A 72,089-nucleotide genomic window follows, 5' to 3' on the forward strand; every position below is an offset into this window, starting at 1 on the left:
CTCCCACTTTGGTTTTGATGGAGTCCAGCTCAGGTGACACTGGTTTCCTCCCCTATTGCAATAATTATTGCTGAATAAAATCTGTCTTTGTGGTGCTTAACTAATGCCTGACTTTATCTTTGACACCACATTAATTCAAAATATTCTAATAAGGATCCTATATAGCATTTTAGTTTTTAGGAGTCTTAGAAGAGTGATAGCCAGAAGGGACTTGGAGCCCATTTCTTTCAATTCTATTTTACAATAAAGACATGGGAGCTTAGAAAGAACAAGTGAAGCATGAGCCAGTAACTACAGAGCTGAGATTAGATGACAGTGCTTCCGACCCTCCCCTGGTACTCTTTCCATTGCCAGGCTCAAGGTTTTGGTGCATTCATTGTCTATGAAATCATTTTCATTATAGAAGGAGGCGTGGGTCTTGATAAAATCTAGAGCAGTTTTTCTGCTAAAATAACTTCATTTTTCAGATTTAAGTGCAAAGACTGACAGAGGTTATGTGAAACAAGACTAGTTGTGCTAAGCAACAACAACAAAAAATCGAGATTTCTTAGATCAGTTGACAGAATTGACAATTTGATCAATTATCATGTCCACTGAATTAGAAATTGGTCTCTCCACCCAACCCCCAGGCTAGGACTGATGTGAAGATTTAGTTTAAGGTTAGAGCAAATGCTAGGATATTAGAGCTGTTTTAATGCATAGCCCTAATTCCTAAATCAAACACAATTGCCTTCTGTTTATTTCTGAATGTGATTTCTTTTCTGTGTGGGTGTCCTATCCCTTAACAACAAGACTTAGTTTTGATGTATTTAGCATTAGCAGTGGGACAGAGCTGAACTTTTTCGATTCTCTTATCTTCACTAAAATTGTAAGTAAGCAAACTAAGTTACTGTAAAAGATCTTTTGGGTAAAAAGGAAATAGGAAATTGTGCCTTAAACATAGAGATGCCTGCACTTTTTTCCTTACTGTCAATAAGTGAAAATAGCAAATAATAATCTACTGGGTAATGTATGCTGTTCACTGCATGTAGCTGGGCTTTCAACAGCTCTTCCCTGGTTACACAGTGCATATCTGCAGGCACTGGAGTGATTAGGAAGAAAATGGTACAATTTCAGTGAAAGGCGAAAACCAGCTCTCCTAATGGTTTAGAATTGAGATCAATGATGACACAGTTCAATTACAGCACTAGTGCCTGATGTCAGAGAGGGGTTAAAAATGGATCATAATGACTCTTTAGCTGATAAATTTGGAGCAATTAGAGGTCTGAAAATGTCTCTTTATGTAACTAAAAAAAATAATTGCTCTTAAATTATCTGGGCTTCAGACCTATTTCTTTTGCATGATAGAAGCTGTTTTAAAATTCTATTGCTTCTCAATGTGGACTTAATCGAATGAGTCTCTAAACCCCAGATCTCAAGTGAGAACAGATTAGATTTTCAGTTGGTCCAAATTACAACTATTTTAAAAGGTGAGTTAGTAAGAAAATAATGGAAAACAAAAGGAAAAAATTTATTAAATAGCCTAGTATAGTGTCTTGCACACACTAGGCATTATATAAATGCTTGTTAAATTAAGTTTTATATTCCTTCCTTAGATGTGATGAAGAGCACAGAGTAGTTAAATGTCAGTTGTGCCAAACCATTTAGATCAAATCTAGGTTGACCAATACTATGCCCCAAATACCGCCATTTATCTTGTTTGATGCAAATATAAATTGAATGAATTTAACTGAACTGAGCCAATACAATTGTTTTATTATAGATTTGGTAGGCTTTCCTTTTCTAAACCACAATCTGCATTTTGTTGTTGAGTTCCTAGCCTGATAGCACTGCTGAAACCAAAACATTTGCCATAACTTTTTGCTGTTCCCATTGTTAGGATTACTGAGTTGTGCTATTTATTGCTCATCTCAGTACATAGGAGATCTTTAGGGAGAGAATTTAAACTAAATTGCTTAAAAAATTTAAAGTAGATTATTTTGTGTGTGTTTTGCACAAATGGACAAAAAGAAACTTTGTCTCATGGACATTCTGCATAAATCACCAAAGGTTTCTCTTAGCTACAATAAAACACACCTAAACATTATATATTCAAAAAAATGTTAGATCTCCTCCTCCTTCTCTTTTGCACTAATGTGTCACTTAGTTGTTTCTATTTCTTACCTTCTTTCTCCTTTTAGATCTCTTTTTTCTGCAGTCTTTATTCTGCCATTTGGTGAGAGCTTTTAAATTACTATTAATATAAAAAGAGCATAAAGAAAGAACAATTTCTTGTAGATTTGTTGCTTATTGATGCCATGTGCTATGAAAGAGATATGCATTCTTTTTTAAGACAGGTGTGGGAATTTTTTCTTAAATGTTTTGAAATTAGGGCTGGGGATGTAGCTCAGTGGTAGAGTGATTGCCTAGCATGTCATGAGAGACTCTAGGTTTAATAACCAGAACTGCAAAAAAAAATTTGAAATTGCATATATATTTTTTATATGTAATGGGAGAAGGTGAGTGAGCAACACTTATATCTAGTGATGCTTTTGGTATTTCTGGCATGTTGATTATCTTATTTAAGACACATAGAAATACTTACAGGTAGTATCATTATTCTGGGAATTACTAGTACACCAACCCAACTAACAATAGATATGATTCCCTTTTATTTACAGAAGAGGAAACTGAGGCTGAGAAAATTTCAGTGATTTGCTCATTTTTTTGCACAGTTGGTATTTTTACACAGTTAGGTGGCCAAATTAAAGAGGGGAAGTAGGGATATATCTCATAAATTTTAACATAAACAATATACTAACAATATGGTAGAAGTTCTTAATTCATTGATGTTTAAAAATATTTTCAAGGGCAATAGCTTATGTATTACTCAACATTCTCTAGAGGTACAGAACCAGCAGGAGATATTTTATATATATATATATATATATATATATATATATATATATATATATATATATATATATATATAGTTATAGTTATAGTTATAAAAAGGGGATTTATTTGATTTGCTTACAGAAGCTAGATAGTCCCATAGTGGTCATCCGGGGTCCAGAGAGCTGAAGGAACCAGTAGCTGCCCAGTCCAAGAAGCTGAAGCACCAGAATAAAAGGGATCAATGATGGTACCCTAGTCTGGGACCAAAGGCTTCTGAAAACTCCCTGGAGACTCACAGGCAGAGTCCACTTTGGAAGACTGAGGAGTGAGAGATTGATGTCCTCAGTCAGTTGCAGCAACCACCAACCCATTCAAGAATCGACCTTGTATGCTGCTTCCTTGTTCTTCCAACATTTTATTCCACTCAAGCTTCCAACCTATTGGATGGCGCTGTCCACCCTTAGGGAGGGTCTCCAATTTAGTTTGTTATCCCATATGCCAATCATTCCTAGACCCACCCTCCTTGACACACCCAGAAATCTCTTAATCTTATGCATCTCATAATCCAATCAAGTTGATACTCCAGATCAACCATTACAGTTTATTTAATTTGAAGAAATTTATTTTCTGTGAATGTCATTGTTGAAGGGTAATATGTTGTCTGGCTGTCTGTGTACCTAACCAACACCTAACCAGCATCTTACCTATTTTTAAAGACCTTCTATTTTTACTACTTAAGACATTCTGAGGTTGAATTTATATACAGTGAGAGGATCTCAGTTCTTCCTGAAGGCTTGATTCACCCTTGGTATGTAATGTAATGAATGATGTGAATTTCAGAGCTAAGATATGTTGCAGCTGCACATTGTAAAATACAACAGACTAACTTAAATTTTTCTTTTTTCCTCTGAAAGATACTTCTCCAAAGTTTCGATCTTCCTTTTTCTTTAAGGAAAAAAAAATCAAATATCTTCTCTAGGACTTTTCTGGTATATTTAAAATTGTTAGTTTAAGGTTGAAAATGTCAGACAGCATTAAAATGAAGATCTCATCATGAGGGGCTTAATTTTTTACTTGGGGGTTAAAAGTCACTTTTGAACAGAAGTAAAACCAATCATTTTAGTTAATGTATCTGTGTTCATATGTGTACACTTCCCTTGTTTGACCAAGATACTTTAAATATGTTACTGTTGTTGAGCTGTTCGGATCTAACAAATGTCTTAGATATATGCTGATTATTATAATCCTATGATTCAGGGCAGACACCTAATATAGGAAATCCAGGGTCAATTCAATTAGCTGACTCTTGGGGGGTAGCTACTATGTGCCAGGTATTATGCTTTGGCTTGGATCTCTAAAAACAGAGGAAATATATTTACTATTCTCAAAGATCTCACAGGATAGTAGAGAGTTAGCTATATTGAGAACTTGAAAGTCAGACGAGTGGGGAGGCAATTTAAGGAAGACCCTTGGACCTGAGTTGATGGCATATTGCTGATCAGCCTTTCCTGATGTGCTTTCTAAGTATTCACCTGGAGCTGTGGGCACCTCCTTAAGAACTATTGACACTTAAAGAAACATGGAGATTTGTAGGACTCACAATGGTTCAATGATATTTTGGTTGTTCAGCCAGAAGGACTAGCCTTTACCTGGAATATCTTTCCTCTTCAACCAAGTATGTAGCTTCATATTAAGAAATAAGAGGAAGAGGATCAGGAGGAGGGAGTAGGGTTGGGTGAGGGGATAGTGGGAAGGTGGAAATGAACAGATGTGTTATATGCATGTACAGATGTGTTACAGTGAAACCCATTATTCTTTGTAATTAATACACACTAATAAAAACGATGATTAAGAGATAAAGAGAGAGAAAAGTTGAGTTAGTTGGTAGACTAATTAAATGGAAAAGGTAGTATTCTGCTGCCAGGTGACATTTATACCTTTGTGCTACAGGGCATTTCCTGGACTGAACTACAAGAGTCAATGAGCAGAGATGAAGTTGGATCTCTCTGAGGATTTTATTCTCAGATCTGGCTTCGCTATTTCAGTCAGTGTATGAGAGAAGGAGGGATTGATTGATGAGGTAGGTGGTTTACATGCACTGAGGCCCATGGATCTGTTCACTAATCTGGCAGCATTTCTACTAAAATCATCTTGCTATGATAGGTTGTGACCTCTGCAGACATACGTATAAAACCTGCATAGAGCTCTGAGCAACATTCCAAGAGGAAGGGTTGAAATAAATGAGACAATGGATAAGAAACACTAAGAGAGGATTTCAACACTACATTCCACGATTAATGGGGGAAATAAATGAAGCAAGAGAAGAAAGTACTTTCTCTATAGTATAGCCTTTTCTGCTCATCTTTTTCCAGGTCTTTCTCTCCATTCTGCCCTTGAGAGATATAACATTCATCTAAGTACAGAACAGCTGCCTGTGAGGATATAACACCCTCACCTCCCACATTATGCCACCAGAGATGCATCTCACATTCCCAAGGGAAGCTGAATTTGAAAAAAAAAAAAAAAAGACAGAGAGAGAGAGCATGTGCCACCCCCGTGGTTTTCTATGAGACTCAGGGACATGCAGAAACCTAGAAATATGTCACCTACATTATCTGACTGAGCACACTGCCTGGGAGGCTGAGTAGCACTGATGTTTAGCTCAGTAACAGAGCACAGCTGAGAGTAAGTATGTGAGCTGATGAAGCAAATGATATTAACTTCAATTATAGCAGCTGTCTCAGCATCCACCTATTTTAGTAGTTCCAGGTAATAAAGCCTTTTGAATATACCAGAAATGTGCCTTGGCTTTTCTTCTCATTTTCCCTTATCTTAGGTTCCAGTTCAGTTAGAAGCTCCTCCTTTGACAGCTCAGGCTCTGGAGGTTAAACAGAACAATTGAACTCAATCTCATCCTTCTCAGAATTTCTCGCTATTCTGAGAAATTATAGATGGCTCTTCCAAGTTGATCACATATAGTCTCAGTGTAAAGTTACTGCAGTTGTGAGTTCAGCCTTTATCATTAATGGTTTCTCTCTCGTTTAAAATATATAAAATATATATTATATTTCCCATACTTATGATTCAATAGGAATTGAGTAGACTCTGTTGGGGAGAGATGTCCAGAAATCTTCTGAATTAGAGATGATCCAAAAATCAATGTAGGAACATGGATTTATTCTGCTGGAACATTTCTGTGTGCTACAAGTTCTTCGAGGGCAGAGACCCTGCTTTATAAATCTTTGAACCCCCCACAGAGTATGGTACAATACTTTAAAACAGGAAAGATTCTCAATAAATAATTTCCAGAAAAAATATGTGCTTTGGAAGCAATATTTTTTGTACTTTGAAGAATGAGTTATCTCAGGAAAGTTTAGAGGAGCAAAATACAATACTTATTATTATTTTTTAAATCTCTTGCCCCAATCTCTTCAAATTAGTTTCATCAGCATCTTTAAAAAGATGCTTGTAAGGAGCTATTTGCTTATAAACTCAGACCTGAACTTCCCTTCATAATTAATGTAATCTGTTTTGGGGAGATAAGAATGAAGATATTTTGTAATTTGTAGACTGAAAACTCACTCCATCTGAATTTGGCAATTGTCAACCATACATACTCTGGTTGTCCTTACATCCTTGAATAAAATTATTAAATACAAAACTACTGGGTCATGTGAGGTGAAGACGTTTGCCACATGGATTCTCCCCCATTCTCCTTTGAAACCATTATTTCTGAAATGATGGAGTTAGAGTACTTTTTTTCTCTCCTGCTGCTAATGCAGTTTTACATTCTCTTTCTCTTCCAGTGTTCCTGAGCATTCTTTTCATGAGTGTGAGTTGACAGCACACTTCCGTGATGCTGTAATAGCAATGCAACCGCATTCTGACATTTCGCTTTCCCCCTTTTCAATTTTCTTTTTCCTTTTCTCTCATCCAGTTTTCCCAGCTAGAAGAAAAGTTAAAGAGCTTCAGGTTAAAGCCAGTGCTTTGACTTAGACCTGGCACATGGAGAAGATGAAGGAGCAATTCAGGGAGTTTTCTACTCTCCCTTTCTTCTGTAGGAGACTGCTGATGAACAAGCAGAATGCATGTGTGTGCACGTGCACACACACACACACACGTGCACACACACACTCACACACATACACATACACACAAAGAGAAAATGGCCGCCCCATCTTCCATTTAACAGTAATTTGGGATTCCCCATCTGATGGGCACATGCACAATGATCTCTTTCATATACAGGGTGGTAATTTCACACTAAACACTTCAATTATTTATAAATGGATCTCAGAGACAGCAACTAGCAGCTGGGCTATAGAAGCGACTCTGACTGAGGCGTGGCCAGTAGAACCACATGCCACTTTAAACAGTGTTATTAATATTTATGTGACTTGATCAGCTAGTTTAGATGCAGGTCTTCCCTGGGCTGTGTGGAAGGAGGCTTCCTATTTTCACTTGCCTGTAATTATAAGCTGATTCTTTCCTTTGTCAAACGTCAGGGGTACTCGAAGGTCAGGTCCCTATGCTTGAAAAGTGTTCCGAATGCCTGTGAGTCATCATGCATTCTCTACTTTTCCACCGGCTCTTTGGAGTCAATTAAAACTTAACTCTGAAAGTAGAAAATCTGGGAGCTCAACCTGTCAGTCTTGGATTAATATTTTGATTTTAACTTTTGACAGCAACTTTGACTATGTAAATGGCAGTAAGTAATCTAGTGTAAGGGAAAACTACGCAAATAGATTAAAATTCTCAGGTTACTGAAGCTACAGCTTTAAAAGAGAAATCTATCCATCCATGCACACACACATACACACACACACACAGGTGCCAACGGAGTGGACCATCAGGACCTTAAAGGGTGCCCTTGCCCACTTCAGGTCTTGCTTTCACACTAAAAATGTCTCCTATGTTCCCAATGAGGATATAATATTCTATTACCATCTATGGCAGGCTCCTTCTTGCTCTATGATCTATTAATAAGAGTGATCCCGAATTTCTCAAATTAAGTACAAATATAGAAAAGTAACAATTCTAATGCTGATTCAACAGCGATGACTATTTTGGAAGAGGGGATTCAAATTTGGTTTAGCCTCTGTCTTCCACACTTCATATCTGATGATACTCCTGACAAGGGTGTTGCTACAGATCCCAGCAGGCAACCTTACACCTGTGAGGTGACAACCATTAGAGGGCAGCACAGTTATACTTTCTTAGCAATAAAGCAGAGGAAACATGACTCACACATTGCTGTCAGGGCTCTTTGTGATTGAGGAAGTTTTTTTTTTTCTTTTACCCCCCCTCCCCCAAATAAAGATTGACTAGGAGTAGAAGCTCTGACCAACAAATGAAATATCACTGATGAAATATCAATGTAGAATAGATTTTTAATTTTTTATGAAGTTGTAATTCCTTATATTAAGAATGATTCTTTTTTTTTGTGTGTGGTAACCAAACAACAGTTGACCTTTCAAATGATAGTATTCTCACTAGCTTGTGTTCCTTTGAGTTCTGTTGCTTGCAAGCTAGAAAATGAAAGTAGATTAATTTCCTCCTAATAAAAATCAAATTCTGAAGCCTTCTATGACCCCATACTCTTGCAAAGATGGTTATTGTAGAAAGGACGGGTTTAAACACTTAAGAACTAACGGCTGGCAATAATGACAGATCACCTTGGATGTTATCCCATTAGTTAGCCACAGACATCTTAGCTGCAAGCTGCCAGGGAGAGGAAATCTGGGTAAATAATCCATAATTACAGTAGAGTAGATGAAGATTGATTGGTAAGGAAGTTTTATCCTTTGGGAACAAAGAACTTTTTCCTTTGACTTTACTGATGAATTAGTTGTTACTGGATAAATACAGGTAGACAGTGTAGCATGCTCTACAATTAAAAACACTCTCTGCCTGAGAATTTATCTTCATAGATGAAAGAGTGTCTCAGGCGTAGGAGTGAGCTCAACAGCTGAAGGGGCGGAGCATGGAGCCCAGCCGGTGCCCCAGAACCCAGAATGACCCAGGAGTGCTCATTCCACAGCCCAGTGGGCTGGAAACCAAGGTAATGAGATCATCCACTCAGTTTTTAAACACCCGAACCCTACATCTTTCCCAATTCATTGCTCTTTTCCCTGATCTCCAAAAGCTCTGCTTTCTGCTTAGGCAGGGCTTGATGCAAACTATACAGAATGCTGAGTGTGAAAACAGAAACAGATTTTACATACAGAAGAAGAAAAGTTAAACTTGAAGGTGGTTGCAGCTAATTAGCATGGAGTCAGCTTCTTCACACTGCACAGAGTGAGATATTTGCTTTCTTTTTATGGAATAGGAATAAGAGGTAAAAGGTGGGGAGATTTGATTGGGTGCCTGAGGCTTGAATATATACCACCAAGGGAAATATAAAAGGTCAAGAAAATATTCGGTGCACATTCTAGAGATTGAATGAAAGCTTGTATCACTGAATTAACTTTTCAATCAGCCAATCTAACTGTTAGTCAGGGCCAATGTTCTCATATTTTCCTACTTACTTTGACATCATTTTTGACTCTTTCAAGCACTAACAGCTCTGACTGAACTGTGCTTTGGGGAGCTTGACAAACCACAGAAAACAGCCACATACAACTTGGCTTGCAATTCTTACTGCCTTTCTCAATCAGCACCTTATTTTTAACCATTAAGTTGCATAGACGATGAACTTAAAGCTGATCATACTTTTGCATTATTCCACATTGACACTGCCACCATCTATCTTCTACTAGAACTGATTAACTAGACTGAAGAGACTGTCTGAACACAAAGTCAGGTGCATTCAAGGGATGCCAGACTTCCAAGCACAATTCTTAGAGTTGGGAAGTATGGCTATGCTGTTAGAAAAGGGAGAGCGGGATGGACAGGTGAGCAGCTAGGCCATCAAATCCCTGTCCTGAGTTTCTTTTTACCAAATAAGCTGTTGATTGGCACCCCCACTAAGCATCTCATTCATAACATGGGATGCTCTTGACTATTTGCTCCTCTTGCCTCTTAGACTAAATTCTCTTTGTAACCAGAGGCAATATATGAGTTTCTAGGGCCTCTGTAAATAGATAAGAGAAAATAAACTGGGTGGAGCTCAAGAAGTAAAATGAAAACAAAATTTAGAGACAGTGGGGGTAATTACTTGTATTTGGGATTTCTTTGCCTGGTTTCTTATTCAACATTTTGCCCACATAGAAAAGAAATGTTGATTATAAATTTCCCTTGTGGGGTAGACTCACCAGAGCTGTTCATTACTTCCATTGGCCTCTATTATATACTCCATTCTCATCTGCCTCCTGTCTGGCCCAATTTTTCTCACTTTTCATGGTCTCCTTACTTTTACATTTAATCTCTAGCATAATTGGATAATTTAAAACAACAACAACAAAAAGTGCCTTTTATTATCTCCTTTCCCATACTGGACCCCTTGGAATGAAAAAGGTCAAGATTTCAAGGTCATTTGGGTAGGATCATGGATGAGAGATTCCAGGGAGATCTGGGATATTTTGGTACTGGGTGGAAGGAAGAGGCATATTGCTTCTGAGAGCGGCTGAGACCAGTTGCCAGTTACCAGTTTTCAGGTGAACTTCCCTGAGGAGCAGAGCAGGGAGTTGTAATAGGAATGTTGGGGGGCGGAGTGGTGGAACACCATGTTTGTATCCTGGGAAGGTGAGGGAGGTTTACTTGGAAGTAATGGGCCACTGTGATTCTTCAATGATCATGAACTTACAAAGTGGGAGTAAGTCTTTTCTGCAGAGAATCCTAGAGTCCATTTTTGCCACAGGAAATGTGACCAGTTCTGTCATGGGGAGGGAGGCAGGCCTCAATAATGACTAAGATAGAACTCACTGATACTCTAGTGGGATTGTTTTCAAGGATATGATACTTGATTTAAGAGAACTAAAGAAAGTCTCCTCCTCCCACTCCTTCCTTTTCCTTTCCTTATTCCTTTTCCTGCTTTCTAATTCTTCTTCTTGTTCTTCTTGTTCTTTTCGTGTGTATGTGTGTTTTGTTTTATTTTATTTGTACTGAGTATTGAACATAGGGACCTCTGCCACTAAACTACATCCTCAGACCTTTTTAGTTTTTATTTTGAGACAGGGTCTCACCAGCTGAGGCTGGCCTCAAACCTGCAATCCTCCTGCTTCAGCCTCCCAAGTCATTGGAATTATAGGCGTGAGCCACCATGCTTGGCTATTCTTGTTATTCTACTTTTCCTCCACTTGTTTCTTCTCCTTCTTCTTCTTCTTTGCCTCTTCTCCTTCTTCTTCTCCTTCTCCTTCATCATCATCATCCAGCATTATAGGTTAAAATTCATACCTATTTTACAGTATTGGCCTTTCCATTACCACAGTCATCAATACTATTGGAGATCATAATGATAATAGATTTATTGATTTATTGTTAATGTAACAAACACTAAGTTAAATTTTTTACTTAGATCAATTTTATTTTCAGAGCAAATTTAAGAGGTGGTTAATCCCTCTTACAGGTAGAAAAAGTGAGACTGGAGAGTATACGTCACTTCTACAAGTTCATGGAGTGATTAAGCAGAAGAGTTGCATGGGCCTGGACTCCCCAGTTGCCTCTCCCTGTTCTGTGGAAACCTTATGCCATGTTGCCTTCCTCTTGATAGATGTTAACAAATAAGGAAATATTCAAGGAAGTCTGGACAATTACTTTTGACTCTTAATTAATTAGGATATTTATGAACTGAAGAGAGTTGGAAACTTTTTTACAAAGAAAGAAAAAAAGAGCATTAAAATATACATTTTAATGTATATTAAATATTTATTTATTAATTCACATCTTCACTTTTCATGTTCCAGCCATCCATAGTTAACTAGGGTACAAATGTATTAAATGAGAAATTCCGGAAATCAGCAATTAGTAAGTTTTAGATCGTAAACCCATGTGAGTAGCATGGTGAAATCTTGTTCTATCCTGCTGTGTCCTGCCTTGGACTTGAATCATCCTTGTGTCTAGAGTATCCACATTGTATATGCTACCTTCCCTTTAATCACGTAGTAGCTTTTCAGATAAAATGACATAGTTTTGCAATGGCTGTGTTCAAATGACCCTTACTTAGTAGCCTAATGACATTTCATAATTCCTATGTCACCTTCCTTCATTGCATCTAGTAGACATTATATTATTTCACATTATCATAGAAGAGGAAGATGAGCACAGGACCACATTCGCATACGTTTTATTTTAGTGCATTATTATCATTGTTCTATTTTATCATTGTTGTTAATTTATTACTGTGCTTACCTTATAAACTTTGTTATAAGTATATATACATAGGAAAAAATTGTGTATATATAGTTTAATAATATCCATGGGGTCTTGGAACATATCCTATTTGGATAACAAGGAACGGTTATACAAAGAGAAGGGCAAATGAGGAGATTTTATTCGCTAATAAAATATCTGTATGTAGATGCTAATTAATTATAAATTATATCATATGTACATGTTAATATAGCACATCCTATGTATATTACACCATAGGAATATGTATATTAATTTAATCATACATATGTATATGTATATCGGTATGTGTGTTACTAAATTTTAAATCACATCATATATATATGTATGTTAACATATTGCATCATATGTATCATGTATCATATGTGTGTAATTGGTTAATAAATTATACATTACATCAAATTTGTGTATATCATACAAAGAACATCCAACACAGTGGTGGAGAGACTTAATGAGGCCTGCCCTCACCAAAAACGTAAAACTCAAAATATCTATTACTTTCTCTCTATTTTTTTTTCTTTCTGTGAGTCTCTCTCTCTGTTTCTACTTCTCAAATTTGAACCAAGAAGAAAAATTACCTAGTGCCAGAAATACCATTCTGATCTAGTATGGCGGGGGGGGATTGGCACACATTTTCCTCAAAGGGAGGGACAGTAATTCTTTAGGCTTTTGGGGTCATAAGGTGACTTATATGACATATCATTTGATGATGAGGTCCTGCCAATGCCACTGCCCCACTGCCTCTGCCATTGTGTTTGCCAGAACATTTATTCCCCTTTTACAGTGACAACTTTCTACCTCTGATTTCCAAATTCAAGACATAGGTATCTCATTGCTGGAGTTCTCCCTGCTTGGGTGCTAAAGATATGAATTTTCTCTTCTGCCTTGGGGAGGAGAGATGTTTTGATGAATTAATAAGATTCAAAGAGGATATTCAAAGATGTTGAATTCAAAGATGTTGAATAGCTACAAATGATTGAAATCTATGGGAATGAAGACTTTAAAATTTTCCCATGAGAGTTAATAATAATTTAAAAATCCCATGGAGGGAAGTCTTTGATACTTCCTAAGTAGGGATTAAAAAAAGACATAAAAACTAAAATTCTTGGCTCACATGTTAGAGGTAGAGAAACTCCCCAACTGCCTAACCTGTGTTTTTAGTTTAACATATTTGCCTTGAGATGCAGGAAAGATCCTCCTTTTGCATTTGGTTTTTGTTACAGTCAGTCTTTTTCTGGCTACGACCAAAGGATCTAATGGGAACAACACAGAGGAGGAAAAGTTTGTCTAGTGGTTTCAAAGCTCTCAGTCCCTGATCAACTGACTCCATAGCTCTGGGCTGGAGGTGAGGCACAAGATCACGGCAGAAGCTTGTGTGAGGCAGAGGAAAGTAGCTCAGGACATGACAACCAAGAAGCAGAGAGAGCTCTGCTCACAATGACAAAATGTGATCCTCAAAGGCACAACCCCAGTGACCTACTTCTGCCAGACATACCCCACCTGCTTCTAGTTACCACCCAGTTAATCTATATCAGTGGATTAATCCACTGATACTCACACCTTTCATAATCTAATTTATTTGCCTCTGAATATTCTTGCATTATCTCACACATGAGCTGATGGGGGACACCTCGTATCTAAACTGTAACAATCATTTTTTTTTCTTTTATTCTATTCCTTAGTGCAATCTATTCATTCTCTTGATATGTTCAGATAGAAAAACTCTGTTCTGGATTCTATTATTTTCTTCTAATAGATGAACATTAGCTTGTTCACCTATCTTCTATATCTCCCATAAATTCATCATAGTAAAATCTAGACACTTGCTCGATTCGAATTTGTTTTTTTGGGTTTTGATTAGATAAGAACAACTTATCAGTGGCACTGTATCTTCCCTATGTTACAACATAGCTCATAAGATCTGGATGTTTCCTTTTCAGTGATGCTAAGATGAATGAGCAGGGTTCAGTCCACCCTTCCACTGTCAAATTACCAAATATTTCACTTGATCGTTTCAATATTTATGTCAACTATTGTCTGTATCCATTATTAGTTTCATTGTGGGTTTCAAACTTGTGATTTCTCTAAGTCCAAAATTCTTTGTGAATTTTAAAGAAGAACATTCACCAATTATTTATAATATAGTTTTGTATGGAAAGACAGATTTGTCATTTCCTTCATCAGTTTTACAGTGAGTTGGTGATCTATTTTTAGAATCGAATATCACAGATTTTTAATATGACTCTAAATTTATGGATTTTGAAACTGTATTTTAATTACTTCAGTACATTCGTTTTTAACTTTGTTCAAATTTCCCCAGTTTCTTTTAGCAAGTAAAAGCTTGTTTACGTTGGCTGTGAGGTTCCATTAGTTTTTGATAGCTTCCTTAATGTCTGGACCAATAAGATATCCCAGCTTCATTTTGTATATTTCCTCTGCAAGGAAATAGAAAGTTTTTTCTTTTTTCTTTTCTTTTCTTTCTTTCTTTTCCTTTTCTTTCTTTCTTTCTTTTTTTTTTTTTTTGAGGACCCTTTTTCTGTATAGAGGAAGATTTACATGTGATCTGAATGCTGAACCCATTGCTGCTGGGATGCCATTGGTTCTTCATCTTTTCAATGAACAGAGTAAGGAAAGAAAAATTTTTGAAGGAAAAATTTAATCCATCAATATTGATAATTCTAATTAAAATTAAAAATATCTTTTTAAAGTAGAGAATTTGTCACATGTGATTGTACAAAATAAAATGCTGAGTTTACCAAGAGATCAAAACTGTAGACTCCCAAACTAAAAGGGAAGTGAGAAGAGCATCCCCAAGAATGGGGAGCTCAGACCTCTGAGGAGAGACTTCTCCTACTCCAAAATGGAAGTGAAAAAAACATCCCTCCAAATATGTTGCATTCTCTGAAAGCTGCTGGAAGTTTCTTTTTCTCTTTCCATTTATAACACTGCCTAGGGGTAAAGGCAAGAACGGGTGGTTGAATGTAGTTGTGTGCTTGAAGACATGCTGTTTTCCAATACTAGAGGCTACATTATAATGTGAGTGGGGTGGTGCCAAGTAATGTCTTCCTAGTGTTTTTTCTTTAGCTGGAATAATGAGGTCCCAGGATAAGTTTTACTCAGTAGCCCCGATTATACATGTTCAGATTTACCACAGTTTGCCATCTTCTTTCTCACTATTACTTCTCGAATCCATGCTACTCCATTTTCCTTACTTCATTTCTTAAACTATATAAGTGATAAACCATAAATATTTGTTCAGAGGGTATCTCTATTTTGCTGTCATCGTTGAACCTTACTTAGCTGGGTATAAAACTATATATTTTCAAGTATTTTTTCCTCACCCAGTTTGAAGATTTTTTTCTGGTCTCTGTTGTTGCTGATGATAAATCTAATGCTTGTTTAATTGTTATTCTGTAAGTAATGACTTTTTCCTCTGTTTGGGCATAACTCTTATTTTTCCTGGTCTAATGTACTACATGATACATCCATTGGGCCATTTTTAATATTTTCTGTTTACCTTTGATATTCTGCAGTTTTATGATTACCTATCTAGTCTCTATCTTTGTGTTCTTGGGACTATTTATGGTTCTCCTTTATTAAGTCTCTCTGAGATTTTTAAAAATTAAGTGATTCTCACTGGAAGTTCTATTTGGGGCTTTCTATTTCCAGAAACTTGAAAACTTGCTAATAAGTTTTTATTATCCTGCTACCAACCCTTAGATGTAATGAGTAAAAAATAATTCCCCATGTATTGATACACTGTTGAGTTTTAAAGAAAAGAAAACCTTAAGATAACTAAAGCAATGGGGAATACTAAAAATCAGAGACATAAGTTTGTGTACTTATCCTTCAGTGCTCTGAGGGTGAGGGTTGGCAGGTGATAGGTTCCAATAGGAGGGCAGGGGACGCTGTCCTTGGCCAACACAGAGAACAGAGAAAGGGAACAAATGTAAGATGAGCAAAACACTTGGATGACAAAATGAGACAGTCCAAAAATATCTCAAAATGAGCAAAAATCATATTTAAAAAGAATAGCTAAGAAATTTCTCAGCCTAAAGATAAACCTGAGAACTCACAGAGATTTCAGAGCAGAAAAATTAAAATTAAAATATTCATAGCATAGCAACTACTGACCACAATATATTTTTATGAAATGTTAGGAAAAGATAAGTTTACTATCAGTTATGTTTCATGAACTATTTCCCATCCCTTGAAAACAGAAACAGAAACCGGGCATGGCAGTGTATACCTGTAATCCCAGCAATTTGGGAAGTTGAAACAGGAGGATCACAACTTTGAGGCCAGTATCAACAGCTTAGTGTCATTCAATCCCTGGTCCAAAAAAAAAAAAAAAAAAAAAAAAAACCTAAGCAGAAACAGATTATTTGAGAAAACATATATTAATAGGGTTTTTTAAAGAGAATGGTGCTATAATAGCATATAGTTTTCTACCATAATTGCATGCTCATAATCTTCAGGATATCATAAATTTATTGATTACAGTAAATACAGTACAACTGATTGCAATACCAATTTGAATGCCTTTGCTATGAACATTGAGTAACTGGAGAAGACATCTGCTGACAGGATTTTTGTCATGATCCTTATTTATTTAGACATTATGATGTCTGCCAGCAATTATGCTATGGTTTTTGGAACAAGATGCAAATTTTTATATATATATACACACACATATATATAATACAACATTATATGTATTATGTAATATATATTATTTTTATATAATTATATATATACTTATGTGTGATTTATATGTAAATATAATAAATATATTATATATAATAAGTATTTTATATACATATATATATTTCAGGGGGCATAGGAAAAATTACCCAGTAGGGTAGCAGTGGGAGAATATTATCCTTGTAGCTCACAATCCAACATTCAAATGGAAAGTATTTCATGAATACAAAGTATTCTATACAACTTCAATAAGTCATGGAAACAAACAAACCAAGCAACAACAGAACAATAATATAATAACAAATAAATGGTCCCTGGGACCATTTCCCAAAAAGAGAGAGCATGGGGATCATTTAAGGAGTAACTCTCCCGTATTCACTTCCCTCCCTTAATACATGAGGAAATTGAGGTCCAGGGAAATGAGGAGACCATACAGGACCCAGGAACAGGGCAATAACAATGCACCATGTGAACAACAGTCTTGTGATGTCTAGATATTTTGTTCTACAAATGCCATTATATATAATCCAGATTATCTAGCTCAGGACCAGGGTGATAATGGACTGAGTGACAGCTGCCCCTTCATCTGTGTCCTTTGTGTTTCCTACCCCTACTCCTCATCAGAAGGAGTTGAGTAAATGAGTGAGAAGCATCAAGTTTAATGGATACTACCAGCAGCTAGAATGAAAAAACAGACTTTCCTGCAATCAGGACTTTTCTGAGTGGGCATTTAGTGTTACTCTTCTCAAGGGACCATAGGCGATTGCACACTCCACTCTTCTCCGTTTCTCTCACCCCACCATCTCTCCACATCTGTTTTTCCTTTGTGCTCCACTCAGGCTTTGGCAAAGTCAAGGCATGGAGCTACCATGATAAAGATAAGCTGCCCAGGAAATCAAAGAAAATGAAAATGAAAACTCTGTGAGAACTTTACAGAACTCCACAAGCACTTTAACCTTTCCTGGACCTCCCCTGTCCTCCCTGAAGAGCTCTTCTGATCTAGGAGGAAGCCTTTTTATCATCACTCAAAGAAACACACCCAGCCTCCTGCCCACACCCTTGGGATGCTTCCCTGGCTCCTCTGTCCACAGCATCTGGCAGCTGGTAACTGTGTCAGTCCACATGATGGTCTGTGTCAGATTTTCATCAAAATAATAAATTATCTGGGATAATTAACTTATAAAGAGATAAGATTTATTTTGGCTGACAATTTTGGAGGTTCCAGTTTGTGACAGGACAGACCCATTGCTTTTAGGTCTCTGGTGGGGATGCTGGGTGGCAATGGCAAGGAGCAAAACCACTCACCTTCTGATCAAAAAGCAAAAGAGGAGGAGGAAGATGACCTCAATGACCTTAATACCCAATGACTTAATTCTCTCCCAGTAGACCCTACCTCTCACAGCTTCCATCTCCTCCACCTCCTCTGGGGACCTAACATTTAGCACATGGGTATTTGGGATACTCTTAAGATCCAAACAATATCATGGACTATGCCTTTGTCCCAAAGCTTTGGTCTCAATCACCACCTTCATCTGCTTATTTCCATTTGTCACCTGATTTTCTTCCTTCTTTTTCTTTCTTTCTTTTTTTCTTTTTTGTGGTGCTGAGCATCGAACCCAGGGCCTCATGCATGTTAGGCCAACACTGTACCACCAAGCTACATCCCTAACCCTGAACTTATTTCTTTTCATAAAAGAGAGATTTATCATGGTTACTGCCAAAAGCCATATTGTGATAATCTATTTTATCTTTATAAATTAGATACTGAAAAGATGTGAAAAAATCATATTGGAAAGTTGTATCTAATTTTAATTCTGTTTCAGGTCAGATTTCTCTAGAGCCATAGAATAAAGGAAAGATAATTTCAAAATTTTATCCTCTGGTGTCACCAAGAGCCTTAGCATTTTTGACTACTTGATATTCTGCACCCACTTTTTTAAATTAAAGCTAACCTAAGCTAGTCTTTTAACCCATATTCTTCATGCTTTTTAAAAATGTTTATGGAAGAGGGGCTGGGGTTATGGCTCAGCAGTAGAGCGCTCACCTCCCACATGCAAGGTCCTGAATTAGATCCTCAGCACCACATATAAATACATAAAATAAAGTTATAAAATATAAAAGAGAAATAAAAGCTAATAAATTCTTTTAAAAAATGGTTATGGAAGAGTACTATAAGACTGTCTTGAAAAGAAAAGTCAAAGTTTTATGACATTGATAATATTTATATAAATTACATGATGAATTGGTAAAGCAACATTAGAACCTGAAGTTGACCCCATCTATGCCTCCCTCCTTCACATGCCTCTTTGTAAAGAGAGAACAGGAGGTGACCGGGACATTCAAGCTTCACATGCTGTATGCAGGTTCCTTTCTCCTCTTTATTCAGAGCACAGTATCAACATTTATTTTTGCACTGTGACAGGTTTTAACTGACTGCTGAGAACAAGGAAATAGTTCTATAACCCAGAATTTTTACTCACCACAGATCTCAGTTCATAAGTCTGCAGGAAACTCCATATACCTAGGTGAATAAATGCCTCTGGAAAATTCTTAGGAAGGAGTTTGGGGAGTTAGGGCCGAAACATTAGGGAAGAGTTGGGTAATGATGCCTAGATGACTTCTGATTAAAAAAGGCTTACCTGTGATTATGGCTGTATCTATTAGCAACCAAGATTTCCTTGGAAATATTCACCCAAGTCCTCTCCTTTGGGGAAAGCCCTGCTCCTTTTCAAATAACAGAGCCCTTCATTACTCTCTGGGTCTGAGAAAAGAAGTGGAATCTTCTCTAGGCTGGATGCCCCCTACCATGAGTAGTTTGAAGTTTGAACTAAATGAGAACAAGGAGCTAGTGGCTTTCTACACTATCACAATTGCAGAATATTTATAGCCTAAATAAATTATTTTGTAAGACATGAATTATATCTGTGGATACTGCTAGTAGTTGCTGCCTCATGGCATGGTGGGGGCGGGGAGATGAATTTTCAGAACCACTTCATAGCTATCCTCAGCTGAGATGGGACAGCAAGACAGCTGACTGTCAGAGACCGTATGTCCTCTCTGCTCTCCTAGTCTGTCTCCATAGCATAGAAAGCACAGACTCAGTGCTTGGAGTGACTGAACTGAGAAAAGATGGGTAAACCCGCATGATTTCCACATGTAGGTGTCAACATATTTCGATATCTCAGTTGGAATCCTGAGAGGGTGGTTTTCCTACTGTTGGAGATTGTTGTTGTTTTTGTACAACTTAAGCTTTTTCTGACCCCATGACAGTCAGACAGAATGCACTTCAGGAGGGATTTATTTTCATCATTAGTTTGCAGGGAGTTGTTCATTACAGAGCCCATTCTGAGGTTCAAGGCAAGTATTTACAAATTGCTACCCATAATGCACACCTAACCCTCGAGAAGCCAATTTATTTTACTATTTCTATTTTATAACAGAGGCTTATATTAATGTCTTGAACATTTAAAAGAAAAATTCTTTTCTGCCGAGTAACAATGTTCAATGAGAAACCCAGGCTTCCTAATTACACATTCAGATGAAGGAACTAAACCCAGTAGAAGAAAGCTAAAAAAAAAAATTAAATAAATAAAGGAAAATAAGTCTGTGAACAGCATTTGATTAAAGGGGAATTTTTTGTTTTGAGTAAAAAACTTGCTACTAAAATTGCTTCTCTTATTTTTCTTTTCTGTTGGAACACATTGAAATAGTTGGGCTTGTGGTAAATGGAAGGGTATTTTTTTGCATAGGCCAAAGAAGAAAAGTGCTCATGAGCTAAGAAGTTTGTCTTTCAAGTCATAAAGAGCTCAAATCATGGCTGCATATTGTTATCAGAGATGTTGTAGAGAAGTTGGGAATGAACAGCTTTTAAGGTTTCTGAAAACTAAAAAATTCTGTAGAATTACAAATACTATTAGAGTTTTGTTACCATAAAGAGAGAAAAGGGAACTAAATTTTGTGCCATCTAAAAATTCAATTGTCTTCTGAACAATATGAATTGCATAGTTATTTAGAATTAGTATTGATTATTTTAATATAGTTTTTTTTTAAAAAATCACAGGAAATGCCTTAAATTTACACATTGAAAAAATGACAGTTGGGTTGCTCGTGGGACTGCAAATTGGTGCAGCCAATTTGGAAAGTAATATGGAGATTTATTGGAAAACTGGGAATGGAACCACCATTTGAACCAGCTATTCCTTTCCTTGGTCTATACTCAAAGGACTTAAAAACAGCATACTATAGGGACACAGCCATCAATGTTTATAGGAGCCCGATTCACAGTAGCTAAACTGTGGAATTAACTTAGATGACTTTCAGTTGATGAATGGATAAAGAAGATGCGGCATATATACACAATGGAATATTACTCGGCAATAAAATAAAATAAAATCATAGCATTTGCAGGTAAATGGACGGAGTTGGAGAAGACAATGCTAAGTGAAGTTAGTCAATCCCCCCAAAACATATGCCGAATTATATTATTTACAAATGAATGTTTTCTCTGATATAAGGAGTCTGACTCATAGTTGGGTAGCGAGGGAGCATGGGAGGAATAGAGGAACTCTAGATAGGGAAGAGGGGTGGGAGGGGGAGGGAGGGAGCAGGGGTTAGCAATGATGGTGGAATATGATGGACATCATTATTCAAAGTACATGTATAAAGACATGAATTGGTGCGAACATACTTTATATACAGAGAGATGAAAAATCGTGTTCTATATTGGTAATAAGAATTGTAATGCATTCTGCTTTCATGTATTTAAAAAATAAAAACAATTAAATAAAAAAAGAAGAAAAAAATTCAGCTATGTTATTGGATTTTCCAATAACATATGAATTAGGGAGAGCAGACATCTTCATTCTTATTTTGTAGCTGTAGATAACACCAGAGAGGCTGTGTGATTTGCCCTGGGCAAATAGCTAGTTGACTCAGGGCTTTCGAGGGGGTGAACAAGGTGATAAATAATTATAATACATTAGGTTGCTGACAGCTATTACAGCTTCAAAAGTAAGAATGCTGAGTGTTTGTGTCCCAGTCTTTTTCTCCCTTGTATAATGAAAACAAGCCATAACCACCCAATGTACTTCAAAGATTTATTGAAAGTAAGTAACAATATCTTAAAGAGACACAAGGATATAGACACAGTTTTAAAAATGTTAATATGACATGCATGCTGGCAAAGGCACAAGTATTATGTTCCATTAGCAATAATAATTGGTAGTTCATTATAGAGTTCAATACTTCAATGTAATTTCATTCCCAATTTGAAAATTTCTATTTGTTACATTTGTAAATTTGTTCTCTACTGGTTAAATAAAAATAACCCCCAAATATTCAAAAGTAGGGTAATTTTTTAAAGGTCTTAGTTCTATAATAATATATTAATGATGTATTAAGAGATTTTTGTTTTTTCACTGTATAAGTTTTTAATAGTTTAATTATATTATTTACAAATGAATGATTTTCTAGTTTAAATAAACATTGCATAGTTTTAAAAACATTTCTGTGCCATGTATAATTATATCAAAAGGATTAGCCATTTACTGATTGATAATTATTTAGGTTAGAAAAATCATGGTTAACAATTACTGGATGACTTCTGTGTGTCAGACACATTTACATTAAGTGGGTATTATTTTTCTTTTCTTTTTCTCTCTTTTTTTTTTTAGAGGAAAAAATACAAAAAGATGCTAAGGGAGAGTAAAGCCAGCATTTGGCCATTTGTTATAAAATTCCCTTTTTCTAGCTGTCAAGGCTCAGAACATGATATTCCAAAATATGCCCCTTGGCAGACTTAGTAAGCTGAAGGAAATTGAGAAAACTGCCAAAGCAAAAAGGTCTCTCTGACCCACTCCAGCCCTCTTTCCTACAGATCCTCATATGACAGGTGTCTTGCCCTATACCTGGGAAAAGAGAGAAGATACAGAGGCAGAGGGAGCCATCTGATCAACAGAACTGTGTGTGTTCCCCTGTTTATTACCTTAGGTCTTGCCTTTTTTGGACCAATCCCTCACTGTACAACAAGCCTTAGCCTAAAAATCTACAGTTTTCCCTAGGTCTCTTGTCTTCATTTCTGAAGGCCGCAAGTCAGATCAAACAAAATTAAGAATTTTGCTATGCTTTTCTCTTGTTAACTTCTCTTTTGTTTTAGAGATACAGTCAAGAACCTTATGATGGGTGAGTAATATTTATTACTTTTTCCTCCCTTATACAGTCTGCGTCTACTATAATAGTTCAACCCTTAAAGAGGAGCATTTGTTTAAAAGTTCACATATTCTACAGTGTTTTGAGTTTAAAGGAAATTGAACACAGATTTTTTTTCTCTTATAACTTTCTGTAAATTTTTACTCCAGATTAGAACAAAATATTAAGGTTCCCAGAAAAAAAGGAATTGGTTGGTAACTCAAGTAAAACATGTCTAATGTCTAAGAATTCCTAAGTGCTGAATCTGGCTCAAGCAGTTGATTGACATTTAAGAGTTCAGTAGAGGTGGGTTCTCACTGGAGTATGGAATCCCATGGAAATCTCAGAACTTCACTAACTTTATGCCCTCCTTGAATGAAAGGGTAGTTTGGGGGTGAATCCATAGTGTTTTTATTGAAGATGTACTGCTTTTTCTAAAAGAGAAACAAGGGACAAAAGTTCTAATATTGAAAATAAACTGTATTCCCTGAAGGCTAATAAATGTATCTTTTTAAAAACATAAAATATTTAGTTAATATAAATGATCACATCTGTGATTCAAAATACATCTGGCCTTCTCAAAAACAGCTGGGTCCAAAAGCCAAGCTGGTGAAGGCAGAATACATTGTAGCAGGGAGATAATTGGTCTCAGAAGTAAAGGTTTCAAATGCGCAGCTATTCAACATTATTTCAAGGAGAGTCTCTGGAGGAAGATTGATCTTGACATGCCATTCTTTTTTTGTGTGTGGTGTCCTCTGACTGTGCATGAAGACAATGACAGTTAGCAGGGGAGCTAGACAGAAAGCTCCCAGAGCATTTGCAGGAGATTCATTCCTGTGGCACACAGACTCCAAGTCGATCAAGATGTGGGCTCTTTGTTTCGGTCCAGTGTCTTCAAAGCAAGCCCTGACTCTCTGAGCAGAGGAGTAAGACCATTTGAAGAGGCATCAAATGATTTAGGGAAAGGGTGAACGTTTATGACAATAGTTCCCAATCCAGGGGCTTAGAAGCCCTGGGAAATGGAGTGACTACAGTCACTGTTAGCTTTTTTTTTTTTTTTTTTTTTTTTTTTTTTGATGTTCTCAAGTGCGAGTTTTGTGCACAGAAAAGATTATTCGGAGGTGACTTTGGTTTTAAAGATTAACCGTCAGTTTAATAAAGTTATTTTCTTAAGACCTGAATTTTCCCTTAAACTTGTAAATCTTAATATTCTGTGTAGAACATTGGCAAATTAATGTTTGGTCCTATTTACAAACTTAGATTATGAACCTCCTTTAAATATTTCAGCTGTATGTATGAATTTAATGAATGACTTTCTAAGTTGTGTGTCTGATTCAAGTAATTCTTTTAAATGAATTCTTATGATAAACTTGCCTTAGGAATAAAGTAAACCTTAAATTACTTTTAAATTAGTGGTTCTCACAGTACGGGACCTACACCAGCAATATCACAGTTACCTGGGAACTTGTTAGAAATGTAAATTATCAGATTCTATTCCAGATCTATTGAATAAGAAACTGGGAATTGGGCCTGACAAGTTGTGTTTTAGCAAGCAAGCTTTCTAGGTGATTCTGATGCATTCTGAGGTTTGGGAATCAATGCTTTATATGTTCTGATCTTATAAATATAAACTTGGGTTTCAAGCTGATATCACAAATCTAAATCAATTCCTTAATTATACAGTTTCCGTTAAATCATTAAGACTTATGCAGTAGAGCATCCTACTATGTCAAATTCTCTTACACTTCTCAATACTTAACATATCTCATATGCAATTTTCAAAGCTAACATGATATACAAATACTAAAATGTATGATTTCATAATTTTTCTTAAAGAATTTGCCTTCTAGGAAACAACTGTGATGTTGCCTATCAAGGGGATTTTTAAAAATTTTTTTTTAGTTGTTGATGGACCTTTATTTTATTTATTTATATGTGGTGCTGAGAATCAAACCCAGGGCCTCACACACGCTAGGCAAGAACTCTTCCACTGAGTTACAACTCCAGCCCCTATCAAGGGGATTTAAATTTAAACTATTTCTTCATCTCCAGGAGGTTGCTAATTGACCCGAGATTTTGTTAAAAGTTAGGTCTGTAACTGGTGATATGAAGGTGGGCTTCCTTTTACCGTTGCTCAATCATAGTACCCAAAGTTTAATAAGAGGCATGATCACCTTAGCCAACCATCATGGGTGTTCAATGCCTCATTTCTTGACTTTGTAGGGAAATGAAGAGTCCACAGCCTTCAATAATATAAACAACTTGCCTCACTTTAATTAATCAATTTATTACTTCCTTTTTTCTTTTGTGTGGTGGTGGGGATTGAACCCAGGGTCTTGTGTATGCAAGACAAGCACTCTACTAACTGAGCTATATTCTCAGCCTATTATTTTCTTCTGTTCAGAATTTATTTCTTGCTTTTGCTGTTAGAATGATACCTGATTTCTACATTTAAATCACTGCTAGCTGGATTCAGAAAAGTCTGTCTGACTCAACAAAAGGTGATTTCCATGACAATGACATGGGGTTTGGGAAACCTTCTGCATCCTTCCTATGGTCAGTGAATTATAAATATTTGGTTTTGTGCTTATACCTACAATAACTTTGCCAATGAATGAAAGTGCAGTTGTACTTATGAGATATGGCATTTTCTAGCATTACTGATTTTATAATAGGTTTTTTTTGTCATCATGTATAATTTTCATCCCTGCATGTTAAAATACAGTTGTATGTAAGTACTTACTAAATGATTTTTTGTATAAACAGTTTTTCTGTAGAAATCATACTATAAGCCAATGAAAGAACAGGTTCTCTATGTGAAATCCCTTTGATCATTTGTCTTATTAATTATGACCCAAGAGCAACATGTTTTCAGTCAAAATGAAGCATGGAGCACACAGAGACTATAAATGTAATGTGGACTTCGATAGAAACACAGGTCTCTAGACAATACTGCTAATGTAGCATCATCAAGAGGATATATTGAAAATGGATTTCCCAGTAGAGTGTTACAGACTTAATTCTGGCTAGCTTGGAGTAACTTTCTTTATCTATTAGTGTGAACAAACTACTTATCAACACGTCCATCTCAACACTATGGGACACTACTCTCCTGGATTATTGTACCAATCCCCTAATTGCCTCTCAGCATCTACCTGTACCATCTGCATGTGTCTGCACATAGCCCCTCTACCCATTTACATGGCCTCCACAGTGATCCCATAAACCTCTAAATCAGATCTTGTCACCCTAGGCTTTAAATTCTCAAATGTCTTCCCATTTCATTCTGAGGAATAGCTATCTTTACCATGGTCTTTGGGGCCCTTTATGATGTTATCTTTCTTTGTCTTTCAAAACTCATTGCTACTTCTTTCCTACAACCACAATGAAGAGACTGTTAAACACACTAGGCATATTTTGCCTCAGAGTCTTTGAATTTGCAATTTCCACTGGCAGGTGTGCCCTTGGTTTTCACTAGACTTCCTAACTCACCTTTAAATCTTTATGCAAACATTACCTCTTCATTAAGGCCCTTCCCATCTGTGTATTGAAATAGCACATCGACCTCTGCACTGCCTATTATACCCCCCTCCATTCCCTACTCTGTTTTTCTTTATAGTATTTACCACCTTTCAATTGCATTATTATCTCCCTCTTCCTTGTAGAATATATACTCTATGAGGTCAGGGAATTTTGACTGCATGCTGATTCACTATCTAATTTCTAAACATATGATTTTGCCTCTAATTTCCCAAGTGAATAAATCTTAACAATATAGTTATTGTTCTTTACAGCAGGAAATCACAAAGAGAAACTTGAGACATCTTATATAAGAAGCAATGGGGTGTGGAAGTAAATGAAGATCAATCAAATGAGAACAAGCAAAGGCTACTTATTTGGAGCTTGTTATAGCAAGGTAATTAACCATTATAACTTGTATTTTGGCAGAGACTCAAAGGCAGGCCCAGGAGTGGGAAAGCATTAGAGTGGGAAAATGGGAAGAATTTAGGTGTGCTCTTATTGGAAGCTGTAGCACGGGAAGCTGTAGGTGGGCTAATTAATGAGAAGTGGGGTTTCCTATGTGATTGATTAGTGGTACATATTTGGCTTTCTCTGGTCATCAGTTAAAAGTGGAATCAAAATTAAAGAAGCTATGAGTTATTAATCAAGTTCTGGCAATTTTAGCTCAATTGTTATAAATGGTATTATTATAAATGTATCTTGTGTTGTTCCTAAAGATAGCTGTCTGACTTTCTTTATGTCTGATTTGTAGTAGACTAACTTTCTGAGCTAATCATTTTAGATTAGAGTAAGTTTCCAGGGCAAGTTACTGCTGGTTACTGATTAGAATTCTATTTTATATGGCTTGTCCATTGTCCATTTGTATATCAATCTCTGAAGGTTAATGACCTTGAGGCATCCTTCCATAGCAGCTGACCTTGAGGAAATGCGTTGGGTCTAGGTGAAAGTTAAGAGCTTGCCTGAAAGGCAAGAACTGCGCATCTTTGATCTTTTATGTACTTGAAGTCAGATCATGAGCCACAGAGCATAGTGAGGGTGACATCAAAATACAGATTTGGTATTTCACCCTAATGCCGGAAACTCAGAATTGCCAGATCAGTCAACCTTTAGGCACTAACATCGTGGAGGGAGGAAGAGGTTGGGTTACAATGCTCAATCACTGTTCTAGACATATTCAGAATTAGCTTGATAGGAAAATAGACTTTATTGAAAGCCAGCTTTGAGAAAGATAGAAGAAACTTAATTGTTTCAGCTTCTCTTTCTGAGAAGCTCTGGGAAGAGGAAAGCTTTTAGAAGGGGAAGGGGGGACTATTGAGACAAAAGACAGAAACTTCACAGGTGTTGCTTTCTTCTGAGTCCTTGGAATCTCCTTATTAGGCCCAAAGGAGCCAGGACTTCCTGGGGCCAGCATCTGCATCTTCCTAATGTCAGAGGGGAAGGGACCCAAATTCAATCTGTTTCGATCCAAACTTCTAAATAAAATCCAGAAAAATGTGGGAAGTGAATTTTAAGTGCTAAATAAATTGACAATTTGCTTATATTTTAGATAAATAACTGCCCCTCCCACAATCATATTTTGAGGTGTTTGCATAGATTTTTCCAGTATGCCCCAAGCAATGCTGCACACATTTTATCTATTTGTTGGTTTTGGTAAAGGAAAAAAAAAATCCTTCCAACAATGTTCCAAGGGATAGTTAACAATTGCTTTAGCAGACAATTACATTGTATGGCTCTGTGGGTGTTCTTGTCCGTCTTTGCATGACATAATTGTAAATGAATAGGGCCCCAGCAATGCTCTTTGCATGACATATTTATAAATGAAAATACATCTGTGGTGAGCGTAAGCACTTCCCCCCATGCAATTGATCCTGCATTATGTCTCCTTTAGCTGCGTGGTCATGGTCTGTTAAAAATATGATATATTTCCCATTAAAAAATTCATTGCTTTTACAACTGATTTTCTATTTTGTCCAACTAGCTCTTGGTTTTCTCATGAATTCACTTAGTACCATGGACACAGAATAGGAGAAGGAGAACATGACAGAGTTATTGCATAAACCCACTGGCTGTGACCAAAGACCGGAAGGAAAAATATAAACAGAGAGCCTGTTGTTTCTAGATTAATATCAAGTGCTACTTGATAGCTCTCTCCTCTCTCTCTCTCTCTCTCTCTCTCTCTCTCTCTCTCTGTTTGTATGCTTAAATCATCTAGACCATCATGCTCACTTTATGGAAAATAACTGCTTCTGAATCTAGGAGCCTTCTTCTTTATTGACAAGTTTTATTGATTCTTCAACATTTCTTTTGCTGGGCTGACTGCTGTTCTCAGCTACTGTCTTTTGTGAAGATGACAGAGTACTCGCTCAAGTATTTAAGCAGCCCTCACATTTTCCCCCTTTCTGAAGACAAAGCAAGGTTCCTGTCATTCGATATCCTTGAAGCAGAAGCAAGAACTTCAAAGGAGACCCGAGAGATGTGGGGAACATGATTCCCCAGCTGTTTTCAGAGGGATGCAGTTTGCGGAAAGTCCTTCTAAAACCACTGGCATCCCCAGCAAAAACCCCGTGAAATCTGTATATGGAGGCAGCATCCCTCAAAGGAATTTTTTAGTTTATGTTTTGGGGAGTGTTTTGCACTTTGAGTTGTCCAGTACCCACAGGGACACTGAAATTCCCAAACACATGCATATACCTCTGTCTTTGGGGTATTCTGCATTATTTAGCATATGTAGTGATAAACTAGTGATAAACTTTTGGTGGTAAGCTCTGTTGTTTCTAAGTTGAAAACTAAGGTAATGGATTTGAGGACTTCTTTCATTCAGAGTCACTTTCCTGGGGATTCCTTTTCCACACTATTTTCTCATATGAATCTCATGGCATGACATTTCTATATTTCTCTATTTTCTATATTTCTATAAAGAAATTTTATTCATTAACCAGTCAAGTTCCCCATCTAGTTTAAATGGGCAGAGAAAGGCTTTTATTTTGATCCTTTCGATTAGTCTTGTTGTTGTTGTTCTGTTCTATTTTATTTCATTTTTTTTGATTAAGCCTTTGGGAAATCATGAAGAAGCATTATTTTTTGTTTTGGCTTCCACTATTAAAACCAATCTTGAAAATCAGGATGGGGTCCCCAGTCTCCCAGTGTTGATTAAACACCCGAGAAAAGCCAAGGCAAGAGCAAAAAGTTTTATTTAAAGGATAGAACAGAGAGAGAGAGAGAGACTCCTCTAGAGAAGAGGGGGTCCAAAGCTGGTGCCCCAGGGAATGGGGGTGTCCTTCACCTCTGATAGATTTCAAGTTTCCTTTCTTCTCATGCCCCCTCCTCCCATCCTGCCTACATGGCCGAAAGTGACCATAAGGACAGGAAGATAGCTTGTGTTGGAATATGTGACACTTCCCCTTTCCTGGAGGTTGTTAGAACCAGGTTATGGGGAGTACATCTACTCCTTTCCTTTTCTTTGATAATCAGCTACCTGTCCTTTGTACTAATGGCACCTACCCCATCACCTTCTAGTTCTCTCTCCCTCAGATAAAAAGGAATACTACAGTGTTGACATCCCAGAGGGCTCAGCCTTGCTTCAGAGAATGTGGCAGAAATCACAAGCTGCCAAATTCCTGATGATCAGAGAGGTCTTGCTGAAGACCAATTTAAACTGGAAAGCACATAAGCTTCATTGGGCTGTTTCAAAGTTCATGCAGCTTTAGCACTAATCCTCTTAACATATTAGGCCAAGTAGACTCAGAGCCCACAATGGCAGTGGCATAAAAACCTCTCCGACTTTTATTTACGTTTCTCTGCATGGTGGAGTGCAGTCTCTCCACTCCCCTCTCTGGATGCTCTCCTCTCCAACATGTCCTGCCCCAAGGTGATTCAAATAGTTTGAAGGCCAAACTGCTCAGGCTGACATATTAAAAGACTTTACATAACACTGCTTTCCCTGAGCCATGGAACACTTGCAGGATGTTGGCTTAGCGATTCCTCTTTTCCCCCCTCTCCTTCTGCAAAGGATAACATCTTGGCTGTCGACAAGGTAAGCATTTCCAGCATGAATGTTTAATGAAGACGAAGTCAGCATGCAGCATGCTGTTTATTTTGCTTTCTAATAAACCCATGCTCAGCAAGTCTTCCTACTGCTGCGACTTCTTGCAACAACTTTCAGCTTCTTCGATGCTCAGAGGAAATTTCTTTCAACAGCACCCTTCTTCTGATAAATTTATTACATAAAGCATGAAGAATTCAAGGTTGTGGAGAAATGATGAGCTAAAAATAATCCCTAAAAACTGTCTTTTTTTTTTAACCTTCAAATACCATATGGATGTTCATATAGAGCAGAAACTGAGCAAGAAAGTGTAAACTCTGAGGTGATCAGAATGCATTTCAGATTTCAAATAGGTCTCAGATGTTGTGGGCACTGCCTGAAAAAAAATATACCATCATTGAGGGAACACAAATATTTGTGTGAGTGAAGATAGAATCCAGAAAAACAAAAACTGTTGAAAATATAGAAATGCCAGAAAAATGAAGGACATTAGAGGGTAGTGGGCATAAGACAAAATAAAGAATTTATGTTCTTTGCCTGGCTTGGTTGTAAGCTGGCTGTGTAGCCTTTGACCCTTTTTGCCCCTCTGGCTGAAATTCACATTTTAATAAAGTGTCTAGGTGTAGATAATAATACTAAAGTTCTAGGATAAGAAACTCACCTTAGGGATCCCAGTAGACTGGATTTGACCACCTTCCACCTCCAGAGTTTAATCAGAGATGTAAAGGTGAAGCAAGAAAAGAATTCATTCAGTAAGACCATGCTGGGAAGGAAGAGGAGGACCAGTATCATAAGCCCTGTCTTCAGGGTACTGCTTCAGGGTTACACAGGGGAAAGACCAAACAGGAGCAAGGAGTATGTATAGTCAAACAGTGCCTTGGTCAAACTGTGGCCTGGTTAATCTCAGAGCTTCTGCTGTAGGATCTGGCTAGGAAATCGTATTGCTTGAGAGCACAGTTGGGTTTCTATCATGAGGTGATCTGCCTGCAAGGGTTGCTATTCCTGGAACCTGAAATAACCTTGGGAGAAATGACTGAGAAAAAGATCAGGCCAGAGGAGCAAACTGGAATCAATCAGCACAATGACTGGATCCTCTTCCAATTCCCAATTTTTGAGGAGCTCTGTAACACTAGGAATGTCCCAAAGGTAACATTTAGTTTACAAACTCTGGGTTCCAACAGCATAATGATGATACTTTACTGACAGTTTCTTATAATCCAGCCAGTATGTTAGATGTGTTATGTGTATTTTTTTTAGGATCCTCAAAATTACCCCAAAATGTAGGTATTATTAACTTTATTTTAAACTTCTTCCCAAGGTGGGAGAATTATCTGCCCAAAGACACACAATTTGTAAATGGCAAAGCTCGGATTCACACTAAGATTTGTCTAACTTAAAAGTTATTATTCTGTTAACTTTGCTATGCTGAATCCTCACAGCCAGCCAAACTCCACTGGGTTTTGATAAATATGGAGAAGCGCTCACACCCGTCTGTTTTCCTCTCCTCTTTCCCTCAGGTATCATAAAAAACACTTGCTTTGCATGTCAGTGCACAGTAATGCTGAAAAAATAGAGAAATAGAGTCTCCATTTGTTCTGATTCAGAAGACAGATTCTGGTAGAAACAAAGATGCCCTGAAATGGAAGTTGAAGGGTTTGTGTGTGTGTGTGTGTGTGTGTGTGTGTGTCACCGTGTTTAAAAACCTGCTCGGTTTAGACGATGGGAAAATAGAAAGAAGAATAAATGGGAATCCAATTCATTTAAAAACATTTGATATCTTGTCAAGAGAATGAAAAATTTCATAAACTTTTAAATTCAAATGGATACCCTCCAAAAACCTGATGTCCAACAGGCTTGGTGCTTGTATTAAGAAAATAAAAGTAATCACTTCAAGGGTTAGAATGCATTTTTCCTGGATACTTAATCATGAGTTATGATATTCTGGAAACTCATAATAATTCTATGATGTAGAAGATGGAATAATTGGTGCCTACAAATAGAAGCTCTAATATAAAGAGGTCATGGGACTGGAGGACTGTCTGACCCATTTCTGAGAGGCTGTGGTAGAAAGGGCATTAGCCTTGGAGTTCAGCTACAAGGTGTCTGATGTGGGAACAGGGAAGGGATTCAGCCTCCCTATGTCTTGGTTTCCAGGTCTGTAAAATGAGATTGCTAACACCTAACTTGTAGTTGAAGATTAAGTGTGATAACATATGAAAACACTTAACACAGATAATGGTACACTGTAGAAACTGAAAAATATGCTCCATCTTTATCATTCTTTTATGTTTAACTCAAATCCTTCATTTCACAGTTGCATTCAACTTACCCTTATGAGGTCAGTGGAAGCAGAAAAGCCATTCATCATATTTGTCATGATGATGTTTGAAATGTCTAACACAGTACAAGGTAGGCTTGGGTCCCTGACATAGTCTCCCCACTGAAAAACATGGTGCAAATTTTGACATAACTTATTTTCGCTTTTGAGCATTTTCTCTGTCTCTTAACATATCACTGGTTTCAGGATTTAATGTATGTGTGTGATAAGAATATAATAATTACTATGACAAACAGTATCAACCATGAAGTTCAATGACTGAATTCAAATCCTATATTCAACATCTAGAATTTTATGCTTAAGAGAAACATACTTAATCTTCTATGACTTAATTTTTCTTACTTGTAAAATAAGCTTAACAGTAGTACCTAACTTATTATTGGGAGCTAATAATCTTAAAGTCATTAAAAACAGTTCCTAGGAAGTAATAAGCAATAAATGCTATCTCTCCTTATTTTTGTTACTGTGTCATATTTAAGAATGATAACTTATCACCCAGGAATTTCACAAGTATTTGAACATTTTATGCACTTAACACATTTTTTAAAAAAATTTAACTCCGCAAGTTTATTTGCATATGTGTTTACCTGGGGACCATATGTATAGTTATTTTCTGCGTGGTCTAAAATATATCACATACCTTTTATTATAATATACATTCTGTCCTGCTTACCTTTTTTATTCATCATTACTTTCCTGAGATTTATTTAAAATATAAAAAGGGACCTACTTAACATCTTTCTGAGTTCTAGATTCCTTCACAGACAGGTAACTTCTTTTTTAGGTTTTTCCTTTGATGTCCATTGAGGTACTCTAACCTTTTGCTTTTCTTTTCAAAACTCTGATGAACATCTTTAAATATATTCCTTTGTGTACCTCTGGGAAGGTTTTTTGGGGACGTATACTTAGAAACTGGATGACCTACTTGGAGGATATAAGTGGTCTCAATGTCACTCAACAGTGCCAGATTGAGCATCTCATCAAGTACACTTTCTGCTATTCTAGGTTAAACTTATGAGAAATTTCTTGTTATACAATTTGCCTCTTTTCTCATTTGGGATGCTGACTTCTTGCTGGGTGGTAAGAATCCCCTATGCATTTTAATATTGAATCCTTCATCAGTTCTATACATTGAGAAGCAGAGCAGAGTTGCTATTATCAGCACAATATTAAGCCAGATTGCCTTGGTGCACACTGGCTCTTCATTCATTAGCTTTCAGATCTAGTGCAAGTTCCCTGATTGCTCCATTTCCTCCTCTGGAAGATGGGGGAGTAACAGTAGCCCCCCCTCACAGAGAAAAGTGAGGATTAAATGAGCGAATGCATTTAACTGCTCTGAAGGGAGATTGGCACAAAGGAAGTCTTCAGCCATTTTTTAGAAACATTTTTTCCTACTCTAGGTATTTTATCTTACCCTTGTCCTCACTCAACTTGACTCATTTACTGGTACGGATTTTTCTGTTCTTTGGGTGAGGGCCCATGTCCTAGTAACTTTTTGTTTTCCAGTGCATTTTTATTAGACACTTGTTAAATGTTTGTAGAATGAGGGGCTGGGCTGTAGTACAGTGTTAGGATGCTTGGCTTAGTGCTGGTGAGTCTGATTCCCCCCCCCCCCCCACACACACACACAGGCACACACACGTTTATAGAATGAAGGAGTGAATGTTTTCAGTGTCACATGTCAGCGCTCCTTATTGACGTCCCCTTTCATTTCCTTAAGATGTGTCATGTGTCACCTGAAGGGCAGGTTATTTCCTTCCACAGCTTCTGCTTACCTCAAGGAAGGGGGTCCCTCAGGGGATTGATAACAGCTTGGCTTCTGAAACATAGTTCCTTATACATTTTAAATTTATCTCCAACAGATTGAACTGTGTTCCAGATATTATAAATGTCTGCAAACTTAAAACATTTATTCCTGATTCCATCACGTGATTCAATTATTGAAGCTTAGATGTCCCTAGGGTATATGGATAGGAAGAATCTACTGATCTCTTGATAAAAGTTTTCAGAGAGACCTGCTGAGAGCAGAGAATGAATTGTAGATGGACTTAAGATCAGACACCCAATCCCTGACTTATAGGTCAATGTACCTCATTTTGTTAACCTTAAAATTTTAGAAATATTCAGATTATCTCCAAAAGTGACCTTGAGTTTCAAGACTCTCTGAACTCAAATAAGAAAAAATGTGTGTCCAACCACGCGATTTCCCTAATTTGGCATCAAGCTCCAATTTTGATAGCATGCAATAAAGGATATATCACAGAACAAAAGGTAAATGATTATCAAGAATGTATTTATATAATTTAGAAGAATTGAGAGATTGGAGGAAGGAATAAAAATGAGCATAAGAATAGTGATGTGGAATGATAGAAATACTGTTTTCACAACACATTGAAATCTAGTAGGACTTTGAGTACCTAGGTGGTACCATCATCAGAAAAAAGGAAATTTTGAGAAGAAGGTATGTGGGAGGAGGAGATGGATGAATTTCAATGGGACATTTACTTTGAGTTCCAGGTATAAGTGCCATCTGTGGGTCATCCGGAGACACTTAGCAGGTGTACATCTGAACAACCTAGAGATAGGGATCTTTTGGATAATTACCAAGGAATGGGATTGCTGGATCATATTGTCATTCCATTCCTATTATTTTAATGGATCCCGATCTCTCTTCCTTCTTGTAAAGAAGAGCCCTTTCTGAGGACCAGGGCATGTTCTATGTAGAACTGGGGCTTTCTCCAATGGAGATATTTTATATATACGGTGAGGAAACATGGCATAGGGTGAAACATATTGTGTCCATGGGTTGAGGTTTGGGTTTGAAGTGTAGTGATCAAGTGGCCAGCTCCTAACTCTTCTATTTTGGCCCAGCGCTATAGATTCATAGAGGGAGGGTGACCTCTAACTTCAATAGATGCACAATCAAGAGTAACTCATGACATGTCAGAGCCACTGAGGTCATCATGTTTCCATCTGTTCCTGCAATCACCTCCTTGACAGAGCAATCTGACTACCCCTTCCTCCCTGTCCAGGAGTACTCAATTGGTACAACTTCTAGAAGCAATAACATCATTCACATTATTTTTCCTGCTGACTTAGGGAAGAGGCCAGCCAGTCAACATTCACCTATTCTTCTATCTCAGTGGAAATTTATTCCAGGAGAGTTGTATCTCCTTTCTGACACAGGTTCTTGACCTGTGCCACTCTGGCACACCTTCCAGTTTTCAAATTTCCAGAAAGATGTCAAGAATCTTGATCTTCTTTGCAAATGGACCATTCCTCCTTTGAACTCCACATACTCAGTGGAGTGAAACTTCACAAATATACATAACATTATATATATTTATATAACTGAGACGTTGGGTTATCCTTTTATGGTAGGAAAAGTGTTTCTTCAATGTCTTCCTCTTTCTCCTTCACATATAGAAGGTTGGTTATTGTTAATTCCCAATAACTAGACACTACCTTACAGAGGTCTGGGGTTCCGGAGGGAGATGGAGACATCACATAGAGATCTTTTATCTGATTACACCCAGGGCAAGATTGCAGGGTGAATCTATGAAGAGTGGGCTGACACCGAAGGGAAGGACAGGGCAATAGGAGAAGATGCTAAGGGGTCGGTCACAGGGGAAAGGTATATCAAGAGCCAATAGGGACAGACTATCAAGGAACAGTGGTCTTGACTAAATGTCAAATGTTCAGGAATTTGAGTGAGAAAAGGCCAAAGGTTTTTTCTTTTATACCCAAACTCAGTAGGCAAAATGAAGCCTTGCAATTGTATTCATGGTTAGATCTCTGTGTGCGAAATAAAGACATATATGTAACATAATGAGAAGTATATATTAGTCTCTGTCTCTGGTTCCTGCTATGGAACTCATAAAACCATTGTAGATAGATGGGAACACTAGGAAATCCCCCTCTCTCAATATTCAGTCCTTGACTGTGGTTCCTGACCCAGACAGAACTCCTATAACCTCTGTAATTTTCTGAGTATTACCGTCTGACAGCGTTGCTGAAGCCCTTAGATTTCCTGAGTGATAGGAGCATCTTTTGTTTCAATGAGGTGACTGTTGATGGGAATCTGAATAAACTCAGGATGGAGGGTTAGGTGTCAGGGTAACCCACCAAGGGACAGAGAGCAGGAACTTTCAAACCAACCCTCTAACCACTGGGGATGGGAGAGGGACTAAAGACTGAGTAGATCACCAATGATGGGATCAATAACTTCTGCATAATGAGACCTCCATAAAAAGTCCAAAAGGACAGGCTTTGGGGAAATTTCAGATGGCTGAACCTGTGAAAGACCCTGTGGGGGGATCTACCCAGGAGGACACAGATGTTCTGTACCCAATCACATTCCTTGACAAGTGCATCTCTTCCATTTAGCTACTCATCTCTACCCTTTATTATATTTTTTATTGAAAAATAAATCATCAAATATGCTTCCCTAAGTTCTATGTTCCTTCCTAGAAAAATAATCAAACTGAAGAAGGGATCCTGGGAATCCTGATTTACCACCTTTCCCTCAGACACAGATGACAACCTACTACTTGCAATTGATATTCGAAGTGAGGTGCAAGATGCCACCCCACTTAACTTAGCCCCTTTACCTTTGAGACTGAGCCCTTAACCTGTGGGATTTGATTCTACCTCCAGGCAGTGTCAGAATTGAATTGAATTATGAGACATCTAGTTGGTGTCTATGGAAGAATCGCTGGATGTGTGGGAGAAACCCTGCATATATGATGTCAGAAATGTTGTGTGTTAAGTGTTGTATCAAGTGTGAGAATCAGAAAAAGTCTGGGTTCTTTTCTCCTCTCTCTGAAACCCGAATGAATCTACCACAAATATTCTGTAAGAGAATCAGGGCAGAGCGGGGCGGGGGGGGGGGTGTCTCTGAGATACGGAGTAGAATAGTACCACAGCAGAGGATAAAGTAGTGACAAGGTTTTGAGAATCACAGGAGACCAGAATGATAATTAGGAGTTTGGGGAAAGTAAGGACGGACTGGGCAGGGGGCATTGTGTTAGAAAAAAACCTCAGGTGTCTCATGCCACAACAACCAACACAGAAGATTTCTGATACCAGAGATGTGGGGATTTCGCCTGAGCTTTAAGTCAGCCATCCATTGTGCAACAGACCCCATCCAGGTGGGCTCTAATTTTGTTCAATTCTGGTACTCTCTACCTAGAGATAGCATCAGAGGCTACAGATTGAGGGCTCAGTCCCAAGACTAACCCAGCCCACTTCAGATGCTAGTCCCAAGCCCCAGGTTGTGTCACTTGTACTTCTGATCATCTGTATCTTAGGGTTCCCACAACCCTCTCCTTGGGTTCCATTAATTTGCTGGAGTGACTCACAGAACTCAGGACTGTTATGGTTTATTATGAAGGATATCGCAAAGGATACAGACGAACAGATGCGTAGGTAGAGATCCAGGGGAAGAAACACGCCACCCCACAAAGACCCTCCACATATTCATGTAGAGAAAGCTCTTTGAACCATGTCCTTTTGGATTTTTAGGGGAACTCCTATTGCATGGGCACAATTGAAGTGTCAATCTAAAAGGCAAGTTGAGGCACACAGAATGAGAACACAGCTCATTCCAGCTGAAGCGGGAATGGCCACCAGGGGAGAAAATATGACTTCTCTGTCCCCAAATGACAGTGGAAGACTCTGGTTTTTATAGACTAAAAAGAGGAAGAAGAAGAAGAAGAAGAAAGAAAAAGAAAAAGCAATAGGAAGTAGGGTATAACAAACTGGTTCTTACAGTTGCATTGGTTCACAAGAATAGCTTAGGATGTTGATTGGTGGTTGGTCACTTAATGTCATTCATTCCAGATAGGATTTGTGGTAATCAGGAAAGGGCTTTTACTGGGGTTATTTATTTTCTTTATAGTGTCAAGGAATCTTCAGAAACCTGCTGTGCTAGGTCAGAATGACCTAGATGACTGCGGTCTCATGCCTCAGGTTTCCCCAGGCTAAAGAATTTTGTGATCTCATTTTTGTGACATTTCAAATCCTGTCTCAGAAGCATGGATAACCATGACAAAATACGATTGGACAAAAGGGTATGATCTAATGCTAATAGACTGAGTGTGGGGACTCAGCAAGGCCTGTTGGCTTCAGCATTCTTCTTGACCTCTCTGAGCTGCATTTCTCCCTCCAGGGTACAGGATGGGCTCTCTCTGGACTAAGGAGGGTCACATGATCTGCTGTCAAACAAGGGTAGGTCAGGGAATTGATGATCAGCACCAGAAAGGCAGGAGAATGATTTAGAGTTTCGACGACCCATTTTGAGGAAGAGAAGTTTGTTTCTGTGGCCTACCTTAGGGAGGGATTTATGAGCTGGGCAGCAGAGACAAAACATAGATATCTCTCTATGTGTGTATCACAGGTATGCATTCTCTTTCCCCCTTCAGTTTGTCTTTTCTGCAGCTAGTCCTGAACTGGCCAATATTAGTTCTGTCCTGGCCAATACTGGTTGTGAAAAGAAGTGAGAAGTGCTTGATGATGAGGTGAGGGATATCCAATTAAGAACTGATATAAGAGGCAGGAAAGAAAGGAGAGGGAGTCATCCCATATAAAGTATAGGGACAGATGTACAGGAATTTCTTGGAAGGGCTAAAACCAAATAAGAAATTATAAACACTTCAATCAATACATTAACACCTTAACTGGTTTGATGTTCTCTTAAAAAAAAATAAATCACCACAATTTACTTAGATACATCATTAAGACACACATTCCACCAACCACCATTATTCTGAAAAAAAAAAAAAGAAAGAAAGAAAAATGAGCCCATCTATATGGTTTTCTTGTTTTCAATTATTTAAGGCTTTATATTTATGTTGCCAAAACAAGTGGTTCATTTACTTAATTTAGTCAACCAGTCGGTCAGGTCATCTCAGGAGGAAAATGAGGCTTTCAGATAAATACTGTTTCAGAATGCATGCCCCAAGCCCCAGCTGTTTGGCTGGACTTCCTACTTTTTATTTGTAATATTGGCATGAGCAGACATAGCTCTTCAGGCCTGGAATGGAAATGGAAAAATGTTTTTGAAAAGCTGCTAAAATGTGAACAGTAGTTGAGGATTACAGCAAAAAAAAAAAAAAAAAAAAAAAAATAGATAAACTGCTGATATAGGGGCTGCTTCTGAAGAGCTTTATATTTCATTTTCTGATTTTCCATGAAATAGCAGGGATAGACCAGATGTAGGCAGGAGCATTACTTACATTTTAGTGAAAAGGAAACAAGTCTCAGGAAGTTGCATGATTGGAGTCGTCATCCCAGGCGACATATCACGGGCAAAGCCATAAGTAAAGCTTGCATTCATCAAAATCCCACTTCTGGGCTTCATGCATTATATTGGGTAATCTTCATGTTGCAATGAGGCAAACGTCCCCTATTGGTATGTACCCTGTGGGTGCTCACTGCTCATTTGTTGAAGATGATAATAATGATCCTGATAATGATCATCATCTGGAATGAACAAATGGTAAGTAGCCAAAGGGAGCCCAAAGCGAGCTAAGTGTTTATGGAATTTTATTGTTAGTAATAACGGTGTAAAGGCAAAATTGATGGGATATTTAAAGAAGAAGAGAAATATTGAAGAACAGGCCCATCTTCATTTTAGTTATGTTTTAGAGTTTTATGACATGAAAACAAATGGGAGAGAGTTTTAAAATTAGTTCTCAAGAAAAAGAAACATAAAAACGAGGAAGTGATGACAATTTTGACATAAAGCAACTGATAAAAATCCAAGTGGGGAATACCCATTAAAACTCAGCCTCTAGTGTAACAACTGGCAGATGTGAAAGCTGTCTACCCTTAGGTCAGAGGGAAATGAATTAATGAATTTACCAGCAATTCTTTTTATAACAGTCACATAAGAAAACTTGAGGCAGTAACAGGGGACTAAAGTACCCATGGCAAGCAATTCACTATACATCTGACTGATGGCAGTGTATAACCTGAGATTTTGTAATGTTGGCCTGAAGACTTCAATAATATGCTTTACTGCTACCATATCATCAAAAAATGATGCACAAGGGCAACTTTGGTTATGGACTTTCTGTTTGTTACATATCATCTTTGTTTTCTATCACAGTTGACATTCTTTCTTTCCTGGTCCATTTCTGAACTAAAATCACTCCAAGTTGGAATTGACTTCCTGCTCTAAGGATAGCAGAACCTGATCCAAAGACAGCACATTCCCAGCCAGAGATTCTGTTAAATTCTTCTTTCCCATAAAATGTTTAATTGGTTTTATAACTTTGGGCAAGAAAGAAAGGTACTGGGTCTAAATTTTCTAGTTTTGGAGTTAAATTCTTTCCAGGCTTAAAAATCATATGATTTCTTAGCTTTTACGTCAAGGCAGTGAATCACTGTACAACATTTGAATGGAATGTTATAAATTAAGCTGTGGAAATTACCACAGGATATTCTGGAGATCACGAGAACTATAGGGACACTTGTTGTGGGGCCTCAGCAAGGGAAGAAGAGGAAGGAGAAATAAGGCCAGGTGGGTGGTACTTCCAGAGGTCTTTATTTAGTGTCCGGGGTGGAATCATCTGCATCCTCCCCAGTATGGAGTAGGCTCAAGAGGCAGATTCTTGTCCTGGGTCAATATTCTGAAAATATATTCTCCAGAACATGAATTGCAAAGATTTTTAATAGAAATGACATTAAGAAAGCTCTGTAGTAATATAAATCTGGGAACATGCTGAATTCTATAAAATCAAAGAGAATTCTTCCCGGGAGGTGTTTTCAGAGACCTTGAAGGACTAATCTGCATTGTGAAACTCCATGAAGGGGGACACACACTATTTAGCAGTTCCCAAACTCATAAAAACATAAAACACTTTTTTTACCCCCTCGAAGAGATTCTCAAGGGTTCAATTTTTCTGATAAACATAGTTTTGCAAACATTCTTGGTAGAGATCATGGCAAGTTCAAGTTTACCCCAAGGGGTGGGCTGTGGGGAGGGTCCAAGGGATCCCTTTGATGTGAAATCCTGGTACTTACATTAATTAGGCCCTGAATTTATAGATACTCTTAGGACAAAATCAGCCTCCAGAATTCATAAGTTGGATCTTCAACTTTCTTTAATTTGTTGTTTTGTTTTTCTCTAGTTGTTTCGTCTTACCACCTGATCAAAGTGGTAAATTTAAATTTTGACTAAAAAAATACTTTTTAAATGTGGTACCAGTTTGAAGTGTTTTTTTATATATATACATATTCCTTTTTATTCATACTGGATTTCAGAAAATTCTGAAAAATTGCTCATCAATCTCTTTTATCACAAAATCAAAGAACTTAATAAATGAAGTTTACTGAATGGCAGGCAAAATCTCCATGGGTTTTTCTGATTAACTCAACCAAATGAAAAGTCATTTGTATCCCATGTAATTTACTATGTGTCAAATTTCAAATTTCCCATTGTCCCAATATAGGATCAAAATCTTGAGAATGAGCTAAAAACTATGTAATATTCCTCATTTTCTTCCTCTTCTCCCTCCTTTTTTGTCTTTTGACTAATGTTTTAATTATACATATAGGATTCAATATCATATAATGTACATGGATCAAATCCAGCCTTCCTTTATCCACCCTCGGCCCTCATAATAATACCTTATAATTAAAAAAAAAAAAAAAAAACTTCAATGGGACAAAACTCATTTTGAAGACAGACAAGTCAAATGCAAATCTGGAGATCTCCAGGTGTTTCTTTGCTTGCTACTTAAACATAAAAAGAATTTCATAGTGATACACATTTGGGAAAAACAAGTTTAAATAAAGGAAGGTAGAACTGCTATTGGAAAATTAATCTATTACTACACAGACTGTCTTCCTCAGCCATTGGGCAGTAGAGTCACATATTAGGCATCCGAGAAGGATTTAATAATTGTTTCCCCTGAGAATACAACCAAAATATGTATATCCAAATGCAGCAAAGTGACTTTATCAAGGTACTGTATGTACCATACATTTGAAAAATATCTCTTATTATATTTCAAATATATTTAGCTTGATGGGCCCCTTAGTAAGGTTTTGTTCAGACTATTTCCAATCACATTGAAAACCCCAGATAGGCCCTGTAAAATCCTGGCAGACTGACATTCATTTACTTTTATCTTATCAGAATATTGGGAGTTGAGAGATATTTGGTACCCACTTATTTCTGTATTTTGCTTAGATATCAGTTTCTTCACCTAAAAAATATTGGAGTAGAGCACAAAAGTGCAGGAGCAGCTTATATTTGTTGGTATTACAGTTTATCACAAAGCACTATTGATCCTATCAGATGTAGAATCATCTTTGCAAAATGTTTTGCTCTAATGATATGAAAGAGCTGGTGGGGAGAAGGGACAAGGGCTTAACATGTGAGACCAGAGTACGAGAGACTCCAAGAACGCACAATTAGAACACAAAGAGGCAGTTTTTATATCATCACCTTTGAAAGATGGTCTCAGGGTCCCTTATATTCTAAAACTGTTCAGGATCCCAAGTAACTTTAAAAAAAAATATTGTCTATATGTATCAACACTCACAGCTCTGGAAGTGAAAACCAATTCATGTTTCAAGTACAAGGATGCAAAATACACATTTCCTTAGCCTTCAGAATGCTGATTTCATCACTCATATCCTTTCTGGAAAATTCACTGTGTACTTGTAAGAGAATGAGAGTAAATTAGGAAAACAATAGTATTATTAATGTAGTTCTACTAAGGGTCTCAGGGACCCCAGGAGACTCATAATCACACTGTAGAAGGGCTGTTTATGAACTTGCTTTGAGGTATTTTTTTAATACATATTCCTTTTTATTGACACTGGAGTTCAGAAAATATTTACTCACTTTATCACAAAATTGATGAATGAAAGCATTAGTAATAAAGTTCATTGAATGGCAGCAAAAATCTCCATGGGTTTTTCTGGTTAATTTATTTATTAATTTACTAAACATAAACATATGTCTACTCTTATAGAGCCCACTGAGACAGACACCAAAGATGTATGGCTAACAAGACCAAGCCTTGGGACTTTTGATGTTTTTATTGCTCAAACAACTTCAAAATAAGCTTTATGAGAAAGCAAATATGTTTTAGTCAGAGTATGGCCCCCAAAATGTGGGAATATGCATAACAAATTTTCAGTAAATGTGCATAATAAATAGAGAGTTGCAAGATTTTGCACCACTAAATTTATGACCTTTTCCACTGAACCTGTGATTTTACACTTTATCTGAAAAAAGAAGACAAAGTTATACTATCTAAAACATGATCCCTAACTCTTTTTTTCTTTTGCATTATCAAAATAATTAAGGAGAGTAAGAAGAAAACTAGAATGGACAGAATATATTAAAGACCATGACTAAAGAGACAGAAGGTGAAATGATTATTATTCAATTGTGTAGCATCATTCTCTGAGGAATATGAGTGCTAAAGATTAGATATACTCTGGGAATCATCCAAACCTGGGTTCAATTGTAGCCAGATCTGAGTTTAAGCTGTAGAGTCTGGGGAAAAAGTTTTACATATTTACGCCTGCTTTTTCCTACTTAAAATGAAACAAAACAAAAATGATGTTTCTATGAAAGGTAAAGTAGATAATAGATATGAATAAAATTTAGGACCTTTGACAGAAGATACACATATTATAATTGGTAGCTCTAATCCTCACAGTGACTAATGTTATAAATTGTTATTTGCATATACCCAGAAAAAAAATACAATAGAAAATAATTCCAAGGATATGGGAAGAAACAAGGACTCAACTTCACAATTCCTTGATGAATTTAAGAGAAGAGAAAGGGGTGGGTTTGGAGAGGTATAATCAGAAGGCCTCTTAGGACAGCGATGAGAGGCAGAAGGTGACATAGATATGAAATATGTGCCTCAGAGAGAAAGGTTTTTTTGCTAGAGGGCAATGATAGGATGATTTTTAGAAAGAAACTTATAAGCCTAAGAGATCCCAAGAACATTTGTGCACTATGACTTCTTTCAAGTTTCATGGTTTCTTGGTAATTCCCCAATTTGATTTTTTAAAAAATTTAATAGATAATCACACACACACACACACACACACGCACACACACAGAGTTTCTGGATTTTTTTCTTTTTTTGTGGTGCTGGGGATTGAACTCAGGGTCTCATGCATGTGAGGCAAGTACTCTAGAACTAAACTACATCCCCAACTCATGTTTCTGAACTTTGAAAAACATGCAAAATAGATTGACAAGATTCTTACTGGTTTTAAGTAAAAGAAATCACAAGTATTATATTTCCATTAGAGATATCCTCATAATATTTTATTCATCATAAAAATCATATAGTTTCCTTCTAGGATAAATTACACTATCAAATTGCCCAAGACTGATTAGTTTTTAAACAGCTTTATTGGAACATGCTTTACCTCAAGACATATTAATTTAATGAAGAAGAAATAATGGGTTACCTCAGATGACTCCAAGTTTCTAGAAAGCTATTCTATGGACATCTACCTAAGAATTGCTTTCAAGAACAATTTATTGTTTATATTAACTTTCTCTTTTATTTTCAAGGAAGTTAAATCTCTGAAAAAGACCTTTAATCGTTATGGCAAACAATCCACTTAAAAACAGAGACGTGGTTGAAGATAACAGTACAAAAATGAGGAGAAAGATGTACTGAGAGAGAAATAACTTAAAACTAATGTAAAATATAAGCCAAACTGTCTGGGTCACCTATTACATTTACAGCTTTTGTAGAAAAATGAGTTACCAAATATAACTCTCATCCTGGTTGAAGGTTTTAGGGATGCATATGATTATAGCCATGTATACCAAGAACTGAAAATTTGGGTACTTACGGAAACTTAGAGTTGCTTTGCAAATTGATTTTGTCTCCTTAAGCTCAGTTCTTCAACTGGTACTGAATAAAAATCTTGCTCCAGTTCAACAAACGACAATGCAGGTAGTGTACCTGGAAGTCACTATGTGGTATTAAAACAGAAAAATCCCCATTTGTCATGCTGGGAGGAGTTTAGTGCTTAATGAAAGAGTAGAATCCCGTGGTACCAATGTGTCTGTCTAAAAGCAAGCTGAATAATGAAGTATTAGGAGAATGAACTGTGTCTGTGTCTGTCTACCTACAAATCTTTGTATCTGATTTTGAGTTAAATTTGTTCTTATTTGTTTGGATGGTGGCAGCACATTGATCCAGTGTTGTGTCAGTGACAGAAGGCAACAGGCTTGCATATTTAAGTAAAGTAGAAAAATGATTTGTTGGATTTCTGTCATTAATCTGTACTAGGTTACTAAATTCGTTTAGGATTTTCGACACTGCTGTTGTCCTCCTGTCAGGTGAAAATTGCTCCTGACGTGAGTAGTGGGTAGAATGCTATGATAAACATGAGCATGCAGCCTAGGAATTTGAAGATTTAGGTGAATTAGAAAATAACACCTCAACAAAAAAATAAAAAAAAGAAGAAGAAAGAAAATTTCTGAGTACTCCTATATCTATTAGAGAAATTATAGAAATTTCTATATCTATTAGAGAAATTATTTAAAATTTTTCCTTATTGAAAACTTCTAAGCTCAAAGAACAAAAGCAGTTAAGCTTTCTAGATATTTGAGAAATAAATAACAGCAAACTTACATCAATCCTCCAGAGAATAAAAGAAGATACATTCCTCATTTTGTGATGCTAATATAACCCTGATATAAAAAAAGTTACATGGTAATTTTTCTGATGAACAAATAAAATATTAGGAAATTAATTGAGCCGGTATATACATGAAAATCACAACTAAGTTGAATTAACTCCAGGAACACAAGTTTGGCTCAATATTTGAAAATCAATTACTGCAATTTACCATTAAAAGAAGTCATGAGGTTAATTTGAAACAGGAAAGGACATTAATAAATTTTCATATTTGTTTATGATAAAACTCTTAGAAAATCATCAATAAAGTACTAGAAGTTAATGCCTCCATTCTGATAAAAATACCACAAAAAATCTTATAACCATCAGCAAGCTTATCAATGAAATATTGGAAACTTTCCCTGTGACTGCAAGACCAAACCAAGATTGCCACTATAACCACTTTAATTTAACATTGTGTGGGAGCTCTATCTGTGCAATGAAGCAATAAAATAAAATAAAACAAAAATAAATTGTAAAAGAATTGGGGCAGATTTAAAATCCATAATTATCTGTGTATAAAATTCAAAACATTTTGTCGATAAACGATTAAATACTTAGGACTTATTCAACAGAATATGCTTCTGGAAATTTCTATAGACAGAAATCTATAAAACATTACCTAGAAAAGTTAAGGACCATTTTAATAAACATATTAACAGACTTAATGTATTAAATATATTTTTATCCTCATTTATTATTAAATATAATCCTAAATGAGATCCTAGAAGGCATTTTGTTGGAAAGGAACAGTCTAATTCATATAAAACTTCAAAGTTCCCTTAATAGTAAAGACTCTCTTGAATGAGAATAAAATTGGAAGACAAACTACAAAATTTCAAGACTGACCATTAAGCTATCAAATTAAAACAGTATAAAATTGGTTAAAAGATAAGCAGTTAGACCAATAGAATAGAACAGAATCAAAAACACATGCACACATTTATGGTCAACTAATTTACAGGAAAGGTGACACTATAACACAATGGGGAAAAGATGGCCTTTTAAAGACCAATGTTGCATATATTCAATATTAAATGTTGAATCCTATCTATTTCTATGTAGAAAAGTTGATTTCATATGAACCATAGACCTAAACATACAAGTTTCAACTTCCTTAGTCACCAAAGATATGAAAATCAAAGTCATAATAAGGCAATGCCAAATACAGGAGAGAATCTGGCCCTCTCATATATTATTTGAAAGAGTATAAATTTGAATTTCCCCCACTTTAGGAACTGATAGCATTGATTAAACATACTCTATTGCCATTATTACTTGGTTCTGTAGTAAACATTTAAAATAGCTATTAAGTATGATGGCATCTATTAATTCTTTCTTAGAAATTTCATGCTTTTATTGCTTTTTGAATGAGATCCTACTTCCTCTGCTTTTGACAGCATTTCTAAGTAGATATTACTATGCTATAGGAAAGCCTGATGTTTCATGTTGAACCTGTCTCTTGTAATGTGTGTGATTCAGTTGTGTATTTAAGTAGAATTTCTTAGCATTTAAGTTAGTATTAGTTTTACCTCTTAGAGTTTTTTTTTTTTACATTTCTTTCCTTTTTTTTTTTTTTTTTTGTATTGTTGCTTTGGCAATGATCTCAACTAACTTTCCTGAGTACTAATGATGATAACCACTTGTTATCATCTGACATTTTTAATGAGAATATTTCTAAAATTTTCTTACTGAAAATAATATTTTTGAAAGTATCTTGTAACTACTTCTTATCACGTTAAAAAGTTTCTATTATTTTTTTAAAAAAACTTATCTGCCAGGTACAGTGGCACATATCTGTAATTCCAGCAGCTTGGGAGGCTGAGGCAGGAAGATCCCAAATTCAAAGTCAGCCTCAGCAACTTAATGAAGCCCTAAACAATTTAGGGAGACCCTGTTTCAAAGAATAAAAAGGTCTGGGGATGTGGCTCAGTGATTAAGTACTGCTGGGTTCAATACCCCAGCCCCAAAAATAAAATAAAAGAAAAATAAAAATTAAAAACTTATATGAAGAATAGATTATAAATGTTATCAAATGTTTTTTGTAAGTTTTTTAGTTATTATTTTATAATGTATTATTATGTATATTTATTATACATATTATTTCACATTCCTTAATATTAAAAAATATTTTCAGTCATTTATAAACCCTTAAATATATCATTGTGTTTTATCTGGAAATATTTTATTTTGGGGTGTGATGTGTGAGTGTTGTCTTTTGGATTTGTATTTAGACTCTTTACTGTTCTACTCATTTGTTTTGTTTTAGGATAATGCTGGGTTTTAAAATAATTGAGAACATTTCCCTTTTCTGCTATTCTCTGTATCATAAAATACCTTAATGATTTTGAAGAATTTACCCACAAAATAATTTAGACTTATTGTTAGAAGTACATCTTTGTCAGCTTTTGACCTTGATTTTTAAAATATTTTTTTAGGTTTGTATTTTGGCTGCTGCAGGAGCCATTTTAGAATTAATGAGGTGATGTAAGATCCCAGCAAGGATGGTGCAGACCAGGAATTCAGAAGGACTGAAAAGTTTTAGTGACTGTGAAGTTTGAAGACCTAAGATCCTTACTCAGTGCCCCAGCCTTTAAAATTGGAAAGGTTCCAGTGCCCTTGGACAAGGATGCAGCAATGCACCTAGTTAAACAAGTTGAGCTTATTACTCATCATGTTATGGGAGATTGTGCAGCATAGGAAATGAAAAATAATTATGATTCATCTAAGAAAATACATGCTGGAAGATGGCGGCGAGGGGAGTGCATTGCCCCCGTGTGCTGCTTCACTGTGTGGGAGTATGACAAGTCAGGACGGCTAAAGGATATCTTGTTAGGAATTTCCAGCAATAGTGGGGTGCTCCGGAACCTGGAGGAAGGATTTCCATCGCACGAGGATCGGCTAAGGGGACTCAAACGCGAGAGGTTTGTCGCAAGGAGGGTAACACTGCTTATTCAGCAAATCGCCCCGCGGCTAGAGTCTGCAGCGCGCGCTGGGAAACGAGGAGATAGCGACGCAGGGATACAGCGCTGCAGTTTCTGCCAGCCGTGCAAGCACCGTACTCAGGGCTGAATTCTGGGTTCGAGACGGGGGAAGGAAGCGGTCCATCTTGGTTCTCCACACCGGTCAGACCACAGAGGAGGCCAGCAGCCACCATGTTGGAAAGCTGACGTCACCATCCCTGTTTTCGACTGACCGCAGCTCATTCAGCCATAGAACAGGTAATTTCAGGCTGCAATTTGCCTGCAGCTTGCAGACAGATTGCTAGGGTTCAGTGCCTGGGTGCTTCTTAGAACCTGATCTTATCGGAGCGAACACCGAGCGCGGGGCGGCCGAGTTCCGGCTCCCGGAACCGTCCCGGAACCGCCCTGGCCCAGGGCTGCTGAGCCTGCGGAGGCTGCTTCTTGGACCCTGCTCCTATCAGAGCATACACCAAGCACTAAGCAGCCGAATTCCGGCTCCCGGAACTGAGCCCGCAGGGACTGCTTCTTGGAGCCTACACTTATAGGAGCTTACACCGAGCACGGAGCGGCCGAGTTCCGGCTCCCGGAACTTCCCTGGCCCGGGGCTAGGAGCCCGCGGAAACTGCTTCTCGGTCCGGGTCCTGCTGAGGGCCGGTCAGGACTCACCCGTTGCTTTGGTTGCCCGGCAAGGGGAATGAAATGCTGCCATTCGCATAGGATACCAACATGGCAGAGATCTGATGTCATCAGAAAGCGGCGGAGGAGAGAACTTCATCAATACCAGCGGCGACATAAACAGTTGGTCTCCTGGTAGGGGGGGTGAGGCACAGACACCCGAGTCTCCTCAATTTGTCGTCGAGCCAGAGGGGAGGAGCCGGGCTGCCGCCAGCGCCCGGAGCAGGCCCAGCGGCTCGCCAGCGTGGTGACCGCGTGACCCCAATTGGAGAGGGGGCGGAGCGGAGCCGCCACCCGCACCCGCAAGGTGGGCAGACCCGCGACCCAGTGGTACATGGGCGTGGTAGGAGGGGCAGGGCAGAGCCGCCGTTCGCGCTTGCAAGGTAAACAGACCTGTGACAGCCTGGCGGGTCAGGCCCAGTGGCCTGCCAGTGTGGTACACACTTCACCCCAACTGGAGTAGGGGCAGAGCAGAGTCGCCGCCCGTACCAGGAACAGGCCCAGCGTCCTGCAGGCGGGGTAGTCACGACACCCCAATTGGAGTAGGGGCAGAGCAGAGCCTCCACCCGTGCCCGAAAGGTGGGCAGATCTGCGACCGACCAGCGGGACAGGCCCAGTGGCCTGCCGGTACGACAGGCACGTCACCCCATTTGGAGTAGGGGCAGAGTAGAGCCGCCGCCCGCGCTTGCAGGATAGGCAAACCTGCAACCCACCGGCGGATCAGGCCCGGTGGCCTGCCGGCGTGGTACACTCGTCACCCCAATTGGAGTAGGGGCAGAACAGAGCCGCCGCCAGCGCCCAGAACAGGCCCAGTGACCGGCCGGCGTGGTAGCCACGACACCCCAATTGGAATAAGGAGAGAGCAGAGGCGCCGCCCGCGCCTGCAGGAAAGATACGCAAGCAGTATGAAAAGACAAGGAAAGAAAGGACCACAAGCAATGCAGGTCAACGCAACTTTAGAAGAGGTAACAGCTGCAGCAGATGGAATGTCAGATAAAGAATTCAGGATATACATGCTTCAGATGATCTGGAGTATCAAGGAAGACATTAAACAGCAAAATCAGACAATGAAAGATCACTTTGACAATGAATTACGCAAACAAATCCAGGAAGCAAAGGATCAACTATACAGGGAGATAGAGGTTATAAAAAACAAACAAACAGAAATCCTAGAAATGCAGGAAGCAATAAACCAACTTAAAAACTCAATGGAGAATACTACCAGCAGAGTAGAACACTTAGAAGATAGAACATCAGACAATGAAGACAAAGTATTTCAACTGGAAAAGAACATAGACAGCTCAGCAAGACTGTTAAGAAACCATGGGCAGAACATCCAAGAAATATGGGATAACATTAAGAGACCAAACTTAAGAGTCATTGGGATACAGGAAGGTACAGAGCTCCAAACCAAAGGAATGAGCAGTCTATTCAATGAAATAATACAAGAAAACTTCCCAGACTTGAAGAATGAGACAGAATCCCAAATCCTAGAAGCCTACAGGACACCGAATGTGCAAAATCATAAGAGATCCACACCTAGACACATTATAATGAAGATGCCTAACATACAGAATAAGGAGAGAATTTTAAAAGCTACAAGAGAAAGGAAGCAGATTACATTTAGGGGTAAGCCAATCAGGATAACAGCTGATCTTTCAACACAGACTCTGAAAGCTAGAAGATCCTGGAATAACATATTTCAGACACTGAAAGAAAATGGGTTCCAACCAAGAATTGTGTATCCAGCGAAATTAAGCTTCAGGATGGAAGATGAAATTAAAACCTTCCATGATAAACAAAAGTTTAAAGAATTCGCAGCTAGAAAACCATCTCTTCAAAACATCCTCGCCAAAGCATTACAGGAAGAGGAAATGGAAAATAACAATGAAAACCAACAGTGGGAGGTAGGACAGTAAAGGGGGGGGGGGAAATAATCAAAGAGGAAAACAAACCATGTTTAGTAACAGAAATAAACAAATATGGCTGGAAGAACAACCCATATCTCAATAATAACCCTAAATGTTAATGGCTTAAACTCACCAATTAAGAGACACAGGCTAGTAGAATGGATCACAAAACAAGACCCAACAATATGCTGCCTACAGGAGACGCATTTGATAGGAAAAGACATACATAGGCTGAAGGTGAAAGGTTGGGAAAAATCATATCACTCATATGGACTTCGGAAACAAGCAGGAGTGTCCATACTCATATCAAATAAAATAGATTTCAAGCCAAAGTTAATCAAAAGGGATAAAGAGGGACACTACATACTGCTTAAGGGAACCATACACCAACAAGACATAACAATCATAAATATTTATGCCCCAAACAATGGTGCAGCTATGTTCGTCAAACAAACTCTTCTCAAGTTCAAGAGTCTAATAGACCACCATACCATAATCATGGGAGACTTCAACACACCTCTCTCGCCACTGGACAGATCTTCCAAACAAAAGTTGAATAAGGAAACTATAGAACTCAATAACACTATTAATAACCTAGACCTAATTGACATATATAGAGTATACCACCCAACATCAAGCAGTTACACTTTTTTCTCAGCAGCACATGGATCCTTCTCAAAAATAGATCATATATTATGTCACAGGGCAACTCTTAGACAATATAAAGGAGTAGAGATAATACCATGCATCTTATCTGATCATAATGGAATGAAACTGAAAATCAACGATAAAAGAAAGAAGGAAAAAGCATACATCACTTGGAGAATGAACAATAGGTTACTGAATGATCAATGGGTTATAGAAGACATCAAGGAGGAAATTAAAAAATTCTTAGAGATAAATGAAAACACATACACAACATATCGGAATCTGTGGGACACATTGAAAGCAGTTCTAAGAGGAAAATTCATTGCTTGGAGTTCATTCCTTAAAAAAAGAAAAAACCAACAAATAAATGATCTCATACTTCATCTCAAAATCCTTGAAAAAGAAGAGCAAAACAATAGCAAAAGAAGTAGAAGGCAAGAAATAATTAAAATCAGAGCTGAAATTAATGAAATCGAAACAAAAGAAACAATTGAAAAAATTGACAAAACTAAAAGTTGGTTCTTTGAAAAAATAAACAAAATCGACAGACCCTTAGCCATGCTAGCGAAGAGAAGAAGAGAGAGAACTGAAATTACTAGCATACGGGATGAAAAAGGCAATATCACAACAGACACTTCAGAAATACAGAAGATAATCAAAAACTATTTTGAATCCTTATACTCCAATAAATTAGAAGATAGTGAAGGCATAGATAAATTTCTTAAGTCATATGATCTGCCCAGATTGAGTCAGGAGGATATAGACAACCTAAACAGACCAATATCAATTGAGGAAATAGAAGAAACTATAAAAAGATTACCAACTAAGAAAAGCCCAGGACCGGATGGGTATACAGCAGAATTTTACAAAACCTTTAAAGAAGAACTAATACCAATACTTTTCAAGCTACTTCAGGAAATAGAAAAGGAGGGAGAACTTCCAAATTCATTCTATGAGGCCAACATCACCCTGATACCTAAACCAGACAAAGACACTTCAAAGATAGAAAACTACAGACCAATATCTCTAATGAACCTAGATGCAAAAATCCTCAATAAAATTCTGGCGAATCAGATACAAAAACATATCAAAAAAATTGTACACCATGACCAAGTAGGATTCATCCCTGGGATGCAAGGCTGGTTCAATATACGGAAATCAATAAATGTTATTCACCACATCAATAGACTTAAAAATAAGAACCATATGATCATCTCGATAGATGCGGAAAAAGCATTCGACAAAGTACAGCATCCCTTTATGTTCAAAAGTCTAGAAAAACTAGGGATAACAGGAACATACCTCAATATTGTAAAAGCAATCTATGCTAAGCCTCAGGCTAGCATCATTCTGAATGGAGAAAAACTGAAGGCATTCCCTCTAAAATCTGGAACAAGACAGGGATGCCCTCTCTCTCCACTTCTGTTCAACATAGTTCTCGAAACACTGGCCAGAGCAATTAGACAGACGAAAGAAATTAAAGGCATAAAAATAGGAAAAGAAGAACTTAAATTATCACTATTTGCAGATGATATGATTCTATACCTAGCAGACCCAAAAGGCTCTACAAAGAAACTATTAGAGCTAATAAATGAATTCAGCAAAGTGGCAGGATATAAAATCAACACGCATAAATCAAAGGCATTCCTGTATATCAGCGACAAATCCTCTGAAATGGAAATGAGGACAACCACTCCATTCAAAATATCTTCAAAAAAAATAAAATACTTGGGAATCAACCTAACAAAAGAGGTGAAAGACTTATACAATGAAAACTACAGAACCCTAAAGAGAGAAATAGAAGAAGATCTTAGAAGATGGAAAAATATACCCTGTTCATGGATAGGCAGAACTAACAACATCAAAATGGCGATATTACCAAAAGTTCTCTATAGGTTTAATGCAATGCCAATCAAAATCCCAATGGCATTTCTTGTAGAAATAGAGAAAGCAATCATGAAATTCATATGGAAAAATAAAAGACCCAGAATAGCAAAAACAATGCTAAGCAGGAAGTGTGAATCAGGCGGTATAGCGATACCAGACTTCAAACTATACTACAGAGCAATAGTAACAAAAACAGCATGGTACTGGTACCAAAACAGGCGGGTCGACCAATGGTACAGAATAGAGGACACAGAAACCAATCCACAAAACTACAACTATCTTATATTTGATAAAGGGGCTAAAAGCATGCAATGGAGGAAGGATAGCATCTTCAACAAATGGTGCTGGGAAAACTGGAAATCCATATGCAACAAAATGAAACTGAATCCCTTTCTCTCGCCATGCACAAAAGTGAATTCAAAATGGATCAAGGAGCTTGATATCAAATCAGAGACGCGCCGTCTGATAGAAGAAAAAGTTGGCTACGATCTACAGTTGGTGGGGTCGGGCTCCAATTTCCTCAATAGGACACCCATAGCACAAAAGTTAATAACTAGAATCAACAAATGGGACTTACTCAAACTAAAAAGTTTTTTCTCAGCAAAAGAAACAATAAGAGAGGTAAATAGGGAGCCTAAACCCTGGGAACAAATCTTTACTCCTCACACTTCAGATAGAGCCCTAATATCCAGAGTATACAAAGAACTCAAAAAATTAGACAATAAGAGAACAAACAACCCAATCAACAAATGGGCCAAGGACCTGAACAGACACTTCTCAGAGGAGGACATACAGTCAATCAACAAGTACATGAAAAAATGTTCAACATCTCTAGCTGTCAGAGAAATGCAAATCAAAACCACCCTAAGATACCATCTCACTCCAGTAAGATTGGCAGCCATTATGAAGTCAAACAACAACAAGTGCTGGCGAGGATGTGGGGAAAAGGGTACACTTGTACATTGCTGGTGGGACTGCAGATTGGTGCAGCCAATTTGGAAAGCAGTATGGAGATATCTTGGAAAGCTGGGAATGGAGCCACCATTTGACCCAGCTATTCCCCTTCTTGGTCTATTCCCTAAAGACCTAAAAAGAGCATGCTACAGGGACACTGCTACATCGATGTTCATAGCAGCACAGTTCACAATAGCAAGACTGTGGAACCAACCTAGATGCCCTTCAATAGACGAATGGATTAAAAAAATGTGGCATTTATACACAATGGAGTATTACTCTGCATTAAAAAATGACAAAATCATAGAATTTACAGGGAAATGGATGGCATTAGAGCAGATTATGCTAAGTGAAGCTAGCCAATCCCTAAAAAACAAATGCCAAATGTCTTCTTTGATATAAGGAGAGTAACTAAGATCAGAGTAGGAACGAAGAGCAGGAGAAGATTAACATTTAACAGGGATGAGAGGTGGGAGGGAAAGGGAGAGAGAAGGGAAATTGCATGGTAATGGAAGGAGACCCTCAGGGTTATACAGTGGAGGGGGTAGAGAGAGAGGAGGGGAGGGGAGGGCAGAGGTGGGGAGGGGGAGGGTGGAGGATGGGAAAGGCAGCGGAGCACAACAGACACTAGTATGGCAATATGTAAATCAATGGATGTGTAACTGATGTGATTCTGCAATCTGTGTATGGGGTGAAGGTGGGAGTTCATAACCCACTTGAATCCAAGTGTGGAATATGATATGTCAAGAAATTTGTAATGTTTTGAACAACCCACAATAAAAAATTAAAAAAAAAAAAAAGAAAAAAAAATTTTTTTTAGGTTCATAAAATTTTCTTGATAAGTTTTGGCAATGTACATTGCCTGGTAGAGGGAGGAAAATTTTTTCTAGGTTTTCAAATGTATTGATATATGTGTTTTATGCATTTTAATACTTCAAATCTCCTCTTTATATAGAAAGACTGCTATTTGTAATACTATTGTATATTTTGTTTTCTCTTATTGATCTGATTTCTCTTATTGATCTGATTATCTTCGTTTTAACAAATTTTGTTAATTTTTGAAAGATTGAGAATTTGGTTTTAATGATCCAGTCTATTTTTGTTTTTCCTATTACACAGCACACACCCACATTTAGCTTCAACCACATTTATATTTAATTCTGTCAGGTTCTTCTACACTTCCAAAATGATATGTTATCCTTACATTTATTTCTGTCTGGTTCTTACATATTTTCTAAAATTATTATCTTTACCTATACAGTTCCAGTTGAATCACTTTCAACAAACAGGTTACCGGTATGAGATCTCTCATTATTTTGCTAAATTTACTTTGACTTTAAAAGGATGTAAAAGCCAAAATGTTGTTACAGTTCAAGATCCTTTTATTAAACCTTCAAAGGCATTTATATCTCTATCTAGGCGTAGCCTCCTGATATTGGCTCAGAATTTCTCACTAATGGAAGGTCTCTGTTATTTGTTTCTTCCATCTCCTCTTTGATAATTAAACAGAGGGCAATTTACCCCAAACCTCTATTCAGTTGTATACTGGGGTTGTCTAGTTTTGGTTAGAATTATACTTGTTTTGTTCCCATGTATTATTAGACATTCCAAATGTACTCTGATATTTGAAGATACTGATATATATACTTCAACTGACTCAGGACTACAAGTAATTTCTCTATGTCCATATCTATGAAACAAGTATTTCATGTGCTATTTGCATGTTATTTCAACCTCTCATGAAATTTGAATGGCTTTGCATAGGTGAACTCTAAAATGTAAAATACTTACTGAACAGTCCTTCCAACATATTTGCTCATGCAGCTGTCACTGGAAGTAAAGAGCATGAAGATTGAATACTTTTTGAAAAACAACGTTTCAAAGATTCTGGGAGACATGAAGCACTCTCTGTATCTCTCCCCCTGGTGGCTTAAAGTGCCACAAGCTACTGACTAACAAAACAGCAACAACAAAAAATTTCCTTCTTGACTGGCTGACATTTTACTTTCTTTAAGAAACAAAAGAGAAGATGTCCCTAAAACTGCCAATAGCACTGCTCAAATTGAGAGCCAGGCAGACATAGACTTCTGCAAGAAAGGAAGTTACTATTTCCTTGATTTTTTTTCCCAGTCTCAGAGCAAACATTGGTCTAAAGCTGTATTCATTCTATTGCTCACTTCCTGATTTACAAGGGGCAGAGCATTCTCCTGCAACAACAGAAAGAGATTGCTAAGAAAGTAAGAACCATGATATATTGTTAGTTGTGCTTATGGAAAGTGGCATGAAAATATGCTGAATGCAAAGCTTACTTCTAAAAGTGAATATTTTGCCTCATCGTCTGTATTTTGCATTACACTGAGTCTAAGCAATTTTGGCCAGTCCAGGCCGATTTGGTGGAAATGAATTAGGCAGATTGGGATGCCCATTTTCAGCTGCTTTCCAGACACATTGGTGGCATACTGCAAAGACAAGCTACCCTTTCCTCTTCTGTCCTCTTCAGATCTCTGTGATTGCTGAAGCTGCTCTGCTTTCAGTAACATAGGGAGGAAAAAGCCAACACCCCCTCTGCTCTGCAAACTGCCATTCATTTCAGGACAATAACTGCCTGTTGGCTGGAGATCCAGCTGCTTGTCATGTTAGACCGTGTGGCGTCTGCTGCTGAGTCCAGCTGTACAGCTGAGATCAGTGCCCTAAGGACTGAGCACAAGAATGCTGTGATCCCTGGTGGTGACCGGGTCTCTGCTAACAAGCCTCTAGACATTCAAGATGAAATGTCATCACCCCAGCGCAGCTATCACAGAGGACGAAACAAAGCATCTAAAGACCTTTAATAGCACAGACTCTGGGAAATAAGTGAAGCATCTGAGGTGTAGTTCTCCACTCTACGGAGCTGATGTCAATTCTGCGAGCAATGGCGACCCTTCTCTATCACTTTGTCCCCAATTCTCGGAGATGAAAAGATAACTTGTAATAACAGGTTTTCCCTTGATGGAGCGTAAAGCATTTTTGATCTTACTGCTAGTTGTCATCCATTACTCAATAAATAATTACAAAATGTCTATTGTATGTATGTCCCTCTGCTTGAAGTGGAGGTTGAGAAAGAAATTGACAGTCACATTGTCCACTTTTATGAGGCATTTAATTTTTAGTTCAGGCCCCTAGTCCTACTGTGTTGTCTGGCTTCTTTTATCTCCATCTTTGGAAGGCTACTTTTATCTTTCTTTAGGGTCTCCTGGTTCTATGGTGTTTTCAGTGTGGCATCGGGGAAGGGCCCCATCTTGTCCTTTGGATCTCACTCTGCACTGGCTCATCCTGAGCTATTGTCTCCCAGGACTGTCCTTCTTATTCACTGGCTCTTTGCTGTGAGGAGCAACAGCACTATTTCTGCAAATCTGCCTGGGATATCATCTTCCAAAATTTATTTTCTCTTTGGATTTCATGGCTTCCACAGAGAAGGCTCTGAGCTTCCCACCGCATCCATCTTCTTTGAGAAATTTGTCTAGATTGGTGTGGGTATCCCATTGTCCCTCTACTTCTATGTTGTCTTTGGCAAGATATTTTGGTTAACTCATTGTGTCTACACTCTAAATTCTCCCCTTCTAGACATGTAGATGTATGAAACAAAACAATAACAGAGAAATGCCTAGGATATTTGGCTTTTAGCCATAGCAGGACTTTCCTGAGGTCTGCTTGAACAGGGAGTAGGAAAGAGGGAAAACAAAAGAGAATGAGAAATATCAAGTGTTCGGAAGGATATAGAACAATCCAAATACTCAATCACTGCAGATGGCAGCATGAGAACTATTTGGCCCAATTTACTAAAGTTAAACTTGAGCATATTTCATGACCAACAATTCTATCCCAGATTCCAATCTAATTACATACATGAGAGAAATGCATACATGTTTACCAAAAGATATGTACCAGAATGTCCACAGCAGCTCTCCTTAGAGTAGCCACAAATTGGAGACTCTCAAATTCCCATTTACGTAAGATGGCTCTGTAGTTGGATCTTGAATGATCTCCAAAAGCTCACGTATTGAAGGTTTGGCCCTCAATCTGTTGCGCTATTAGAAGGTGATAAAACCTCTTTCAAGTGGGGACTAGTGAAAGGAAGTTAGATCATTGAAGATGATATTAGGATCTGCCCCTGCCTTTCTTCTCTTTTATGCTCCCCAGACATCATGACTGGTGAATAGACCTCTTCCACTACGTGCCTCCACCAGGATACTATGCCACAAGAGTACCAAGCAACCACAGACTGCAACTTCTGAAACTATAAGACCAAACAAACTTTTCTTCAATTTATTCCAATTTGTCATAGTAGGGGAAAGCTGATTAACACCAATGGGTAAATACATTGTGGAATATTAATATAATAAATAAGGGCTGGGCTTGTGGCTTTGTGGGAGAGGGCTTGCCTAGCACATGTGAGGCACTGGGTTTTATTCTCAGTACCACATATAAATAAATGAATAAAATAAAGGTCCATCAACATCTAAAAAATATAAATATGTATATAATAAATACCACATAGCATAAAAATAAATAATCTGAGTGCATACAGAGACATGAATGAATTTTAAATACAAAATCGTGTTGAGTAAAAAAGTGAGGCACAAAAGAGGACACGTGTAACTTCAATTACATAAAGTCAAAAAACAATTAACAGTCATCTCTGCTGTTGACAATCGTGATGGTAGTTATCTTTGGGCATTTGGTGACTAGTTGAGAATGTGAGCTGGGTTTCTAGAGGGCGGACGATGTTCTGATTCTTGATTGGGGTATTGATTACATAGTGCATCTTGTACATATGCAATTTTCTAGTATACCTGTAATACTGGGTTGAATAGTGTATCTCCAAAATTCTTGGCCACCTGGCACCTCTAAATGTGGTCTTATTTGGAAATATGGTCTTCAATAATGTGATCTGGCTAAGATGAAGTCATACTAGACTTTGGTATCCAGGGGCTTGGGGATTTATAAGAAGAAAGAAATTTGGGTATAGATACACATATAGGAAAGAAAATCATGGTATTCTACAGACAGAGGTGAGAGGGATACATCTAACAAACAAACAACAACAACAACAAATCAAAACAGAAATCAAAAATAGTATTGCCAGCAACCATTAGCAGCTAGGAGTATGGGTCATATTCTCCCTCAGTCTCAGAAGGAATCAACTTGGCTGATACTCTGGACCTCCAGAGCTGTGAGACAACAAATTCTTGTTATTTTAAGACACCTAGTCCATAGCAATTTGTAGCGGCAACTCCAGAAAACTAATATCCCTTATCTTCAATTCTTGGCTTAGGGTATAAAAGAGAAGCTTTCAGATGGAGCATCATCCAATGACTTTAGGCAAGGGTTAGAATGCAGTAAGTAGTCAATATATAACACTCAACCGTGATTTATTCCTTTAAAGCTCTGTTAAAGTAATTCTAATCTTTGAACAAATGATAAGAACCCGTATCTTGTTCTGTGACTGTTTCTACAAGTAATGCCACGTGGGGAAGTTTCTCTATGAGCCCTGCATTGGCAAGTCACCTGGCAGTTGCTATGTTTTCCTCTAGGTCAATTCTTTTGCTAGGACAGATAACTCAAGCCTCCTAAGCTCCTCTCTGGCTCTGGAAAGAACCAATCACAGGTCCCATCAGTTGTTTTCTATCGTAGTCAGGGGTGAAAGCACAGTCACTAGGAAATAATATTATCCTGGCTATGGATATGCTGAATTTTTACCGTGTCCAGTATTTTCTGGGCACTCTATAACGTGTGACCATAAGCAATGAATGTGTTTTTAAAACATGCCAGGACTAATATATCCAAAGAGTGCCATCCATCAAAATAGTTACTTTGGCACCACACACCTCCTCATGGCTGCCATTACTCAAAATGTTACTGGAACTCCTCTTGCGGAATTTTCTTCAAATCTGGTTAATGAACCACGCAAGAAAATCAGCCTCATAAATTTATAGTCACACATAATTTTGACCGTTAAGAATGTCATCTTGCTCGATGGATCTTATCCACCTCATCCATCAGTATTGACTTTGAATAACTTTTGACCATTTCTCCAAATAAAATCCACCATCCATGGAGGAATATTTGCCTCCAATGAGCACATTCAAAAGAATAATAGCTTTTAAATTCTTTTCCAAAGAATGTTTAGTGTAGTGCCTTGCAGATGGTTGACACCCAATAAATATTTGTGAAATTGCTCTGAATGCATTGTATGGATTCTTACGATAGCGCCAAAGGAGAAATTCCTGTAATCGAAAGGAGAAAAAGAGTAATACACCAGTGGGTAGTTTTCTGTGATGAATCACAGGAAGGGAATAATATTCAATTATATGTTCAAATAAGCAAGTTGAAAATAAGCAATTTTCCTTTGTTGACACATCAATACATAACATATCCTCCTGACCTTTAAGAGATACACTTTTATGGACTTAAAAGTTATAAACAAAGAGAAGGCATAGAACTACAGCTATGATTAGGTTTTGCTGTTGTTTCCTTTTTAGTTTCTTGGATGATGGACAGCATAGTGAAACATGATTTCATGCAAATTCACTATTTTGTTCCATTTTTTTTTGCTGTTTGGTACCATCCATTCCTTTTCTGTCAAACTATAACTGAGAATCTAGAGGTTACAATTGTAAAAGCAGCAGGAAAGCAGTTAAAGAGACTAATACAGAGACTCAAGTCAGTAGCACTGGGTTAACTGATGCACAGTACTGTGAATTGTTTTCTCACACTGGGAACACTGTTGGATAAGGTTCCGAGAGGAAAAAATGGATTACAAGTGAAGGATGAGACGACATGTGTGACTGGATTGTCAACAGGAAAGAAAATTACAGAAGGTGTTAAACAAATAAAGTACTTTAGTGAATTAATATGTAATAATATTTTGCTTCCTGAGTTTTATCATTTCATGTGACTTCTTAAGCAGTTACTCCAATAGATGTGAAATGGTAGATCAAAGTAAAAGTCACTAATTTTTAAAAGAGTGAACATATACTCTTAGGCTTTAAAGGTGACTCAACTTACAGGAATGTAAAATGGTGCAGCCACTTTTAGTATGGCAGTTTCTCAAAAAGTTAAACACAGAATTATTATGTTCCCCAGCAAATCCCCTCCTACAGATATAGCTAGGAGATATAGAAACATATATTTTTATTAAACTCATACACACATGTCTACGACATTGCATATAACAGTTTAAAAGTAGAGATAATCTAAATGCTAAAAAATGGTTAAACAAAAGCACGTTAATTTTAATAAACAAAAGCGGTATATCCATATAAGGTCATATTAGTTGGCAATAAGAAAAAGAAGTGGTGAGACATGCTATAACATGAATGAACCTTGAAAATATCATTCAAGTGAAAGAAGCCAGTCAAAAAGACTCACATATTGTATGATTCCATTTGAACATTTGCAGAATAGGTCAATCTATAAGGACAGAGAACAAATCACTGCTTGCCATGTGTTGGGGGAGAAGGGGGACTATGGAGTGACCACCTATGGATATAGAGTTTATTTTTCAGGTGACAACATGTTATAAAACGTATTGTGATGATAGTTGCACAAATCTGTGACTATACTAAAAGCCAGTGATTCTTACACTTTAATGGGATGAATTGTATAATAGTGAATTATATCTTAATAGAGCTGCTTAAAAAATGGTTCGAGTCCTTTCTGAAAGCCCCAGTCCCTCTGTTAAATGGTCTCTCTCCCTGGTTAATGTTAGCTCCTCCAGTAGAGAGATAGGGAGTAAGATTGAACCTTCAGTGGCTAAAAAAGAAATTTAGTCCCCGCTGCTCCTCCATCAATAATGCGGGTTAAGTCAAATTTGAAGTAGAGCTATTCTAGCTGTGTTGTAGTATTTTTTCAGACCATGTTTTCCACAAGTCAATATATAGTGCTTATATTTGATATTTCGCAATCAAATTCACTCTTAGGATTCTATGCTCCCTCTAACTTTTCTGAGTTTCCCAGTACCTCAAAAAGTTGAGGCTACCTTGTCAAGCATTTCAGAGATAGTCTTGCTTATATCTATAAATTCTGCTCTAACTACAGTTTTGTTACGAGTTCCACTATGATGTTACTACTGTTATTCTTTATGCTCTCAGTTATTAGGCATTCATTTGTGCCAGGAACATATCTAATTTGATGTGTATTTTCTTTGATCTTACAGCAGTGTGGCATTGCATAATACCAAAGGGTATGACACAGACTGTGGATACAGTGTTCAACTCGATGGCCCTAAATTTTGGTATTCTCTTGGGCTTGGAAAGAGGTTCTGAACCTTACCAAAATGATATTGTTAATAAATGGTGGCAGTGGAAAATGAACTTTGGCCTACCTGGCTTGGAAATTGTCAAATAAGACTTTGGATTTAGAGTTAGTGAAGGCCTCTGGTTAGCATGATGCAGGGTTGGGCACTTGGGTTCTGTTTTCTGGTGACAAGACTTTTGTATTACAATTCTGTACCTTAATATTGTGGACTGGGGTCAATTATGTAAGCACTTTATTGTCTTTTTAACTTATTAATTATTTAATTTAATTATTATCAGAATGACAATAATTATTTTTTTGATACCTGGGAATAAACGGTGGTAATTTACCACTGAGCTTCATTTCCAGTCCTTTTTATTTTTTATTTTGAGACAGGGCCTTGCTAAGTTGTTTACCATCTCACTAAATTGCTCAGGCTGGCCTCCAACTTGTGATTCTCCTGCCTCAGCCTCCTTAGCTGTTAGGATTACAGGTATGTACTACTGTGCCTGTCAGAATGATAATAATTATACAATATTAGTTTAAGATTTTAAATGAGATAATCCTTGCAAAGAGGTCAATCTAGTGGTACCATTATAAAGCTAAGGACAACTATCAACTTTGTGAATTTATGATTTCATTGTAGCTTAATCATATTCCTGACTCTGTTTACCTACCTCTCAGAAACAATAGTGGAATGATGGAACTATCCAAACACTCTAGCTACCTTAGTAGTAAAATTCCATCTCCCCTTTGTAGGTAGATTAATGAAGAATCAATCATTGATATTTTGCATACCTAAATTAGCTTAAAAAATCAGTTTATTGATCTTTAGTATACATGTATTTAAAGATTCCTGTGGCCTTTGGGCATTGAATAACATGTTTAAGTACAGAGGTGGAGAACTGGGGCTTATTTTGCCTTTATTCAATTGTGAACAGATATTGAATAGTGTTTAGTAACTTCAGTTTATCTGCACAAAACACCTGCAGTTTGAAAACTTCTATATTTGAGAAACCACCTAAATACTAAATACTAAATAAAAGAAAAAGGTTAATGAGGATGCTTTCTATACACTAATATGGAAGCTTTTTAAAACATTAAGCAAACAAATTTAAAAAGCAAATTTTGGATTGGTGCGCCTTATATGGTAAAATTGGTGTAAGTAAGAAGGGATGTGAATATGTAGTTGTGTCTTTTCCCACAGTACAAAATGACACTATAGCTTAAAATATGGACATAGCCACCTCTGTGGGAGGTGGAGGACAGCTAGAATGAGTGAGAGTCTCCTCACTTCAGGTCATTTCATTGTTGTTGGTTCACGTGTACGCATGTATTATTCAAAAAGTTAAGCCTGTGATTAAAAAATAAACCTCTTGAATGACTTTATAATTAGGAAAGGTTTTAGAATCATAATCATGTTCTAATAAATAACTATTGCTGAGGAATAGAGAAGATGGACATTTTGAATTCTTATTTATCACTTGCGAAAGAAAATCCAAATGAAGATGCAGTTGTTTTCGATTACTGTATTTGTACTAATGAACATGAGAATAAAAATATATGACCATAGGACTATCATAAGACAACTCAGGTAGTTGTGGTCGGCTAAGGAAGGAAAAAAGATTGGAGCAGCCAGACAGTGTTGCCTGAGAGAAGATTCTGACCTGGAGTCCAGGTGTGTGGGGTCATGTCCAAGGGGAGTCCAGCTCAATTATTTTTTGTACTTAACCATCTTCAGCCAGGAGATTCTTTGCTTATTATATCAAAAAACCCCAAGAGCTTGAAAAAGCCTGAGTTTATCATCTATGTCATTTAATATGGGAAGACATAAGGTAGGGTAAAATGAATTCACAACAAATGGATTCATCTTGGAAAACTTCAATTATATAAAACATGTCAAGCAAATCTACAAAAGTCATTTTGCATTGATCAAAAAATGAGTATTTATCTTAAAATAGAAAAAAAACAAAACATTTATTGTCAGGAAGCCAGGCACACCATGACCACAGGCTCTGCCTCAGGGCAAATCACTTTATAATTATTACATGGTGTGATTTTAAAGAACAATAACAATAGCGACAGAGGTTGACTCTTTGTACAGGGAGTTAGAGAAATTCAATTGTTTGGATTCAGCTGAATGGTCCATCATCGATAAGCTATAAAATCCTTGGGATCAAGATGATCTGGTTTTTTTTTTTCTAGTTTCCTATTTTTTAGGCACAAAGTAGACCCTAAATGAAAGTTTTTAAATGGATCAAAAATGACAAACTCGGTATGTTCGTCGGTTTTACATTGTTGTGACCAAAATACTTGATGAGACCAACTTAGAGGAAGAAAAGCTTATTTTGACTCACAGTTTCAGGGGTGTAGTCCCTGGTCTTCCATGTCCATTGCTGTGGGCTGAAGGTGAGGCAGAACATTATGGTGGAAGAGTACTGCTCACCTCCTGGCAGCCAGAAGTAGAGAGGGAAAGGCGTAAGAGGTCTGGGGCAGAGGAACCCTTTCAGGGTGTGCCCCCAGCGACCTACCTCCTCCAGTCATGCCCCACCTGCCCACAGTTAACCACCCCATCCAATTAAACTCGGATGGACTGGTGTGGTTAAAGCACTCAGAGTCAAGTCATTTCACCTCTGAACCGTCCTGCATTCACACAGGAGCTTGGGGTTAGGGGACACCTCATATCAAACCAGAGCACTTAACTCTGCCTGTTTCTTTTTCAAATTAATTTGGGTGAACTGCCCCTATGAACAGCAGAAGTGAAGCAGTTAGTGGGCTGCTGTAATTTACAATTCACTGAGGATAATTTCCCCTTTAACTTTCAGAAGGAAGGATTGATCCCAAAGTGCTAAGCCATCTAGTCCGAAGCATCTTGCTTTGTACAGTAAAACAAACAAACAAACAAATAAACAAGGCAGAAATTAACTCTGGGTTCCTCCGCTGGCCCTTGTTGACTTTCGAGTCTAGGAAAGAAAAGGACTAAGAACATTCCTGGATTCCTTGAGCCCACAGGCATGTCAGTGTGGAGGCTGGTCTTTAGAATGGAGGCTATTTCCAAGAAAATACAAAACTAGAATATAAGTCCCCACTGCTACTTCCAAATGCATGACCTTGGACAGCCCACCAGATATAAGCCTTAGTTTCTCTCATTGGTGAAAAAGGGGTGAGGGAGAGGGCAGAAGTGGGATTGCTAGTTTCAATGACCAAACTACGAATGACCCCTTCTAGATGGAGAGCAATACCTCAGGATATCCCACCAACCAGACAGTGTTGCCTAGAGTAGATCATGACCTTGAGGCTAGGGATGTAGGGTCATGTCCTTCTAGTCTCACACTCCTATTTCTAACACTTGGGGGTTTTGTCTTTGAATTTTTTTTTGGGGGGGGGTACCAGAGATTGAACTCAGGGGCACTCAGCCACTGAGCCACATCCCCAGGCCTATTTTGTATTTTATTTAGAGACAGGGTCTCACTGAGTTGCTTAGTGCCTCTCTGTTGCTGAGGCTGGCTTTGAACTCAAGAACCTCCTGCCTCCACCTCCTGAACTGCTAGGATTATAGGTGTGTGCCACTGTGCCCGGCTTGTCCTTGGATTTTTTTAATGCATATACCAGATGGATATGGCTGTATAAATTTTCCCTATTTGGACTTCGGCAAATCATGTTTGTTATTCCGGGGGTCTGTGCTGGCCATATCTCCCCTAGGATCCAGCTATCCTTTTATCTCAGGCTCTGCAGCCCAGGCCTTAAATTTCCCCCAATTTTATGGCCTTCCTGACAAGCCTGTGTTCTCTGGTTTGGTGTTTCCTCCTGAATTAACGACTCCACTTTGATCATAGAACAGGACATTTTCTAGTCCTAAAATTTGATGATTTTGAGTAAAATGGCTCTTTAAAAATATTTTTTCAAGTCTCTTTATTCAAAAATAAATGCATTTATGCCTAAATTTATACTGAGCACAATCAAATTTTTAGTGATTCAGAGGCATTCAGGATTCTTCAGTGACTTAGAGTCATTATTATGTGTATCAATTTTCATTGTATGCCACTGTGAAAGGTTTCTGATTATTGGAGTTTACTGCCAATGGGCCTGCATCTCTGTGATCAATGAGTCTCGGTGTTGATAGCTACTATTTCATCGAACCTCTGTGTATTTATTCTTCTTTGCCTCCTTTGCCTTGAGTTCTTCTATTGAGTTCTATTGAGTCTTATATCAATTCCTGTAAAATGTGTTTGTTCTTCAATTGCTTATTTATGCAGAAGTCGTTGTTGCTATTTTCATCTCTGCACTCTGATGTTTTTCTCCATTACATAGTTATTCTTAGTTCATTTACTACTATTTTCATCTACAAATTTTTCCAAGGCATAAATGAAGTGAATTGGGAGCAGCATACACATGCATTTCTTAATCATGCAGAGGGTAAATTAAATACTGCCACCCTAGCCTTTTGTACTTAGGGTAATGCATTGAATAAAAATATAGTTAAATATCAGTTACGTATTTGAAACAACCTATAACAGTGACTACATCCAACAAAATCCTTTATGTTTTACTTTTTAGAAAAAAATTATGAAATGATGGAGCCTCGAGATGTTAGCTGTGTTATTTAAAGGACACTAGAAACCTTATCTTTCCCCAAACATCTCCCCTGCAAGCTGCCACAATGCCAGATGTCCTGATCACTAGAGTCACTTGTTTTGTTGAAGCATTCTATTCAGCCCAACTCTATTTTATGCAAACCCACTCCTTAAGGAAGACTACAGAATACACTATTACCTGTAAGCCAGTAAGCACATATTTGAAGTCTATTTGTCAGGTTCTTTAACTACCTCCTGACTGAGAGTAGAGATTAGGTTTTAGAGAAAGGTAAAGGAGAAAGATGTGCTTTGAGATGGAAGAAGAGAAAAGACATAGGTAATATTTAAATTATGAAATACAGAGTAAGAAAAATTGGTCATAATTTTTGTCAGGCTGTAGGACTGTTGTTTGGGTTTGTGTAAGAAATAGGGATGAAAGACAATGATAGAAATAGGGATAGAAAGTTCATGCACTCTGATGATGGCCTCCCCTTCTCTTCTCATGAAGAAATGAAAGGGAGAAAGGTCAGGGTGAGGTAAGTAGCCCCAAGTCACAAGAAGAACACAAATAATGAGAGGGAGAGACTCAACAAGCCACTAAGGGACCTTAGAGTGAGCAAAATCCTATAGGATTACATGCTATTACTGTGCAGCAGGATTCCATGGCTGACTTCTTGAGATTTGCCTAGCCAGGCAGGGGAGTGCCTGAGCAGCTATCATTGACCCCCAGGTCTCCACTGGCAGATCATGACAGTTATTACACATGTAGGGTCTGGATGCATGTCAGACTCTGTTTTAGAAATACTATTTTTTGCACCCAAATTGTTTCAATGTTTTTGATATTTATCCATCATTTTGACATCTAGGTTTTTACTTTCTGGATTATCATGAAGACCCTTACAGAAACTACAGGAAGACTGAAGCATCTCCCAATCTGTGGTTCTTAGCATACCATACCCTGAAGTGGCATTGTAATGCCTAAACTCCCAGATGTCCTTTCTGCTGATGGAAAATTTTGTGGAATTGGGCAAATAGTTCAGCAAGTGATTTTAGGGTGGATGTGAAATTTCTGTTGCACTGCCAAAGGGGGATTTCTCAGGAGTTTTTCTTATATGTCAGTCTCCACAAACATCAAGCAGTGCCTAGTGGCAGCTAGTCTGACGCTTACTGAACCTTCTGGTTTTGCTTATGCTTAGACAAGTTTTGGGTGTCAGCATCTGGCTTGTGTGGGGATGAAGCAGCAGCTATCTGACCCATCACCTTATCCTGGGTTCATGCAAGGGCAGCAGCAATTTCAGTTTGCCAAGCAGAGGCTATGGAACATTTGGTGATATAAAGCCCTTAGCTAAGGGAGAAATTGCAGTGAGCTTATCCTGTTTCCTGGCTAGCTTAGCTGAATGAGCTCTATGTTTAGTGCACTTTTAGAGATGAACCGTGCAGCAGCCAAAGATTAAAATCAAATCTTTAGGAAGAAAGGGAAAAAGACAAAGCCATATGAGAAGGATACTGATATGTGAAAAAAAAAATTTTCAAAATAGATCATTTAATACAGAATATAACTGTAATGGTAATTTACATGTGATGGTCTGATCTGGGGAATACATTTCAAGTTAGTTAAGCAGATTGCATTGATTTTGAGGAATATTTCCAGCTCTGAAGACAATAGTAAACCAAAAATGAATTTGGAAGACTGTGGTAGTAGAAAAGCTCTCTGAATATCTACCAAACCTATTTTTTTTTTCTTCTGGGCACACAACTTTGACTCCATTTCCCCACCTTCCTTCATGATTATGTGACTGACTTTAGGCAAATAAAAGGGCCGCATGTAATGTGTACCACCTTTCAGTTCAGCCCACTGCTCTATAGAGAGCTCTATGGTTTTACTCTTTTTGATTGGCTGGAAAAGGGATGCTTCCCCAAGCCGACTTGGAAGCTTCCTGTTAAACATGGCAGAGCTACCGTTTGGAAGACAGTTGGTTTCCCAAGAATTATCAATTAGAAAAGAGGCAACTGGCTAAGAATGCTGTGTTTGGAGTTTTCATAAACAAGAAATAAGTGTCTGTTGCGGTTGAACCATTATACATTTTGGAATGTGCTACAATAACTTAACTAATACAACCTTAATTAATACCTTAGCTAATGCAAACATTCCTTATAAACTTTGATGTGGAAGTCACTCATGGTTTTCTGACACTTTGAATCAGAGCCAACTGGGAGCACTGGTTTTGTGATACCATCCAGCCACACCATGAGGGTACAAATGAAGAATTGGACCAAGTAAGAAGATCCTGAGAGCATGGGAATGAAACAATTTTTTTCCCGCTAATCTATACAAACACACGAGAATATAAAAGCAATGCACAGTGGAATGTACATTAGGGAACGGTTTACTTAATTCTGGAAAGATTTTTTATTTATATGCATTTTCCAGGACAATGAATGTACCTTATTTATTAATCTGGAGCTTCGTTAGAACAAAGAAAAAAAATTGCTTTCAGAATAGTTTTGCCTGTGAATCCATAGTTCTTAGTGCAATATAGAGGGAAGCTCCGGTGCCCAGCTGTTCTAGCTTTAGCTTGCCATCTCAGCCATGTGGGTGGAATATCTGGTAGGACAGTACTCTCCTATGTGATCCATGTGAGAGGAGGCAAGTGGCTAAATTACAAGATCTGGCAGAGACCATGAAATAATAATTTCTGTATGGGCCATGTTTCGGTGCTTTCTTAAAGCAAGCAAGTAGTCTCAGACACAGTGTTTTAAATGCTGACTGGAGCTAATGAGAGGATGAGGAGAGCAAAGAAAGGCAGCTACCTCAAGAACTCAAAACAAATGAAAATTCAAAGAACAGAGCAAAAGAACTTTTGCCGTGAAGATTCTTGCCTAGCTTTAGATATTCACAGACTCCTTGGTAAACACAGTACACATCTTAAGATTTTGGAGCCTACGAAGTAAATTTTTCCAAGTAGGAATTATGGCTGTTGAATTGCACTAGTGATTCTTTTTAAAGGGGACTACTCTGTCCTCGCAGTCAAAGTCAAGTGGATCCCAAATATTTCATACTACCCTGTATGTTCAGTATGTTGTCTATAGTCTGGCTCCATATATCTTAGCTTCCAAAAGGATCGCAGAGGCATGCCAGAGTGTGTGTGCCAGTACACGCATGCACCACACACACACACACACACACACACACACACCAAACATGGTATTATATATGGCTAATACTATATTTCAAGTCGGACACATTAATAAATAGTAAGGGACACATAAAGAACCAATATGTAGATGTCTGATGCTACTTGTGAACAGAGTTCTTCAGTCTTGATGGCCTTGTGCGGCTCCACTTTTGTTTCCTAGGATAATGAGCCTCAAGGCTGCTCCACTTGGGAAGGGGATTTATCTCTGCGTTTCTCTAACCTCCACATTTTGCTTGTCCTTTGTTTTCAAAGGTTGGGTCAAAAAAGTCCGATTTAATAATGTTTACATAAAGCTCTATTCTCATTTGTAGAGTCCTTCTCACTTATTCTAAGTGTTAATTATGAGAAGGTTTATTGATTTTTAG

Source organism: Marmota flaviventris, chromosome 16 (assembly GCF_047511675.1).
Source record: "Marmota flaviventris isolate mMarFla1 chromosome 16, mMarFla1.hap1, whole genome shotgun sequence".
In the NCBI taxonomy this organism is placed as follows: Eukaryota; Metazoa; Chordata; class Mammalia; order Rodentia; family Sciuridae; genus Marmota; species Marmota flaviventris.